This window comes from Mytilus galloprovincialis, chromosome 7 (assembly GCF_965363235.1).
Source record: "Mytilus galloprovincialis chromosome 7, xbMytGall1.hap1.1, whole genome shotgun sequence".
Classification (NCBI taxonomy): Eukaryota; Metazoa; Mollusca; class Bivalvia; order Mytilida; family Mytilidae; genus Mytilus; species Mytilus galloprovincialis.
In genome coordinates this window covers 65919954-65992042 of record NC_134844.1, presented here as the reverse complement: position 1 = coordinate 65992042, position 72089 = coordinate 65919954, and the positions used below count along the sequence as shown (strand labels likewise).

Here is a 72089-nt window from a genome sequence, read left to right as displayed (position 1 = left end):
AGGGTAATCCTTTATATTTTTGTTACGTTTATATGTTATATAAAGGCAACAGTAGTATACCGCTGTTCAAAACTCATAAATCCATGGACAAAAAACTAAATCGGGGTAACAAACTAAAACCGAGGGAAACGCATTAAATATAAGAGGAGAACAACGACACAACACTAAAATGTAACACACACAGAAACGGACCAAGCATCAGACAAAATCCCACGAGAATAACAAATATAACATCAAAACCAAATACATGAATTTGGGATAGACAAGTACCGTGACACGTCTTATCGCAATGTGAAATTACACTCAAAAATAAGAGATAACAAACGACGCAACGTTAAAATGTAACACACACAGAAACGAACAATAATATAACAATGGCCATATTCCTGACTTGGTACACGACATTTTTAAAGGAAAAAATGGTGGGTTGAACCTGGTTTTGTGGCATGCCAAACCTCGCACTTTAATGGCAATGTTAAATATAACATTGAAATGACAACTTAATATTACAGGACTACAATACAACTAAATAGGAGAACGTATTAGACAAGGAAACACATGATTAATGAATTACAAAAAGCATCAAGTTTAAAATTCAATACGTCAAAAACGCCCCTCGTCCACACAAGACTCACCAGTGACGCCCAGATAGATACTTGGGTAAAAATGTCATTCCATTGTTTGTCTTTTTGTAGATTGTTCCAATGTTTTCTTATAATTTTAATAAAGTTTTTCACCATTTGGTTATATCAGAGACATATAATACATATATCTGGTTATATTTTGTAATGAGAGTAAGTGGGTATTTTTTTTGTTCTATTGGTCTTTTACGTTGTATTTCTAATGTATTTTATAAAACATTTGGCGCCAGGTTGAAGTACTTACGAGTTCTGTCCCCTAGTTGTTTTAAGCTTGAAATAGATCAAGATTACGTATGCTAATTAGATTTATGCGCGTAAAAAATGCGCACAAATCTCAGTGTGTTATTTCAAATTATCAGTGTGTGTTTTTCAGTTCATTTCATCTCAGTGTGTCTTTTTGAAACCCAGTGTGTAATTTTCAATTCTCAGTGTTTGTTTTTCATTTTTCCTAATGTCAGTGTGTCTTTTTGAAATCTCAGTTTGTAATTTCTTATTCTCAGTGTGTGTTTTTAGGTTTTTTAATCTCAGTGTGTTTTTTTTTTTTTTTAAATCTCAGTGTGTTAAATTTTCGAAAAATAATTTAAACATAGTTTTGACAAGAACGGCTTGCCATAGGAAACCATATAAGAAATATTTCCCTGGGAAACTATAAAATTTTTGATGCAAATTATCGGAAATACTCACGCGTAAATAGTACCAATGTACTTTTTATTTCCCAGTGAAACATTTTTATGAATACCAGTTGAATATTTATAGTTTCCCAGGGAAATATTTTCATGTCTGCTTCCTATGAAAGTCATTCATTTTTGATAAAGAATATATTCTTTTTGACTCTTCGTATCACAAAAAAAAGTGATCCTATATGATATATTCCTTTTTGAATCACTGACTGAAATTAAACTGTCAAAGTAAAGATAATTTCAATCATGTTTACTAATCTAGATCTATACATTTTCTTACATTGAATATGGAGGGAAGTCGCATTTCTATTGTTTCCCACACAAAGCACGTGTTCTTTAGAAATTATTCATTTCTCAACAACAAAGAAGAAGTTCATTTGTTTGTATTTTTCAAAAGTGTCAATTGTATTTTTCTTATTTTCCTACGACTATGGTCAAAATATTCATATTTAGTAACCCTGACGATTTCCCTGGAAAACAAACAACTAGGTAATACTTTGTTTCACAGGGGAATAATTCAATAGATGTTTTTACTGTTTGTTTCCGGTGACAGTATTCATGCATTACCATGGAATTTATATTATTCCTAATAAAGAAACGTTTTTGTGGTACTATAAGAAATGTTTCTTTCTGTGTCGCTTTTAAATATTAATATTGTTAAATTGAATGCAATCTCCTGAAATTAAACTTACTAAGTTAAATTTAGATGAGTTCAAATAGCTATAATACTAAATTAGTTTTAGAAATCTATTCATTTTCCATACATTGAATATGGAGGAATGTCGAATTGCTGTTGTTTCCCAGGGAAATTTCCCATTCAATAAGATAACATGATATAAAAAAAGAGATGTGGTATGATTGTCAATGAGATATCTATCCACAAAAGTTCAAATGAAGTGGATTTAAGCAGTTATAAGCAACCGCATGGTCTTCAACAATGAGAAAAAACCCATACCGTATTGTCGGCTATAATAGGCCCCGACATGTTATAAGAAAAACAATTACGAAAAAAATGTTACAGATACAAACTAACAACAACCACTGACATACAGGCTCCTTACTTGGCGACAGACACATACAGAAAGTGACTGGGTCAAACCAGTTTGCTGGCGACAATCCCTCCCTTAACCTGGGACAGTGGTGTAAAAGTACAACATAAAAAAAAACTATAGAAACCTTTTTCAACGGAAAATTTGATATGGTTCTTGAATCTTTCATTGGATACAGAAGACGGGAAATTATCAATTGGTAAATTTGTTTACAGTCTATGATCAAACCAGTGAAATCCAATAGTTATGCATATACACACAATTGATCCTCAATCCACAATGCAAATATATCATTTACTTTGTACAGTATTCACATACACCTAAAAAAAAAAGAGGAGATCAAATGAGTTGTGAAATCTAAATTCAGACTTCATTTAAAGAAAAAAAACATCTACAAAAAGAAAAGTCTTTTCTACTTTATTATTATTCGCCCGTCTTTGACGGAATATATAAGAATGGTGGAAGAACCTCTTTTAGACTGACATATTATTGTATACTGTATGCTGTTCATCAGTCGTTTCTTCTGTCTGTCCTTATTGCAATATGTCGTATAATAACTCAAGTTTGCACAACCCAATTCGCATGAAATAGTAAGACAACATCAGGATTGAAGTAAGAAAATCCCTATTTTGAAAATAATTGGTTGTGTTGTTCCAGGTTTATGGGACCTTAACGATCAGATGTAAAGCATCCAAAGATAAAACAGAACTTTATTTGCCATCGTCAATTTGTGAGTTGACAATTTGGCAATTTTTCAAACACGGTACTGTTATTCCTATTCAAATGCAATATTAGAAAATTGCTGATTTTACATTGTTGACCATGGCTCCGACCATCAACCTTGGAATTGTCATCATTGGCGTTATATGTGATGTTTTATTTGAATTATTTATTATAAACAATGGTTACTAACTGATTTTGCAATTAATGGCCAATTTTCAAATATAATTATAGTCTTATTTATTTTTATTTTCAATATGACACAATTCCTAGGAAAACTGCGCTATGCACAATTGAAATACTAACGTACGTTCTATTAAATTCTTCACCGAACGTTTTTCTCGTGAGATGTAGAGTCATATTATGTTTATAGGTGTGTATGAACTAAAGACGTCCAAAGTCTCTGTTAATACTTTGTGAATTTTGTAGATAAACTAACTTGTCACTTTGATCCAGAAATGTTCCGATGCACATTCATTCCGTTAACGCAAAATTAAAACAAGGATTTTCCGAGGGCGGTGCTTCTTGATCATCTCTTGTTTGAATAAAACCAGACTGCACCTTTACGACATCCTAGAATATGTTTTACGGATTTCAAAAAATTCCACAAAATTTTGCTGTGCAAGAAATAAAATTCGGACGGTTATAAAATCCTCATAAATATTGTACCTTAATGGGTTTTTTTTCTTCCTTTTTGTGCAGCTTTATTCTCAAAAATACAAACACATGAATTGAATGAAAAGGAGCTATTCAGTATTAGTACTTATAATTATATCTTCCAATATGTTGTTGTGCATACTTCATACTACTGAAATATCAATTATTGTTCCTCTTCTGAAATCTAGCAACCCAACAGCTTAATTAAATATATCTGTATTTTGAAATCTCCTTTAGAATAGTATATGCTGTAATTTACCTTCTCCAATATTATACTTTTGCCCGTTTTTTTCTTCTTCAACATTACAGGTGATTGATATTCACTCATTAATTATAATGATTGATGTTTGTCTTACATTACAAATGGGAATGCAGTACGATCCAGGATCCACTTAGTACTAATTGGAATTCAGATATTTACTGTAGTTGAAATTAGAATTCTGATTTTAAGGATGTACTTAGTTGAGGTTTAGGAGTTTGTGTCAGATGTTAGGACTCCTTGGTTTTTTTTCCCTACGATACGGGGTAAAATATTTTGCCCATTTTCTTTTCATACAAAACTTCAATAGCTCATAAACGGTCATTTACCAAATTTTAAGCAGATTCTACATTTATTTTCTTTCGATTTGAGACCCAAATAATACCAATGCAAATATAAGGTAAAAGTCCGAGTCAGCCTTTTCCCGCCATTTTTTGAAAATCAAATATCTCGAAAAGGAGCTCCATTACCTATCAATATTGTTAGCTTATTTTGTTCCTTAACTAATTCTCTTCCGACTTAAAGAACTAATTTTAAGTTCTAGATTTTTTAAATTTCACCTAAGTACATCCTTAACTGAAAATCCAATACAAATCTGGCTATTTACTAGTACAAATATGAATATCCAAATTTTAACGATGAGGATCTTGCTTAATTTCAGTATGATTCAGTATATTACAAAAAACTTAAGTTAATACAATTCTGTATTTAACTGGATGTAGTGTTTATTTTTCATTTATACTGATTGCACTTAAAGGGGAATTAGCTGTTAAATTCATGATGACCGGTTTGACTTTAATTCTCATATTTGATTCATAACATACTAAAACGTAAATCCAAATTACAAGAAGTCAAAAAGAAACAATTAACAATGCATGGGCTCTGTATAATGTATCAGCATTTCGTGCGTATTTTAGAGTAGATGCCATTTAATTAACCACCGAAATTACCTCTGAAGACTGCCGATAGTCATTCGACACGATTAAAAAAAAAATAGACTGAGAAGCACGTAGAGTTGTGTCATTACGTTTTTCTGAGGTCTGTTTGATTTCATGTCCTAGATTTAAAATATGTAAACATGGTTATACTTGGATATGAATGATTTCTTATAGGCCAAATCAGCTACAGAAATGTGTTTTTTTTTGGCGCGGGGGCGGGGGGGGGGGGGGGGGATCACTTGCTTCACTTTTCAATGAAAAATAACAGAACACGCTTAGGGCATGTGTAACCAATCTTCGGCTGTAGGTCAAGTATGGGTTCAACTAAGGTTGAATTATTCACTTGCAAGTCTATAATACATTTGCGATGTGTTGGATCTTATTTTGACAAAATTGAGCCAAAATGACTACTAGTATTTCATTATTCCGCTTTAATAACTGTTTGAGACAAAACAAACCGTATTTGAATGTTATGTCTAGATGGCAGCTGATGCCCCTTAAGAAAAGTGATAATAGAATTATACTTCCAATACTGAAAAAATAGAAAAATTGTCTATAGATATTACTGAAAAATTATTAAAAAGCTAAGATCCATTTGCCGTGGATCGCGTAAAAAATAATTGCATAGATTTCGATTATGAAGTTATTATGTGTGCAAGAGTAACCCATACACGGTTAGTTGGTTTTTATACATGTATATGTATTTGAGCTGTACATGCCAAAAATATCTTTCCGCAAATCTAATTTACCAAGAATAATAAACAATATTATATTTACTAAAAGACCTTTTCATAAATAAGAGGACGAAAAGAAACCTGGTTTGTAAAAAGATTTTTTTTTTTTTTTTTTTAATATTCCACGAGATGTGGGTTCTTGAGCTATCCTGATGATGGTAAATCCAGAAAAACGCCTCGGATTAATTAGACAAATAACAATTTCCATGTGTCATCTCATCTCATTTTATTTGAATTTAGATTATTCATCAATACTTAGTCATCACCCTACTAGCCAAATGACAACTTTCATTGCTTCTTTGAATAATTAATCTCATGACATGGTTAGGAGGCGCAATCGCGAAAAAACCAATAAACCAATTGAAGCTTTCCAATAAGTTAAAGTTTTCAGATGGTCGACAGACTTTCAAAACATTGTACAATTTGCACATGTAATTGGTTGCATTAATTGAAACATGGAACTTGCTCCTACCGTTAAAATCTTGACGAAAATGGTCATATATGTAACCTTCATTGGATTGTTGATGTTTGTAGAGTTTATAAATACAATAAAGGTAACATTTTCTTTTATGAAATTTCTATTTAGACAATTTATGTAATATAAACAAATCTGTTTCTGATATTCATTACATTTGATTATCATTTGAACATGATGAGAACAGTCGTAAGCAAAAATAAATATCGTTATATTCCTAAAAATATTTACTTATTTAAAAGATCTATCGAGTGTTTTGGGACTTGCGTATGCCTTGAAGGATGCGTTGATAAATTCGGCTAAGAAAAGACGGTGTATTGAACAAGGTAAATTGGTGGAATTTCCTACTCAGTGGATTTGATAGTACCAAGTACAATGTTCCGATTTGATAAGACGGGACATTACTGGAGACAAACATAACTCCACGTAGGGTTTATTAAAAATTTATAAATATGATCAAAACCTGTTTTAATCTGTTGTGATTTTATTTTCTTTTCGTTCATATTTAAAGTTGATTAAACATAATTAGATGATCGTATCTATCAAATAATTAGTAAGAACCTTCTATATAACAATCGACAAAGCGAATTTATGTTATTGAAATCCGACATTTTCATGAACATATTCAAAAATTACAGTTGTTTCTCGTGACTTTTACGCTGTATTTACAATGGTAGATAACTACATTTATTTGCATGATGTTTAAACAAAAGGAGACAACCAGGTTAACCAATATCTCAAGGTCGGTCAGTAGAATGAATAACATTGAAAGAGTCTTTTGTTGATAAGGCAATCGAGGTACAAACCTGTCTGAGCGTGTCATTAATCTAGAAAACTCAAACGATAGTGCTTACAAAGACAATATATAAATTTGAAGACAGTGAATTCCAAAATTGAAGATCTAAAACATGAAAACGAAGATAGAAAATAAAAAAAAAAATCTTTATGACACAATTTCCGATTGACAGTTTATTGTTTAACAGAACTCCAGAGACCGAGGATAATACGACCGAAAAAAATGTATAGATTTTTATAATGTATTTTGAAGACAAACTTGAAATAAGCGATGTAAAACATACAATAACAATAGCGCAACGTCATACACAGAAGAATTGTGTAGATAGGAGGTGGTTTAATATTCATTATTCAACTAAAAGTAGAACACAAAAATCTTTGTTGATCATTGAAACTTCATTCGAGCGTCACTTCCATGCCCTAATGTATTGGGATTTATAAGAATATAATATATACTCCTTATCTTGTTTTTAATATCAGTTTTTCGTTATCAAAACACCTCATGCATATTTTAAAAGTAATCGAATTTTTTTTATCCTTGCATGTCTCCTGGTATAAATAAAATGTTTAAATCATATTATCATAAACTACATCAGGCTTAGTTGAATATTAAACTTCAGTTGGCGTGTTTATAATATTGATAATTGCGTCTAGGGATTTTCCATTAAATATAACTGGAAGAGTAACATCTAAGTCAATGTTCTTAATTGATTTCTAATCAATGGGTCGATTCTATCTGAAAATCTACCTCTTTTTATGACCACAGTTGAATACATTTCTAAGTTAATCAGGCTACACACTGATAATTTGATGAAGAACAAAAAATATGAACGATCCCCTCTGCTCTGTCATAAGCATGAGTATAGTTCCACATACTTTAAACTTGACAAACGATGATGTTGAAGTACAACTTGAAAGTGTTGCACTGTCTGTAAGACATAATGATGCCCCTGCCTGACCACACAAAATTACTTTATCAATGTGTATGATGACCTATCTTTCATTTTTATTCTGAATATCTACACTTGCAAGACTGAATGTGCAGCCAGTTCTAGTAGTCACCAGGTTCAACTGTCTGTTTCCAGCGGTCACATGTTTTTTGAATGACTTTACTTCACACAATATCAAATTGATATCTTATCATCATTTTTTGTTAGCGGATATGTTCCTAATATCGTAACTACAATCCCGTCCCCTTTTCACGAATGTGACCTACCGAATTGGACTTGTTACCGGATTTGTACTATTATCAGTAACACGTATAGCAGGATCTGCTTACCCTTCCAGAGCACCTGAGATCACCCCTAGTTTTTGGTGAGGTTCGTGTTGTTTAGTCTTTAGTTTTCTATGTTGTATTTTGTGTACTGTTGTTTGTCTATTTGTCTTTTTCTTTTTTACCCATGGCGTTGTCAGTTTATTTTTGATTTATGAGTTTGAGTCTGGTATCTTTTGCCCCTCTTTTATCGCTATTTTTGAACTGCAGTTAACGCACTATACATTTTAGTATATAATTATCGACCTAACTTACTAGTATTGGAATAACTGTTTTTGCTGCTCCTATATATGGTCGTTTTGAATCATCGATGCAAGAGCCAAAATAAATCTTTTACATCAATGATAATAAAGTTAATTAGTCTTGACTAAGATCTGTATTATGTTTTAATGTTAAAAATATTATGTCTTGATATATTATTATCATTATAATAAAGTTGGGATCCAACAGTCAAGTTGGTTTGGTGGACAGTATAATTACAGTTTGTATCTTCGAAATTTCTCATGTCATGATAATACTTGTGACCATATTTGACAGAGATCGATTCAAACATTCATATTTCATGTACAACAAACCAAAATGCATCTGGTGTCACAATTAAATTATAGGTCTGTTACTTTTTATTTACAGTGTCCAGTTCAAGTAATAGGTGAGTGCGTTTTTGTGCAAACATTACAAAAATAGCTTATGCAATGTACTTTCATTTGCTCGTTCCAGGCATATAAATGTTTCACGGTTTTATCGATTTATGATGACAACAACAACTTAAATACATTAATGAAAAAATGCATTCAAATATAAATGTTTAAATCCACTATATTGCCAAACTATTGTTTTGTCTTTTTTTTTCATTTTAACATATACAATAACATTTGCTGGCGTCGTTAATGCATCATATCGTAAAATATTCGATTTTTTTTTTATTGAGTTCGCTCTTGTTTAAAACATTGCATTTTAGTGCATGTCGACGTTCTTAAACATATTCATATATATCACAGGATATGTGGTACAGTTGCCAAAGAGACATTTATTCACCAGAGACAAAAGAGATTAACTTCCCGAAACCTCCTGTATGGCCAACACTTTCATGGTTGTTGCGAGAGCAGATGTTTTTTTTTATACAAGCACCAGGCTATTAAGACACCAATGTCTTTCAAACTAGTATAAACTAAATTTTATGCATGTTATAAATGACATCGAAATTAATCCTAAAATGTGTGGTAAAATCATTGATATCACATGAGTTTTGATAAAACAGCTGCAATTGCTGATGGAATAGTTGTTAACAATATTCAGCCAGGTACATTGGAAGGCAACACCTGTTCACACAAAACAAGAATCGTTAGACAAATTATTGTTAAGAAAACTAACTGTAGATAGAATCATGCCGTTGTTGAATCACATTCACAATTGAACTCTTATTCCTTGCAGTTCCCTAATGTTTGTTATATTCAACAACGCAGCATTTTGCGGCTCCTTAAATATTTTCTATTTGTCTTCCCTCGATATACATGATATATTGTCATCCTCGCATATTGCCAAATAAATACCAGGTCCAAAAGAAAAAAGTTTACCGATGGAGAATTTTGTTTATCCGAGATTCTCTTAAAATGCATAACGTCTAACCATGCTAACACTTAGTCTTAATCTGTCGATCAAAGAGAAGAAATAGTTCAAAAAGCTATTCATTGAAAACCAATTGAATCGTCTATCCTTAATATATGCAGATCTTGATTTTCTGTAATTTCATATTAAAAGGTAGCAGTGCTTATGTTGGTTGTTTTGTTGATACATATACCAGAGTGTTACCACATGAATATGAGTTAAATGGGAGTGATCACCCAGATATGGAAAACAACAGGTGCTTGCTGTACTGTAAAGATCAGGGATATAAGTACGCCGGAACACAGGTAATATTGTGGAAGGTAAAAACACAAGAATCAAAATTTAAAGTTGTTCTTTCCTAAAGGTTGTATAATAACTCATCATATATATCTCAGTTGGTCAGATATGCGCTAATTGGCATTAACGTGGGAATTTTCAATTCATGACACATTTTGATTACTAGAAACAACCTTACAACAGTATAGTAGTAAATTGGTCAAAAGTTTTACTTTACTACAAGAATTATTTTCATGTTTTACTCACCTTTAAAACGATACTAAAAAAATATGACATATTTTGTTATTAAATTATAAACAGTTGAAGAAATACTTCATTTAGAAAAAGAATATTATTGATTGACCTTTTAGTTTTTTTTTTTAGCAAAAAACAACGAATAATTTCTATGAACACTTCTTAACTTGTGCTTTGAAAAGAAAAGATTAGTAATGCGATGTTAGGAATAGGTTTTTCCTTGATGAGTTATCCCCGAATTACTGCTGTTTTTTGTTGGTTTTTTTTGCACATGGAATTCTTAGAGAGACGGATCCAGACAAATATCAGACGAAGTCGCAAAAGAATGAATTCTGAAAAGCCGTACTTATGCATCCGAAAGAAGATGAAATCAGAAAATATAGTTTATTGGTTCATGTGGTTATTTCAATAGATACACTATGCTCATGTAAGACTGAAAAGATTAACACAATATTTAAGGGCGGTTCATGATCCGAGCGTGATGCTTTGTTAATTTGTATCAAGATCGACGTTTAAATTATAGTAAAGGTGCATCAATTTTGACTTGAAGGCTTTGCCGATCATCATTGCAAGGGAACATATTTGATAAAAAAAAAAAAAACAAGTGACATTCATTGCAAAAATAATTTTCAGTCTGTCGTTTAAATGTAGATATACAAATCTGCTACACAATCTGAACTTTCAATGGTATCAACAATTCTGTGCTACACGATTAAAACATACCTTCATGGAATTCTCCGTTGATAATTAATGTAATTATTATGAAACTTAGGCAAAGCTGACTTGAGATGGAGTAATTATTATGAAACTAAGGCAAAGCTGACTTAAGATGGAATTGAATATTATGTTTGTCGCTTTTGATCTTATATCTTCTCACATTTTTCGGGTCCTATACATTCGTGGCTTTCAAATGTTTGTCAGAACATTATATTGGCTGTTAATTAAGGAAGAACTTGGCAAATATTTTTCCAAATTCTAATGCATTTGTCATGTGTGTCTAGTTTTAAAGGTAATTCACAAAGACTGGACAGGTAAGTGCTATAAAAGACCAATATATGATTCTCAGATACAATGGCCACCTCCTTAATAAAAAATACAATGTACTACGTTCAATAATCTCTATCAGTTTCGTTTGTTTGTGGTACTACTAGGCAAACTCGTGGTGCATTCAGTAGAAAATAGATATAAATTAACAAATCTAATGTCTCTTTGTCTTTTAATATTATCAAACATTGTTTTTCGTTTCAAATTTCATGCTTTTCAGTTTTCAAAATCAGCAAGATACTTATAATTGTAATGAAGTAGACATGGTTACAAAAAAAGAAACATTGCTTAAAGTTTTTAGATTATATAAAATATAATCATTAATATTCAAATACGGTTTTTTTTATTCATGTACTAAATACAGACCGGTGTTCATAATAAAACATATTATCCTGATTTAGAGTAACTTCTCGCAATTTGATTGGCTGATATTGTCCTAATAAATTTCAGTACAAATTTTTATTACGTCAATAGGAATTATCTCCCTTATTTATTACGTCAATTGGGATTATCTCCCTTATACCATTGACCTAATAAAAAAATGAGTTGCTTCATAGTCCTAATATTTTATTTTTTTCACAGTTTTAGATTAAATATCTAAAATATAATTGGTTGATATTGTCCTTACATTGAATTTAAATATAATAATATGTAATATAACGAAATCAGGATAAATTCGTTACACAGTGTTCAATTGTCCTAATACGGAATTTATCGGGTCAATAAAATTCATATCGGGTTTGGCTTCGCCTCACCCGATATGAATTTTATTGACCCGATAAATTCTCGTATTAGGACAATTATACACTGTGTAACTAATAATATTATTGGGAGAAAGATTTATTGAGTAACTAATAATAAACCATGGTGTAAACCTTGACATCAATTACAATATGTTTGTTATTTGAATTATTACCGTCACTCAATCAACATGCTTAATTTTGATTCTGTAAATCTATTTTATAACCATCATTTTATTTAATGTCATTCTATTAATTTTCTTTTTGCATTATGCAATGAGCGGCGTTACGCAATAAATTGCAACAAATGAAAACTAATGATAAACTTAAAAAGGAAAAAAATCAAAGCCTGTATTCATTTTTTTGCATTCATTTCCTGATTCACCATATGTCATTTATAATCTATTGTGATTATCCTTTATAAAAGCACATTTAAAAGAGTAAATGCAAAGGTATCGATAAAAGTTTTGAATCCACCAAAATAATAAAAGACAAACATTTTTCGAAAACCTTATTTAATAAATATTGCGAAATGTAAACCCGCGAAAATAATCTTCTTTATGGTATGACATAAGACTTAGCAGATACAAATTGACGAAAGTCCTTGTTTAAGTGGGTATGGCACTCTTTGACGCAAACAGATTATTCTCATTTAACTTCGATTATTTGACAAATTTTCGGATTTGTCTGTTGATTTAAAAAAAAAAAAAATCAAGGAAACCTCACAATTTACAGACATAGTTTCATTTGATATAGGATCTTGACAAACATTTAACATTTGAAAAGCTTGATTTCTGTTGACTGATGGTTTAAAATTAAAACGTTCAGCTGGTTTTTAAAGGTTAAATTACGTATGTGTTTCGTAAGATGTACGCCCATAATATTGTTGGAAATGGAAAAAAAAGATATTCTTTTTTTTAGAATGAAGATGAATGTTATTGTGGGGATGACCCTTATCAGTACGTGGCAGATAGTATAGATTATTATTATTTAATGAATTATGATTGTAATGATGAGTGCATTGGTGATTCTAATCAGACATGTGGTGGACCATGGAGATTATCAGTGTATGAAACAGGTAAAGTATCATAGATGCAAGGATAACAGCATATTTTAGTGCGTGTGTAGTTAAAGGTAATATCTTCAGTTAACTAGCTTGCTAGCTGAACCGTGACGTCATTGTTAGGTAAGGTAAACCATCCTACTTTAAGTGTAGACTTGTCTGACAGATAACAAATATATATCTCTGTAGGTCTAGACTACTCCGAAAGAAGGGTAGTATACCTAGCCTAATAATGACTTTCATGGTTCAGCTGACAAGCAAGCTAACCGAAGATTCTACATTTACCTACACACTCAATGCATTCTGCTGTAAAGTTTTTTACCCCATACACGCGTTTGTCAAAAAAAAAAGACTCACCAGTAACACTCGAATCAAACATTTTAAAAAAGGTCAAATAAAGTACGCAGTTGAAAGTACTGTGGACCCAACATTACGAAAGGCTTTGCCAAATACAGTTAAAGTAAAATAACAAAAATACAGAACTCACGGGAAAATCATGAATAAAGAGTCCTTAGGCAAAGGGCCAAAAAATCTTAGTATTTCGAAAAATTCAAAGCGTTATTATCAGTTAATTTAGGATTTGTCCAAATCGATGAAAAATGCGCTAGGTACCAAATAGAATATTTGGAATCCTGAAATAAAATGATATTACTAGACACCTAATCATTATCGGCTAACTGATGTAAATAAACTCATCATAGATACCAGGATTAAAATTTTATAATTACGACAGACGCGCGTTTCGTCTCAAAAAGACTCATCAGTGACGCTAGAATAAAAAAATGTTTAAAGGGCCAAATAAAGTACGAAGTTGAAGAGCATTGAGGACCAAAAATTCCTAAAATCACTATCAAATTTAAATGTCTGAACATAAAAGTATTAAGTCATGTTCAGTAGTTCATAGGTATAAGAAGATATGGTATGAGTGCCAATGAGACAACTCTTCATTCAAGTCAGAATTTGAAAAAGTAACCCATTATAGGTCAAAGTTCGGTCTTCAACACGGAGCCCTAGTTCAAATCCGAACAACAAGCTACAAAGGGCCCTAACAATTACTAGTGTACAACCATTCAGTCAATTTCAGACTTATTCACTGTGGTATCCAAGTTAATTCAACTTATTTCTTCGGGAAATGTCACCACCAAGTCAGAAATATGGCAGTTCTTATCATTTCGTTCCGTTGGTCCATATAGTCGAGCGTTTGATTTTGTCATGTTTTTTTACATCTTTTTGAGAATTTACTGTTACGTATTGAACTATACAATTTGATATTTTAAGTTGTATATTCCTGACACCCTTTTAAGCTAGGTGGAAACACAAATAATTTTGTTTGTTATTTTTGTAGTATAATTATAATTTCTGCTTTTGCCAGGAATATGTTTTTATAATAAAGAAATTGATACAAAATCAAAAACTAAACTAAAGGTGTGATTGTAAACCTAATAGAACATAAGATCAGTACACATATGATTCAAGAATGGTGTGCCAATTTCCAATATTATCGCACTAATTAGATGAGAAGAAATTAAGACACCTGGAACTCAAGAACTATCTAAAACCAATTGTAAATGCATACACCTGAGAAGGTTTTAGAGAACAGTCGAAACCCGTCGGTAAAAAAAAACAGCAATCTGATCAAAGAGGGAAAACGACGAAAAGTCAAACGACAGGCCACAAATACGCTATATAAAACTAAACAAAACCAACAACAAAAAATTAACTTGTACTCTAGTGGTCATGCGGGTTATGGATTCATGCTTCACTAGTTACGGCTGACTCATATCTCCGTAATGATGGTATTAACTGCTTAAAATATTATTTTCTATGAAAGATCGAGCATGAACAAAATAATGGTTTCTCTAATGCGACCATTTTCTTGCATAAATTTCATGTATTAGTGATTATATGAAAATGTTTGATTCTTTTCGCACGCTTATCTTCTTGAAGACGTATCAATGTAGACAATGCATTTAAAGTCTGTTGATTTTCAGTTAAAGTTGTATTTGGTTGCCGCCCTCAAAGCAAAACAAAATATCCGTTAAATTATCCGACGAAGAGTGTGTTAATGGTTCATGGTGTTTATCTACTTGGATCTGTCTCCTAAATACTATGACAGCAATTTACGCTAGTAATACACATTCAAAAGGCAAAGCTGTAAAATGATCAGTAACACTGCTATATAATATGAAGCTAGGGATTAATTTTTAATTTTTTACAGGGTTTGTACCTTTGGAACAAGCACAGACTCGATACACGTTATTATTCAGTAACACAATACTTACAACACCAGCTAACCAGGTCTTGGCATCAATTAGCAGTGTGGAATGTGCATGTCATTGCTTTATATCTATCAATTGTAAAGTCTTTGTAACTTCTGAGGAAACAGGACACTGTAGCTTGTATTATGGCTTTGAAGTTATGTGTGATGGAATTGAGCATAAACAGGATTTCAAAGTGTATGTGATTGAATAAGTGTTGATGGTGCATATTAAACATGTTATATTATATCAGATCAATAATATTCGTTCAGTGTAATGAACACAACTGATATATTGAAACTATATATTTTGAAACTTTTTCGTACATAAATGACAGTGTATCATAAACCTCTTAAGGCTGGTTGATATGAATTATATGCATGTTTATTGACTGCATATGTTTAAAATTGTAATATATTGTATTTCATGTATACTTACTAAATAAAAAATATATATATACTTCTAAAACACTTTAAGGGAAACAAGACGTAAACAATATAATTTTTCGAACTGAGTCAAATTTCTCATACTAGTACTAATGGGTTCCACATTTGAAAATATTTATAGAATAAACAGCTTTTGACATGCCGTGTGCATGGCACATTTTGTATTTGAATTGTAGATATAGATGTTTATCCTCGAAAAACAATGAGACGTTTTCCACTCTGGTGTAGAAGTTCATCCGGTTCTGAGGACCAATGTTATCTTTTTAATACATTTTTTATGTCAGTCGCCTGTCATTTTCAGATTTTTTTTTTGTGTGCACCAACTTATCAATTTAAAGACTATTGATAAGCCATGGGTAAGATAATAGGTTAGAACGGATTTCCATGTAAATATCTAATTAATGTAACGTTTGTAATTGTTCACAAATAGCATGAATAATAATACAATCTGTAATTATATTACTGCATAAAGAATGTACATGTAAACATATAATAGAACCAGTGATTATTTATATACGAATAAGAAAACAGAAAATCGACATTCACACTAAATAATCTCATCATAGATTCATGGATTGAAATATACTATTTGCACCAGACGCGCGTTTCGTCTACAAAAAACTAATCAGTGACGCTCGAATCAAAATAAATAAAAAAAAGCCCGATAAAGTAAGAGGGTCAAGTATTATTAAGTTGTATCAAACTTATAAGTTTCTAATAAAATGTTATTTCAGTTCAAGATTGTCTTTCTAATATTGCCTTTATACTCACTGGATCAGTATGGACCCCTATTTTTTCCATGGAAATTTGCAGATACATATTCTAAAAGATTAACGTTATATTGATAGTTCTTACTTTTTTTTGCATGCGAGCATTTGTAGCTGAACTAAGTTATTGACATTAATTTAATGTCTACGCACGTTAAAGTTCGTCTGATATCTATATTTACATCCAAGCTCCCTTGTTCTAACAGGGGTGATCTGAGCCGGATGATTCCTACCAGATCACCCCAGTTTGAGACTCTTTGTAATGCATGATTTCCTTTGTTCTGTATCATTTTGGCGGGAATGTCAAACTATAAAACTTATAATTAATTATACTGAAAAAACTAGCTATCAAAATTCACGTAGAAAAAATCCAGTGTATATGCTTGGATTCGAACTCAAGACCTTTGGCATATCAAGCCACGAAACATACCACTACACCAACACGACTGGATACGAATTATCAATAATTTAACATACTTAAAGGAAGCAAGATATTTTTATAAGAGGGGCCAGTTGGCGGACCTTTATTCTGTGGGGTTTAAACCCTGTTCGTTGATAATTGAGTTGTCAAACTGATTGGTCAATTTGATTTTACACTTTTTCAAAAGTGGGGCGAGTCGGGAAACAAGAGTGGGACGATTTTTTTATAAAGTGGCGAGTCTGTAAAGGGCCGATTGGCCAGTGGGGCGAGTTTACATTGTTTGATATCTACTCATCGTGTTCGGGGTCATAAAGGGTACGTCATATAGTAATATATAAAGTATATTATAATGGTTGTGTGGCGTTCTAAACTAGATTTTATGAATTGTAAATGGTTTTTGCGTCTAATCTAAAACAGCTGGGATGTTAATTAGTGCTGTTAACACTTATATTACTGTGAACATCGTCATACTAAATCCTATATATACATTCAGATGGTTACTATTAAATGCACACATTTTGAATAATTTAATGTTTATTATTTGTTAAAATTTTGTTTTTTCAATTCGACTGTTTGTCAAACATTTGCCAAATGAAAAAAAAAAACACTAGAAAAATGTATTTGTTTTCCTTCCCCTTTCAGTATTATCATATGTATTTGGGTGTCTATGCTGAAAAACCTGGCTACTAATTCATCAAATAAATAATCCAATCTACATCGTTATGAAAACTTGAACACCAACAGCACCCTCGGTAGTCGAACTACTGAACAACTAGCCAGTTTATACTGAGGTTGTGAGTTTGTATCTTGCACGTGGCAGATGTACTCGACACTAATCTGAATTTAGGATTGTCAGTTTTCCTACCGACCAGTTAACAGAGTTTAGTTTGATTTAGAATATTTTCAACTTGTATATTATATAAATAAAGAAGATGTGGTATGATTGCCAATGAGACAACTATCCACAAAAGACCAAAATAACACAGACATTAACAACTATAGGTCACCCTACGGCCCTCAACAATGAGCAAAGCCCATACCGCATAGTCAGCTATAAAAGGCCAAAGACGAGAAAACTAACGGCCTTATTTATGTAAAAAAAATAACGAAAAACAAAAATGTAACACATAAAAAAACGACAACCACTGAATTTACAGGCTTTTGACTTGGGACATGCAGGCACATACATAAATAATGTGGCGGGGTTAAACATGTAAGCGGGATCCCAACCCTCCCCTAAACTGGGACAGTGGTATAACAGTACAACATAAGAACGAACTATAAAAATCAGTTGAAAAAGGCTCAACTCATCAGATGGACAAAAATACAAGTGGACGTGGCCGAGTATATCAAAAGTTTTGGAAATAATTCCCAAACAAGATTTCAACCAGACAGCAAGATCAGAATGTGTACATAAATTATCATTGCTAAAAGTGTCACTATATTTGTTTTAATTTAGGAACTAAACATAATTATAACTTTCACATAGAATGATAGAGACAGAATAACTTAATAAGTTATATATACACGTGACAAACTACTATAGTAGGTGACCGTAAATTGATTGAGGTTGAGCCCCCTTTTTGTTTATTTTCATTTTTTAGGTTATAAGTTCTAAATAGTTTTACAGATCTTCACTTATTAAAAAGTGTTCTTACTTTTACCCATACGCTATTAATACAGTAAAAGTAATACCCCCTCCTCCCTCCCAACGCACATTAATTTACGTGCAGTTTAAACCTCACGAGAAACATTTGTGAATTTGTAATATTTTGAAACAAATATTAAAACAAATTATGATATATAATTTAATATTATGATATATAATTTAATATTAATGGTGTAGTCATAATTGAATTAAAAAAGTATACAACGCCCACTGTGACATGTATGTCAAGTGTCGAAGGGTAAGAAAATGAAACACACAGTAATTCCAAAGTCTAAAAATAGAAAACACTCAGGTAATCAGTACCAAAAGTGAAAGTAAATTTAGGATTAGGAGCAAAACTGACAATTGTTTTCATTTCATATAAGTGTCGACTCTAAATTATTAAGGTAAATATATAGTTTAACTACATACATTCGTAAAAAATATTGACAGTAAAAGTTTGGTTCATATGTGGAACATGTTTTACTACGACGAGACAAGGGTAGTACTAGTAGGTGACGTACTTGAAATCGCAATTTATTTTCATCGTAAATGTTTTATTTTGTTAATAATAACTCCATTGAAAATTGACACGTATTTTTGTATACGTGTATGACAATTATCGAACTATTGGTAGTTTACAAATGTAAAAAATTGTTTGCCTGAATGATTAAAGATCGTTGACCTAGTTAGACAAAACAGTGTATAATTTTTCTGACAAACAAATCGACAATAAGTTTCAGTATAGAGAAATTGTAACGAAAAAAAAAACCAGTTACACTAGATAATAGAATAAGTTTTGTTTGACATGTTGAGGAGCTAACATTTTTAGAGGAAAAAAAAGGGGGGGTATTTTTTTTTAGAGAACATGAAAGAGGGGGAGCTATGATGAAATTGGAAAAAGTAGACAGAACAGCAGTAAAAAAAAAATTGACATGATGATCAACTGGGCCAAAAAAAGAAGGCAGGATGACAAATTATGTAATCATTTAGGTTAAGTAAACAAAAATAACAGAGGCAGGAACGATTAGAGTCGTAATACAAAAAGTGAGCACATTGATAGCAAGTAAAAAAATTATGCAGGACAAGATTATTTTTTTATCACAGCTACCCCCCCCCCCCCCCCCCCCCCCCCCCAATTAAAAATCAAATGGTAGCTCCATTAGCTTGAATCAACAGTCAACTCTTTATAGAAATTATTCACCTTGACTGTCGGTGTTTTCTCGAGGTGTTTTGGTAGATATAGTAAAAGAAAAAGATTGTATTGGCAAAAATGATAAGCAGCAAAAAATCTTCAAACTAAATCACACATGACCTTTTAAGATGTATAAGTATTATAGGATTGATTGCAATCAAATGATCTCAAATGACAGTTATTTTGTATATTTTTCCCGCGTTTTTCTTTTTAAAAATTAGATAGAGAGTGAATGTATATATAGCAAAACTGATGAGCAAAAACAAGATCCACATATGTCAACATGACAATTGCCTTGAATGACGATATATTTTAAGATTTTTAGTTTTTGCTGGAAACAATAAGACATAATGCCATTGAATGCTATCACTTCAATATCATGATGGGAAAAGCTTGATAAGCAATACATGCTGGGGTAAAGCTGATGACCATAATTAGATTCGCGGTCATGATGGCGGATGCGGTTGTCTACGTTGACTCGTCAGCTTCAAATGAACACAATGATGCTTTACCCGAAACATGTTATTTGGAACAGTTGCAAGAGCTGCAGTAAAAGGATGAAACCATTTATTTACTCGAAATAAATACCTGTTTCTTTTCGCATAAAAGACCAACTTATTCACTAAACATTTTGACCTAGCAAGTCCATTGATCGAATCGACAGCAAAATTGTCACTAAAAAAATAAGTGTGTTGTCGCTCGTTTTATGAATTGTTAATCTTATGCCACGTTTATACGTACATTTAATTCGAAGTGAATCCGAATAGAAATCGAATCGATTTCGCTAATCGCGTTCACACAATCTTCTTTTTTTAATTCGAATTGATTCGAATTGGCTAATTCGAATTAACTAAATAGCATTATGCTGAGTTCACACGTAATTCGAATTCGATTCGCATTAACTAATGCTGAGTTCACACGTAATTCGAATTCGATTCGCATTAACTGATTCGAATAAGTTTAATTCGCATTCGCAACGTTTACGTCCTAACGTCAATTCTAATTCGAATTATGCGCGTCAAATTCGCTTTACTGTTCAAACGACGTTAACTTTTAATTCGTATTAGAAAAAGCGTATTTCTTATTCGAATTGGGTAATTCGAATTAGCCAATTCGAATCAATTCGAATTAAAAAAGAAGAGTGTGTGAACGCGATTAGCGAATTCGATTCGAATTCAATTCGAATTAAATGTCCGTGTGAACGAGGCATAATTCGAATTAGTTTGATTCGCATTCGAAACGTTTAACGTCCTAACGTTAATTCTAATTGGAATGCGCGTCAAATTCGCTTTACTGTCTTAACGTTACGTTTTTGTTAATACGAATTAAAAGTTAACGTCGTTAAGGACAGTAAAGCAGTTTGACGCGCAATTGTAATTTGAAGTAGAATTGACGTTAGGACGTAAAACGTTTCGAATGCGAATTAAACTAGTTCGAATTAGTTAATGCGAATCGAATTCGAATTACGTGTGAACTCAGCATCAATCTAAAATCTCTTTCTATGTATCAATGTTCATGGCATTTTATTCATTTCTTGCTCCCGAAGCGCTTATATATATTCATCTCCACCAGGAAATCTAAAATCCGAACCGAGACGACAAGAATAGTTTTGCACGAAAGCTTAACTTACATTAAACAGTTTTATAAATATCACGTTTCTTTTGTGAATGATTTCAGTGATACATTCTAGAATGGCAAAGTCAAATAAACTGACTCACTCTTCAACAGAGACTAAATATATTGTTGAAGTTAGAGGAATGAAAGAAACAACATCATCAGATACTATCAGATACTATTTCGAATCAAGACGAGGAGCAAATTGTGACGTCAAAGATATTCGATTTGTGCCTAACAAAAAAATGTACTTAGTGACTTTTGATGGAAATGAAGGTAAGTCAAGTGTTATTTCCTTAATTTTGTTTTAATATACATACAAAATGAGGGGAACACATAAATGTTTTAAAGAACATAACCTTTCTCTCGGTTAAAAGGGGAAATTTGCTGTTGCTCTGGTGTATACTTCTTTAAATCCAATTAAAGTAAATCCATATCCCACTAATGTTTAAAATTATTTTTTTTATGTTTATCTGTAACATTACAGATTACTGTCCAATGTTCGGGAAGATTAAAGCGCATACAAACATCTTAAATCCAGCCGTATTCTTTATGTGCCGGTCCAATTTCAGAAGCCTGCTTAATGATCAAAACATCTCGGTTGTCTCGTGGTAGCGTCATCGCCTCGAATGCGGAAGTTCCTGTGTTCGAACACTGGTCCGGTGGAACTAAACCAATCTTGACTGTGCTCTTTGCCCCCATTCGTTACCAAAAGGCATTTAACAGGTGCAATTGACGAAAGATACTATTTTCAGGGTAAAATTAAATAGTAACCAGAGCTAGAAGAACCGCTTTTAATTATGGACGGATTTGTGGATTCATTTGGGAGGCATATGGAATTGGCAGCCCTTCCCAATTGATCGGAAAAAAATATAACTTTACCTAAATTAAATAGTTTATCACATGTCCCGCGATTTTATCATTGCGGAAAAAATACCCACCCCATAACAAAGGATTCCATCCCTGATTGACCTGAATATCCATAAATTCAAGAGGTCTGGAGTCGTTTTCACAAAAAAAAAAAAAAAAAAAAAAAAAAAAAAAAAAAATACGACTAAGATTGATCATAAGTATATTGAATTGTCCATGACTTACGATCAATCTTAGTCATATTAGAGGTAACTGGTGAGATCACGAACCGACGAATAACGACGAACGAACGTATTGGGAGCAGTGATTTTCATATTGGGTAAAGCTCATTAAAATCGAATAATCGACTAAAATACCCCTTGACACATCACAAAGTTTCCGTTATTAGAAAACAATGATGAAATACGAGCTTTCAAGTATAAGGATGGATATATAAGACTGTATTTTTAACTTATATTCCGGAAGTGCCTATGTACGGATTAAAACGAAACAGTACGTATAAATGTATTCTGTATACTTGTAGTGATCACCTTTTACACTTTAAATAGTCACGTGGAATGATAGCATGATTTAATCATGAGGACAATCTTTTGAATACCACGGTGCAGGTGTTTGATAGAAAAACATATAGAAGATATTGAATATATTATATTTGTTCAAAAATAAACATTTAAACTAGTAGGGACCGATCATTTAACTTGAAGGTTTTTTTATGCGGCGCGACAAATCATTTTTTTTTAAATTTAACATTATTTTTTGTGGTAATTATCCAAGATAAGATTTTGTTCTTCCTAACCTGGCCAGATTAATTGTTTTCTCAAAATTCAGAATCAAATATATATTATTTCCGAAAGAAACATGCCCGCCACCTCTTAATGTTAAATTGGCGGTCAGGAACAAATGATTTTTATACGACCGCAAAATTTGAAAAATTTTTCGTCGTATATTGCTATCACGTTGGCGTCGTCGTCGTCGTCGTCGTCGTCGTCGTCGTCGTCGTCGTCGTCGTCGTCCGAATACTTTTAGTTTTCGCACTCTAACTTTAGTAAAAGTGAATAGAAATCTATGAAATTTTAACACAAGGTTTATGACCACAAAAGGAAGGTTGGGATTGATTTTGGGAGTTTTGGTCCCAACATTTTAGGAATTAGGGGCCAAAAAGGGCCCAAATAAGCATTTTCTTGGTTTTCGCACTATAACTTTAGTTTAAGTCAATAGAAATCTATGAAATTTTGACACAAGGTTTATGACCACAAAAGAAAGGTTGGGATTGATTTTGGGAGTTTTGGTTCCAACAGTTTAGGAATTAGGGGCCAAAAAAGGGCCCAAATAAGCATTATTCTTGGTTTTCGCACAATAACTTCAGTTTAAGTGAATAGAAATCAATGAAATTTAAACACAATGTTTATGACCACAAAAGGAAGGTTGGTATTGATTTTGGGAGTTTAAGTTCCAACAGTTTAGGAATTAGGGGCCAAAAAGGGACCCAAATAAGCATTTTTCTTGGTTTTCGCACCATAACTTTAGTATAAGTAAATAGAAATATATGAAATTTAAACACAAGGTTTATGACCATAAAAGGAAGGATGGTATTGATTTTGGGAGTTTTGGTTCCAACAGTTTAGGAATAAAGGGCCCAAAGGGTCCAAAATTAAACTTTGTTTGATTTCTTCAAAAATTGAATAATTGGGGTTCTTTGATATGCCGAATCTAACTGTGTATGTAGATTCTTAATTTTTGGTCCCGTTTTCAAATTGGTCTACATTAAGGTTTAAAGGGTCCAAAATTAAACTTAGTTTGATTTTAACAAAAATTGAATCCTTGGGGTTCTTTGATATGCTGAATCTAAAAATGTACTTAGATTTTTGATTATTGGCCCAGTTTTCAAGTTGGTCCAAATCGGGGTCCAAAATTAAACTTTGTTTGATTTCATCAAAAATTGAATAATTTGGGTTCTTTGATATGCCAAATCTAACTGTGTATGTAGATTCTTAATTTTTGGTCCCGTTTTAAAATTGGTCTACATTAAAGTCCAAAGGGTCCAAAATTAAACTAAGTTTGATTTTAACAAAAATTGAATTCTTGGGCCTCTTTGATATGCTGAATCTAAACATGTACTTAGATTTTTGATTATGGGCCCAGTTTTCAAGTTGGTCCAAATCAGGATCCAAAATTATTATATTAAGTATTGTGCAATAGCAAGAAATTTTCAATTGCACAGTATTCAGCAATAGCAAGAAATCTTCAATTGCACAGTATTGTGCAATAGCAAGACATCTTCAATTGCACAGTATTGTGCAATAGCAAATATTTTCAATTGCACAGTATTGCACAATAGCAAGAAATATATAATTGCACAATATTGTGCAATAGCAAGAAATTCCAATTGGATTTCAATTGGAGTTATCTTTCTTTGTCCAGAATAGTAGTTGAATCAACTTAAATCATTGTTTTATACAATATACAATGTATATTCACTTTTACTACCAACTGATAGATTAAAACAATCTTTACCATTCAGTGATAGCAAGCACTTTTTTTTACATTTTAATATTTTATGATGTATTTAAATGAGTAGTTATTGTTGCAAACTTCATTAGAAATTTGAATTGAGATCAGTTTTGAAATAAGGGAAAGGGGGATGTGAAAAAAAAATTGGGGGGTCAATTTTTTTCATTTCAGATTTCATAAATAAAAAGAAAATTTCTTCAAACATTTTTTTGAGAGGATTAATATTCAACAGCATAGTGAATTGCTCAAAGGCAAACAAATTTGTTTAAGTTCATTAGACCACATTCATTCTGTGTCAGAAACCTATGCTGTGTCAACTATTTAATCACAATCCAAATTTAGAGCTGAATCCAGCTTGAATGTTGTGTCCATACTTGCCCCAACCGTTCAGGGTTCAACCTCTGCGGTCGTATAAAGCTGCGCCCTGCGGAGCATCTGGTTTTTTCTTGCAAGGTACTGTAAGGGACTGTCCCTTACCAGAAATTTGCAACAAATAATGAAAAACAATCATTCGAGCCACACCCCCTCCCTAACACACACATTTCCCCCGTCTTTATCCTATATATTATTTTACATAACAGTTATAGCGGGTATCGATCCTCTATATTTGAGGAGGGTATAAGGAGGCAACCATTTGATTCTGAGGGGGGGCGGCCTGGCAGATTTGGTCAGTCAGATTATTCATTTAAGAAAAAAAAATCAACTACTACTAGCAAGATTATTTGTTACACATGTATTATTTTACTGTATAATAGAATTTGGAGGCCAGGTTTTTTTGGTGGAAGCCAGCATATTCATTACTTTTTCTCCCTGGCCAATAAATCTATTTACAAAATCTGCCAGTTCCGATCCTAGAATCAAAGGATCGACCCCTAACCCCAATTTAGTACGTGGTATTGCTGGTATTATTTCAGATATTTGGTCCCAGGAAAAAAAAAATAGTACGCCGAAAACAATTTTTAATACGCTGGAATTATTAAATTATATTATTTTTATCTTATTTGGTTATTCGTCGTTTATTCTGCGAAAGAACACGTAGTATATATGAAGTTTTCTGTTAAGTATTCGGAATCCGTTTTTTTGTACAAAGAGTACAAGGACTCTCCCCGGCCCCCCCTCCCCCACCCGTATTTTTTTGTTAATTGGTTCATTCTAAACAATGATCCGGATTAATACAAATTTTCAGATAATTCTTTCTTAAGCTTTGCATGTATGTACCGAAGGAGGGGTCACTTCCTATATAAAAGTATATACAGACGTTGCGCTAGAATTGGTCATTAAAGGTTCAAAATTGTCAAATACATGACTGGGTATGACATTTTTTGTGAGAAGGGGCTATGATTTTCATGCTGGCAAGATTTTTTTTCGCCGGACTATATGTTCAATGTATAAAATCAAGGTGGGGGTGTTGGTCTAGGATGAAAATGTCTATCCTACTTTTTTATTTTGAAAATAAATATGGTTGCAGCCTCTTTTTTTTCGGCGCTTACCGTCGATTTAAAAAAAAAGGTTACACACGGCCACCGAAGGCTGGATATTTGTCGAGCCTAGGTGGTCGAGTGGCCTAGATCGCCGGACATCTAACATTGTTGTGCTGATATTTAGAGTAATTATGTATATAATATGTGTGTTCACCCATGTATCGCCTACACTGGTGACCCAATGTATCAATCTATCGTCGAGTTATCCTTTATTCAGACGTATAAATATACATACTATATATATATAATTTCAATTTCAATTTGTTTATATATAATTTATGAAACATAAGAGAGCCTTTCTTCTTATCTTTTTTATGATTTCCTTACGGCCTATCCTGCCTTTTTATTTCAGCCCCCTACAAATCAAACGGTCGTTCCCTACTGTAGGTGCTGTCCAGATTATTTTTTTTACCAAAATCGGAATCAAAAATTTTTTCTCAACAATATACGCCCAACTCACCACCCCCACTCCCACCCGACAATTCTCCGTGACTGACGATGACATAATAATAGAAGTAACCGGTGAAATCACAAATCACGTACGAATCACGAACGTATCACCTATTTTGCCGTATGACACAAAGCGGGATCATTAATTTCGAGTTAGGATGCCTAATTTTTCATGATTATCTCGCTTTGATTATAAGTGCATTTTTTATTGATTGATACGCGTACTGTCTGTTTTATTCTGTTTATTTTGTATGTCGTCGTCAATCACGGAGCATTTTCTGGTGAGAGTGGGGGTGGGGCTTATTTTTTAGAAAAAATATTTTGATTCTGATTTTGGTAACAACATAATTCTGGCCAGCACCTAGAGTAGGGAACGACCGTTTGATTTGTAGGGGGGCTGAAATAAAAAGGCAGGACAGGCCATAAGGAAATTCTAACAAAAAAAAAGAGGTATGATGCATGACACATAAATGACAACATTAGGCAACTATATACTACTCAAACAAAGTTTATCAACACATTTTTTCCAGCGTACTATTCTTTTTTCCCGGACCAAATTCTGAAATAAAACCAGCAATACGCATCGGCCAGGAAAAAATAGTAATACATATGCCTGCCCCCTCAGAATCAAATGATTGCCACCTTATACCCTCCTCAAAGATAGATGATCGATACCAGCTATAACTGCGATATAAAATAATACATAGGAAAAAGACTGGAAAAAATGGGGGGGGGGGGGGGGGGGGGGCGGTCAAATGATTTTATTTTATTAACTGTTACAAATTTCTTGTAAGGGACAGTCCCTTACAGTCCCTGCAAAAAATTTGCAACAAATAATTAAAAAAAATTCATGCGTACAGGACCAATCATTTAACATGAAGAGGGGATAATGAATGTATTTGATTCTGAATTTTGAGAAAACAATTAATCTGGCCAGGTAAGGAAGAAAAAAAATCTTATCTTGGATAATGACCACAAAAAATAATGTTAAATTTAAAAAAAATAATTTTTCGCGCCGCATAAAAAAAAACTTCATGTTAAATGGTCGGTCCCTACTAGTTTAAATGTTTATTTTTGAACAAATATATATTCAATATCTTCTATATGTTTTTCTTTCAAACACATGCACCGTGGTATTTAAAGGTTGCCCCAATGATTAAATCATGCTATCATTCCACGTGACTATTAAAAGTGAGGAGGTGATCACCACAGGTGTTCATTTATACGTGGTGTTTCGTTTTAATCCGTACATAGGCACTTTCGGTATATAAGTTAAAAATACATAGTCTTATATATTTATCCTTTTTATTTGAATTCTCGTATTTATCATTGTTTTCTTATAAAGGAAACTTTGTGAGGTGTCAAGGGGTATGTTAGTCTATTATTCGATTTTAATGAGCTTTACCCAATATGAAAATAACTGCTCCCAAAACGTTCGTTCGTCATTCTTCGTCGGTTCGTGGTCTCACCGGTTACCTCTAGAGGTAACCGGTGAGATCACGAAACGACGAAGAATGACGAACGTATTGGGAGCAGTGATTTTCATATTGGGTAAAGTTCTTTAAAATCGAATAATTGACTAGAATACCCCTTGACACCTCACAATTGCACAGTTTCCTTTATTAGAAAACAATGATAAAATACGAGCTTTCAGGTATAAGGATGGATATGTATTTTTAACTTATATACCGGAAGTGCCTATGTACGGATCAAAACGAAACAGTGTACATAGCTGTGGTGGTCACCTTCTACACTTTTAATAGTCACGTGGAATGATAGCATGATTTAATCATGGGGACAATCAATTAATTGGTCACGGTGCATGTGATTGAAAGAAAAACACATAGAAGATATTGAATATATATTTGTTCAAAAATAAACATTTCAACTAGTAGGGACCGACCATTTTGTAAGTGATAAATTTGTCCTGGTAAAATATGTCTGGGCGGACAAATATTACTAGTATAAAAAGTCCATGGTTACAGAATTTACTAGTATATTTAGTCCGATGTTAGTAATATATGTCCCCACACTAATTTTCCTAGGTAATCATGACCTATAAAATCCTATAATAAATTCAATTACATTTAAACCATGGACATTTAAATGTTATGTTTTAGTAATGTTTAAGAGTTGCATAGTTATATTTTTGATAAAATTTATGTCCCCAGACTTATTTTCCTATGGAATCATGTCCATGTCATCAATAGTCTTAGGTTAAAATGTCAATGCCCTTAATTTTAAAAGGTGAATATGAATGTAATATGTTTTAATATCGTTAAGGTTTATGTACCCTTCTGTAGCCATTTTTGTACGAATTTTTCAAACCTCAATTGTATCAAAACTAAAGATATAATAAATAATAGAGATAGGCCATTTAGTACATTTTCCAAGGGGAAACTTAATGCAAAGCATTATTTTTTACTGTTTCATTGCTTTTGATAGAAAAAGAGGACTTTGTGGCAAATAAATCAAGATTTTTATAGAAAATCCACAGCCTTTAATACAGAGATTTTAGTTATAAAATTTGAAACATAAATCACTCACTTGATTTTCTATGATGTGCTAGTGTTTATTTTTTACAAAAAGTTCTAAGTAACCTGTAAATTCCAAAACACCTCGTGCTGAGTCACTAAAGTCGAGCGCACCCTAAAAGGTGTACTTGATTTTTACCATATTTATACTTGTTTTAACCAATAACTACATTTATAAACTTGTTTTAAGGAAATCAATGCTAGCACTGCATGCAATAATCCTATATCTATCAGTCATCAAATTGCCAAATATGAGAGTACAAGGATAAAGGCTGTGGATTTTCTATAAAAATCTTGATTTATTTGCCACAAAGTCCTCTTTTTCTATTAAATGCAATGGAACAGTAAAAAATAATGCTTTGCATCAAGTTTCCCCTTGGAATATGTACAAAATGGCCTATCTCTATTATTCATTATATCTGTAGTTTAGATACAATTGAAGTTTGAAAAGTTCGTACAAAAATGGCTACAGAAGGGTACATAAACCTTAAAGACAAAACGAAAGAGTTGTGTATCAATCTGTTTAAGAAAAATTGTCTCCAGACTAATTTTCCTAGGAAATCATGTCCATGTCATTAATAATTCTAGGTAAAAATGTCCATGTCATTAATAATTCTAGGTAAAAATGTCCATGCCCTTAGTTTTAAAGGTAGCTATAAATGTAATATGTTTTAATATTGTTAAAGAGTTGTGTATCAATTTTTTAAATAAATTTTCTGTCTCCAGACTAATTTTCCTAGGAAATCATGTCCATGTCATTAGTATTCCTATGTAAAAATGTCTATGTCTTTTATTGTAAAACGAAATTGTTATAAGCAATGGAAACTCAATATTCATGTTTTAATTAGGTTATAAAGGAAATGTCCTTCATTTTAATTGGAAAAAATAAGGAAATTTTCCAATCTTATCTAACATTTTTTTCTTCTTCCATTTTGAATATATTTTATGATATAATAAAACTATGAGAAAAAATAAGTCTTGGGACAATTTTTCCTAGGAAAACAAGTACCAGACGTATATTACTAGCTATAGACTTATTTTCCTAGGAACATTTGTCCTAGGACTTATATTCCTAGTTAAATCATGGACATGGACTTGATTAACTAGGAAAAAAAGTCTGGCGGACAAATTTTACTACCGGACCAAATTTACTGTTACAATTTAACTTTAAGATTTTTTTTATGCGGCGCGACAATTTTAAGGAACATTATAGATTTACGATGAATTTTACACTTAGGATTATTTGTGAAAAGGGCTACAGAATCAAATATATTCTTTCCGAAAGAACCATACCCTCTCACGCCCCCCTCTTCATGTTAAATGGTCGGTCCTGGACAAATGATTTTTTTTATTATTTGTTGCAAATTTCTTGCAAGGGACTGTACCTTACAAGAAATTTGCAACCAATAATAAAAAAAAATCAGTTTGACACCGCCATCCGCAGTTTCCCCCGTCTTTTTTCTATGTATTATTTTATATCGCAGTTAAAGCGGGTATCGATCATCTACATGTATCTTTAAGGAGGGTATAAGGAGGGAACCATTTGATTCTGAAGGGGCAGGTCTAGCAGATTTGGTCAGTCAGATTATTTATTTTAGAAAAACAAATTCAACTGCTACACGCAAGATTATTTATTACACATGTATCATTTTACTGTATAATTGAATTTGGAAGCCAGTTTTTTAAGGTGGAAGCCAACATATTTATTACTTTTTTTCCACTGGCCAATAAATTTATTTTGGTGATCTGCCAGCTGCGATCCTAGAATCAAAGTATACAGTTTTGCTGGTATTTTTTAAGATATTTAGTCTGGGAAAAAAGAATAGTACGCCGAATAAAAAAATTGGAACTTAATACGCTGGAATTATGAAATTATATTATTATATCTTATTTGGTTTTTCATCGTTTATTCTGCGAAAGAACACCTAGTATATATGAAGTTTTTTGTTAAGTATTCGGTATTCGTTATTTCCATTTTTTCCCTAAGTATAAAAATACAAGGAATCCCCCCTTTTTCATTTAGCTCATTCTGAACAATGATTCGAATTAATACAAATGTTCAGTTAATTCTTTCTTAAACTTTGCATGTATGCGCCCAAGGAGTGGTCACTTCCTATATAAAAGTATATACAGACGTTCCTCTAGAATTGGTCATTTTTCAACTTGTCAAATACATGACTGGATATGAAATTTAAACCTTATTATATGACTAGGCCAGAATTTCAGGACTAATAAATAACTAGGCGAAAATTATCAGGCAAATCTATGATTGGGGCAGAAATTTTGAACTAAGGGACAATCCATTTAATTGAAAATGGGCCTGGGGAAGGGCATGTTTAAGGAAGGGCATGTTCAAATTTCTCGTCAGAAATTATTTTTTTCTCTGCCATTTCTAACCATACTTTATTCGTTCAGTATCTAAGAATTTGAAATCAAATTATTTATTTCAGAAAATACCCTCCCCCCTTTGTCCATGCAAGTTAAATGGTCGGTTTCTAAACTCATGTTTTGGTCACAATTTCAACGCGAAATGTGTGTACCGTTTGGAAGAGTTTGGTACTGCATCCAATTAAAGTTGATACTTGTTTTTAAAAGCTTCAAGTTGCCAATAATGAAAAATAAGAGAGCCTATCTTTTTATTTATTTACGATTTGCTTATGGCATGTCCTGCCGTTTAATTTCAGCCCCCCTTTCTACAAATCATCAAACGGTCGTTCTCTTCTCTAGGTGCTGGCCAAAATTATTGTTTTCACAAAAATCAGACTAAAAATATTTTGTTCTAATAAAATATACCCCCCCCCCCCACTCCCACCAGAAAATGCTCCATGACTGACGACGACATACAAAATTGAAAGAATAAAACAGGCAGTACGCGTATCAATCAATAAAAAATGCACTTATAATCAAAGCGAGATAATAATGAAAAGTTAGGCATCCTAACTTGAAATTAATGATCCCGCTTCGTGTCATACGGCTAAGTAGGTGATACGTTCGTGATTCGTACGTGATTCGTGATCTCACCGGTTACCTCTTTTAGAAGTTTCTATCTTTATCAGACTGAAATACTCATTTCACGCAAAAATACCTTCACTTAGGGTACCATAATTAATTCTTTGAATTCGTAGATGTTTCAGTTATATTTAAAAAAGAGCATAAAGTAGACGGATATGTGTTACATGTGGAAGAATATGTCCCGCCAAAATATTGCAAAAACAAGGCACTAATTACTGGATTGAACGCAAAATCATCTAAAGACAATGTTACCAACTTCATAGAGGCAAGAACCAAACAAGACGTGGCGTCTGTAGAGTTTGGAAATAAGAATCAGGAACAGCAATCATTACATTTTCAAAGCCGGTCGGTATGTGTACTGCTTTTTTTAAATCTTAGAAAAAAGAGAGACAAATGATACAAAAGAAATATTCAAACTGAGAATTATTATAGTGAAGACCAATACTCCAGTGATCATACCGTATATAGCGGGCTATTTTCGCGCATGTAAAATTTCGCGATGTTCTTTGAATAAGGTTTACGAAATATTTTGGCGTTTGAAATTGTTTTACCAATACCTTTGCATGTGCATTTTTAAGTTGGCGGAGTTTATTTTGGCAATTTTGTTCTATCTGCGAAAATAAGCGAAAATTAACATCCATCAAAAATAACCCGCTATACCATACGGTAATTTGTTTTATAAACAATTAAAAGTATGCAGCATTCTAGAACAACAATAGACCTGGTTTCATAGTAACGATTATTTTGTTTCCATACAAATGTTATTGTTTTTGTTACTTTAAAAAAAAACTTGCTGATCAAAATATGTAGTAAAGGTAACCAAAAAAAAAATAAATAAGGATTGAAACTCATGAATCAAAGAGTGACTTTTAAAACAAAATCTTGGCGACGAAGTATAACGACAAAAGGACAAACAACAGCTTATATCTCGTCATAGACATTAAGAACATTGTGCAGTTCACTAATCTCATTATTTAGCATTCATGGAATCATATAAGCTTATATCCGCTAAATACTAAAACCTGTTTAATGTTACTTATTTTCACCATGCTTCAACTGGTCGTAGCCACATTCCCGTGCTTCTTTTAAAAAAAATTAATGACCCTTGAGTTAGACTAGTTGCCGGGTTTTTACTTTCATGAGCAACATGACGTTTGCCACATGTATGTGGAGAAGGATTTGCGAACCCATCTGGAAATTCTGATATTCACGGTAGGTATAGTGTCCAACTAGGATCGTGGTTTCTCGAGTGATTTGATCGGGTTTTGTCGAGGGTGACCACTTTTTTTCGAGTGAATAATATTCAAAATTTAAACAAACAGACTTTTTTCTGACAGGACGTGATATAGAAGCTTGAGTTTAATGAACAAGGATATACAATGTGTGTTAGTATTTAGGATAAAAAGAGATTATCAATCCGACATTATTTTTCTTTTAAAAAGTTGAATTTATTCTTACGACGCTTTTTTCCCCGAAAACAGAACAAAGCCCTTTTTGCACTCATACCAATACAAATGTCGATAGAAATGCATATATGGAAGCACTATATCCATAGATATACAGACACTTTACAAAAAATATTGTTGTTGCTTTGAAAACGACATTTTGAGTACTAAATTCATTTCGATGTGTCGGTTTTTTTCGAGAGTAGCCGTGTTTTTTCGAGGGCGTCTGTGTTTTATCGAGTGATGATACAAACATCCTATAGCTTAGAATGTAATGTGTCATTGTATTTACGTTTAAAAAAATAAAGAGGGTTCGAATTATGTAATTTTTAAGGCACGAAACCAATGCATTCATCAGTTTAATAAAAGTGTACTGATACTTACAGTTTATAAACAAGTATTGTGTGTATGTATTGTTGTTTGGCACATCTTATAAATTACATGGATATAGGAAGATGTGGTGTGAGTGCCAATGAGACAACTCTCCATCCAAATAAAAAAAAATATAAAAGTAAACCATTATAGGTCAATGTACGGCCTTCAATACGGAGCCATGGCTCACACCGAACAAAAAGCTATAAGTGGCCCAAAAATTACTAATGTAAAATCATTCAAACGCGAAAAACCAACGGTCTTATATATATAAAAAACGAGAAACGAGAAACACGTAAAAAGTACATAAACAAACGACAACTACTGTACATCAGATTCCTGACTCAGAACAGGTGCAAACATTTGTGGCTGGATTAAACGTTTTAATGGTACCAAACCTTCTCTCTTTTTTCTGAAACAATAGCATAATATCACAACATAGAAAACCACACGATAAAATATCAATTGGAAGGCTTAACTCAATCAAAAAACATATATACAAGATATCAACAATTTAATGTAAGCATAGGCAATGTGAATTGAAACGTACGTAAAAATAGTAAATTAAGCTAATGAATTATTCATTTAATTGTTAACTATATATGAAATTTAATTCAGATTTTATTGTCAATAGGATAAAAACTGGTCGGATTAAGTTTGTGAATGTTTTTTTTATGATTTTTTTTGTTGGGGTAGGGGGTATACCTTTTTTAGTAGAATATTTTTTACTACATGGCATTTTTCTTACTCCGTTTTTTATTTGGCGCATGATAGACCCGTTGCGTTTTCATAGAATAAAGTTCATTCTCTTATGGTTGTGGCTTATTATATATTTCTTGCATGAATAGACATTTCTCATATCACAATGAACGGAGTGTGATACGAAAAGATGATACGGAAATCTGCGTTAATTTGATTTGCTTATCCAGCATCATAAGACGACATTACAGCATTTTCATTGGCTATTCGTTATGTCATTGATAACAATCAAAGGTTACTACGATATACATTTCATGTGCAAAATACTTGACCAACGATTTGCGGAATTTTTAATTTAACACAATGAGGGTGTTGAACATACGACAAATAACTTGTGAAAATAGGAAATCGCTTGATATCGTCTATTAATTCAAGTAAGTAAGTAAGTAAGTAAGTAAGTAAGTAAGTAAGTAAGTAGGTAATTTCACGTTATTTTATGGAAATAAAAATGAATTCGCCGCAGGCTCGTTTATTGTTATATTGAAATTAAATAACTGGAGTTGATATCAAGCGATAGCCATTCTCACTCGTTATGAAACCTATTTATAAATTTTCAATGTCGTGTAAAAAAAACTAAAAAAAAACTAAAAGCCTTAATCTATTTATAGGTTAGATTGTCTGACCAATTTAGAACATATTCACACATTCGAGTGACCATACAAAATTATCCTTTAAGAATAAGAATTCACTTTTTATACAGTTTTCATTATTATTGGTTATCCGTCGTCGACGTCGGTTAACTTTTACAATGTGTTGTCCCGTGATGCTAGGATATATACGGATAGAGTTTATTTTCTGTTGAACAGATCACAATAAGAGCAGCTTATTAATTTCATTTTAATGTAAGGGTAGCGGATCATGAGCAACGCATTTTTTTTTACAAAAATCTCCTCCCTGAAACTTATGGACCAAGTTCATTATAGAGATAACTGTAAACCGCATGAATGTTCATTCAAGTAAGATCTACAAACAAGTCACCATCATCAAAACAGAGAATTTTGTCATGAATTCAATCTTGTCTTTAATGTAGAAGAGTGGTGTTCTTTGTTTAATATGTACTACATCACATAGATCAATGTTAGCAACACAGACTCTTTAGAGCCTCTAGTTAGTTTAATAAAATCCAATAACTCGGAAACGAAAATCTAAATTTTTTGAAATTCGAAAGGGAGAATATCTCAATAGATATAAACAATTCCCGAACTTTCATGTTTATTACTGCGTTTTTTAGGTATTGTCCGACATGCTGACGATGGACAGACGGACGTACAACGGTATACCAAAATTTATCCCGTATAAAAACTCAGGGTTCACCTCGAAAAATTATTAATTACTGTAACATCAAAAGTACAATAAAATGAAGTTGAAAGGATTATGAATCCCCTGCACTATGTTCTAAGGCCCTTTTGATAAACAGTGATAAAGAATCCAATAATTTCTAATTCAATACTGGAAAGTTGTGGTAGATTAATTAAATTGAAAATGATTAATTTCGATCAACGTAGTAATTAATGTTATGCTGATTTATAGAGAATACATGTACAGTATATGACATTTTCATTCATAAAATTACATTTATAAACTAGACAAGTAACTTTGTAAAGTCAAGAATTTCTTTTTTCTTATTCAAATTTTTGTTAAAAAACCCGGACCATTTGTTTACAAAGCCGGACGGTCTCACAGTCTTCTCGAAAAAAAAACCCGGACAATAACAATTACTGAAATTAATGGTTAGATACAAGGAAATTGTGATTCTTTGGTACTCAAAACATATATAGTATTCACAGTAAGATATGTAGTCATGTAAATAACTATTTTAATTACGAATTAGCAGTTAATTGATCTGATCGCATGTTTTATCACTAGAAAAAGCCCGATCTTCACTCGAAAAAAATTGACAGATTCACTAGAAAAACCACGATCCTTGCAGGACACTATACCTACCGTGATATTACCCAAGTCATTAGTTCGTGTTGCAAAATGTTTAGTTTTCTATGTGGAGTTTTGTAAACGTGTTAATTATTAGGTCATTTTGAACCATTTTGTCATGATATTATCAGTTTGTTTTCCACATGTTTGACCTTTTTTGGTCTTTTATGTCTTTTGTTTCTATTCTGAATATAGTACTGTATATACATTAGGCATTTATCTGATTTAAATGCAGTAAAACGAATATTTTCCAGCGTCTAATCAAAATTGATGGTGACAACTGTAACTACTCTTTAAAGTGTTAATCCTTTTTTAATTCTAATGCACCACGAGCTTATGCTAACTAAGGATAATTCATTTTGTAATTGAAAAATACAAACATTTGATAATAGTTAACAAAGGTAACCGGCTTATAATTCTGTTCGTTACTGTCTACACTCCCCTTCCATTTCATGAATGTGACTACCGAATGATACTATTTACCGGATTTGTTATCACATAAGCAACACGACGGGTGCCACATGTGGAGCAGGATCTGCTTACCCTTCAAGAGCACCTGAGAACACCTCTAGGTTTTGGTGGGGTTCGCGTTGCTTATTCTTTATTTTTCTATGTTGTGGTATGTGTACTATTGTTTGCTTGTTTGTCTTTTTATTTTTAGCCATTGTGTTGTCAGTTTAGTTTCGATTTATGAGGAGTTTGACTGTCCCTGTGGTATCTTTCGTCCCTCTTTGATAAGTTGATTGATATTAGAGGGATCTGGATTGGGCTCCTTCATTTCTGTATCGTTTAATTTTTTAGGCAATTCGTCTCCATTCTTTATATTGTTTTACTCAACATTGCCCATAATTCTCCTTTCTTTATATCGTTGAACCTAATGAATCTCTATTCCAATTATTTATCCATTTTTCTTTATTCGTTATATTATATTGCCCATTATTCTATAACATGTAAAGCCAAATCCACACACTTAATTAAAGGGGCTTTATATGTTATAATGTTTAGAATGCCTATGTATTTAAATAGCCCATCCGAGCTCACCCATGAGCATGAATGTTAGGCCCGGTGTTTCTGCCGTGTTTGGGGAAAAGATCCCTGAGTCCGGCTTCATCAGTGGTCGACTCAATAAGTTGTATATTGGCGTATTATTTATGTTTTTTGTTTTATTTCGTATATTATATTGGACCATACACCGGTTGTCTTTGAATAACATATTAGTTAATTATGATTTATTTTTTGTGAGATCAGTATCATATTGTGTTGTGAAAGGTTGAGCAAACTATACCCACTAATGCTTTGATAATAGTTCTTGTAAATTTGTATGTCTTTTATAAGCTATAATAGGCTGGCGATTAAATATGTTCAAACAATTAGGGTTTAATGAAATAAGGTTCCAGTGTTTTGTAATTATATTTTTCAGTTTCTGTATAGATGGGTTGAATTTTGTTAACATAACTAGTGGTTGTTCCCGTTTCGTTTGGCGTTGTATAAGCAGGTTTTTCCTTTCTATATTTTGTGTTTGATTAAAAATTTCGTTGATTTCAGATATTTTATATCCTCGTTTGAGGAGACGTGTTTTAAAAGTTTCTAACTGTTTTTTAAGTTCAGTTTTGCTACTGGTGTTTCTGATGTATCTTAATACTTCACCCTTGATAAATCCTTTGAAAACACTTTTCGGGTGTGAGCTGTATCTATGTAGATATTGAAATGTTTCAGTTGGTTTGAAATAGGTTTTAATGTCTAGTATGCCTTCGTTAAAGAATCTTTCTCCTTTATATATGACAGTGTCCAAGAATATTGTTTCATTACGGGAAAATTCGTAGGTGAACTTCAAGTGCGGGTGTGCAGTATTAGCTATTGTAAATAGTTCGTGTATTTCTTCTATAGGTCCGGAATATATAATCTATTTATTTATTTAAATAGCCCATCCGAGCTCACCCATGAGCATGAATGTTAGGCCCGGTGTTTCTGCCGTGTTTGGGGAAAAGATCCCTGAGTCCGGCTTCATCAGTGGTCGACTCAATAAGTTGTATATTGGCGTATTATTTATGTTTTTTGTTTTATTTCGTATATTATATTGGACCATACACCGGTTGTCTTTGAATAACATATTAGTTAATTATGATTTATTTTTTGTGAGATCAGTATCATATTGTGTTGTGAAAGGTTGAGCAAACTATACCCACTAATGCTTTGATAATAGTTCTTGTAAATTTGTATGTCTTTTATAAGCTATAATAGGCTGGCGATTAAATATGTTCAAACAATTAGGGTTTAATGAAATAAGGTTCCAGTGTTTTGTAATTATATTTTTCAGTTTCTGTATAGATGGGTTGAATTTTGTTAACATAACTAGTGGTTGTTCCCGTTTCGTTTGGCGTTGTATAAGCAGGTTTTTCCTTTCTATATTTTGTGTTTGATTAAAAATTTCGTTGATTTCAGATATTTTATATCCTCGTTTGAGGAGACGTGTTTTAAAAGTTTCTAACTGTTTTTTAAGTTCAGTTTTGCTACTGGTGTTTCTGATGTATCTTAATACTTCACCCTTGATAAATCCTTTGAAAACACTTTTCGGGTGTGAGCTGTATCTATGTAGATATTGAAATGTTTCAGTTGGTTTGAAATAGGTTTTAATGTCTAGTATGCCTTCGTTAAAGAATCTTTCTCCTTTATATATGACAGTGTCCAAGAATATTGTTTCATTACGGGAAAATTCGTAGGTGAACTTCAAGTGCGGGTGTGCAGTATTAGCTATTGTAAATAGTTCGTGTATTTCTTCTATAGGTCCGGAATATATAATCCAGCCATCATCCCTAAATCTGGAAGTCATTATCATTTTGTTTCTGTGCTGAAAGCGTTGTAAAACGTTTTCAAGAATGACGAACATTGTAAGATCTGCCAATTCAGCAGATGCCGATCCGCCCATAGGCACGCCCAAGGTTTCACGGTAAAGTTTATTGTTAAAAATAAATTCATTGTTTTCTAGAATAAGCCTTAATAGGCGAAGTATACTGTCCTTTGGTGGAACTTTGATTTCATACTCACTTGGATCAATATTGGCCAGTGCCGCGTTAGTGGCTTCTAGTATTTCATTAAATGTAAAGCAAGTGTACATGTTTTTTGCATCGAATGTTACTAGATAGCAGTCTCTTTGGGGTTTTATATTTTCAATCGAATTAATAAAACTTGACGTATCTTTTATATATGTATATTGTTTTTTAACAAGTGGAACAAGAAAATAATCGATATAGTGCCCAATATTGTGTAGGGGCGTACCACACAGTGATACAATTGGTCTGCCTGGAATTAAATTTTCTCGTCTAGCTGTTTCATTTCTCTCCATTTCTGATAGTATATTTTGGGATAGTTTATGTATTTTAGGCAACAAATAGAATTTTCCTACTTTAGTTGTACTGATGTTTTCTTTCAAATATTTGAATGTTATATTATCAATATAATTGTCATTATGTAGGTCTCTGATTATACTAAATGCCGTTTCAGCTACCTCCTTTACGTTGGATTCAACAATTTCTTCGTAATGTATATTATGTAATTGTCTTAACCCTTCACGTAAATAGTTGTCTTTGTCCAGAATACATAGTGTTGAGTTTTTGTCTGCTTTACGTATTATAATGTTATTATTTTTCTTTAGATTCCGAATAGCTGACAATTCCTCGGCGGATATATTTCTGGTGTGTTTGTTTATTTTCATTCTACTAAGTTCTATTTTTGTTGAGAATATGTAATTTTCAATTGCCGGACAAGAATCCAGCGGTTTATATCCCGAATTTATGTAAAAAGGGTGTCTCTTGTAAGTTCTACCATCATTATAGAGATATCGACATCTAAGTTTTCTTGAAAATTCGTCGAAGTCCTCCATAACGTTTCGTATGGCATTTTTGTTCGAAGGGTTAATTATGAACTTTACACCTTTTGCAAGTAATAAGGTTTCATGATCCGTCAAATTATGTCCCGACAAATTTTTTACAAATAATTTGGCATTTTTTACTAACTTGGTATGTAATTTACTCCTTTTATTGTTGTTATTTTCTACAAGTTTATGTCGTACTTTTTTGTTTTTAATAGTTCGTTTAAAGCGTCTGGCCATGTTGATTGTAAAGTAGTGAACTGATTATGTGCACGTGCTATGTTAACCTCATTTCTCGTGTTACATAGCGATCACCTTCAGATAATGTTTGGGTCAGATTTGTGATAAAAATAGAATGGCTTGCAGAAGGTTAATTAGCTGAATAGTTATGAATGGAATATATGACCTCCTAAGATCTTCCCATAGTGTAAATAATTGTAGTTTGTGGTTTTGTTCAATGTTATTTTTTTTATAAATTTTACTTTTTCTGCACATCCCTGAATATTAGATTATAATACAATTGATATCGTTGATTTTGTTACATTGTATTGTGTATAGATATTTGATTGTTTTAATCGATACTGTTTATCTGTCTTAACTGGTATACTCTGCATTTAATTTAATGTGTGCCGGGTTGAGAGATATTATATCCTTATCGTGTCGTTTTAGGGGTAATAAATAAGGTTTAATTATAATATGTACAGTGGTAGTTGATATGGCCACTATTAATATAATTTTCATCATAAGTTTACTAGCCAGTCGTAGAAAATTTGAAATAGAAATAAATAAATACCAACATCTATCATAACATACAAGTTTAATGTTTTAATCTTAGGTAGACTTACATTTGTATAGTAATATAATTGTCCAAAAATTAAGTAGGAACACATAGCGTAATATATTCAGATGCACAGTTTATCTTCTTCTATTTAATTTGCCGGTAGAATCATGCCTGTTGTAATAAGGGCGATTTCGATCCCTATTAAACTTGTTGGTGTTTACCGATGTTGAGTTCATTCTGTTCACACTTGTTCTATATTCTTCCGTCCACTTGTTTTTAAGTTTAAGCAGTTCATCATTGAACTCACTTATAGCCTTGTTACCACTTTCGGAACCCGAGTTTAGTTCTTTGTATAGATCCAATTTAAGTTTATCAGCATCGGCTGTACATTTGGTAGTAAACTCCTTGCAGGATGCGGTTAGTTTTTCCAGGATACCCTGGTCAGATTCTTGACGTATAATCTTTAATTTTCCCACAAAGAAGTCCTTGGCTTCATTTGATCCATAGAATGGTCTAAAGTCAATGTTTGTATTCAAAAATATGGGTGTTCTAGTTGATTCTTTTCTCATGGTATATTCTAGTGTGAGAATATGGTGTCTATTTTCAAGGATGGTGTTAATCGCTTTGATGGTTTCTCCGACTGTAGGTGTTGCCTGTTGAATTGGAGATGTCAAGTCGATGTCGAAAAAATTTACTGGGTTGTCATTCTTAGTTGTATCCATACTGAGGGATTCTGGCAAAGACGTGTCCCTCTGGGTTAGATGTTCTAATGTAAAATTCAAGTCAGATTGGTCCATGTTTAGTTTCTCCAAATTTTTTACTGCTACTGCAGTTTCTTTGTCTGTTGGCGGTTTTTCACACACATAAATGTTACCGTCGTATTCTGTTGTCGTTAAGTTATATTCCTTTTCTAGTTTTTGTAGCGGGCTATTGTACGTAGTTGAATTAGTTTTGTTGAGAGATAGTTTGTTATTGTAGCGCCACATAATTCCAAGAAGTAATGTGAGCGAACTTCGAAAATTTCAGGTTAAAAGGTTGTATACGAGACACGTCATTCAATGATTAGGATATCACAGAAGTACCAGTTCTGTAGTTTGACAGTTTAAATGCAGTTTTATAGCGTTGTAATATCATTTGTAAAAATTTACGGTATAGATTGTTAACTGTGGTTTGTCATCTGTCAGCTACTAAGAAAAGTTTGAAGCAACTTGGGTGGTGTCCTGAGAAAGTTATGTATGAACGATGTAAATAAGTGATTTGGTAAAATATCAATTATAATCACAAGACAACCAGTTTTTGGGGTCAACAAAACTAATTCAACTACGTACAATAGCCCGCTACAAAAACTAGAAAAGGAATATAACTTAACGACAACAGAATACGACGGTAACATTTATGTGTGTGAAAAACCGCCAACAGACAAAGAAACTGCAGTAGCAGTAAAAAATTTGGAGAAACTAAACATGGACCAATCTGACTTGAATTTTACATTAGAACATCTAACCCAGAGGGACACGTCTTTGCCAGAATCCCTCAGTATGGATACAACTAAGAATGACAACCCAGTAAATTTTTTCGACATCGACTTGACATCTCCAATTCAACAGGCAACACCTACAGTCGGAGAAACCATCAAAGCGATTAACACCATCCTTGAAAATAGACACCATATTCTCACACTAGAATATACCATGAGAAAAGAATCAACTAGAACACCCATATTTTTGAATACAAACATTGACTTTAGACCATTCTATGGATCAAATGAAGCCAAGGACTTCTTTGTGGGAAAATTAAAGATTATACGTCAAGAATCTGACCAGGGTATCCTGGAAAAACTAACCGCATCCTGCAAGGAGTTTACTACCAAATGTACAGCCGATGCTGATAAACTTAAATTGGATCTATACAAAGAACTAAACTCGGGTTCCGAAAGTGGTAACAAGGCTATAAGTGAGTTCAATGATGAACTGCTTAAACTTAAAAACAAGTGGACGGAAGAATATAGAACAAGTGTGAACAGAATGAACTCAACATCGGTAAACACCAACAAGTTTAATAGGGATCGAAATCGCCCTTATTACAACAGGCATGATTCTACCGGCAAATTAAATAGAAGAAGATAAACTGTGCATCTGAATATATTACGCTATGTGTTCCTACTTAATTTTTGGACAATTATATTACTATACAAATGTAAGTCTACCTAAGATTAAAACATTAAACTTGTATGTTATGATAGATGTTGGTATTTATTTATTTCTATTTCAAATTTTCTACGACTGGCTAGTAAACTTATGATGAAAATTATATTAATAGTGGCCATATCAACTACCACTGTACATATTATAATTAAACCTTATTTATTACCCCTAAAACGACACGATAAGGATATAATATCTCTCAACCCGGCACACATTAAATTAAATGCAGAGTATACCAGTTAAGACAGATAAACAGTATCGATTAAAACAATCAAATATCTATACACAATACAATGTAACAAAATCAACGATATCAATTGTATTATAATCTAATATTCAGGGATGTGCAGAAAAAGTAAAATTTATAAAAAAAATAACATTGAACAAAACCACAAACTACAATTATTTACACTATGGGAAGATCTTAGGAGGTCATATATTCCATTCATAACTATTCAGCTAATTAACCTTCTGCAAGCCGTTCTATTTTTATCACAAATCTGACCCAAACATTATCTGAAGGTGATCGCTATGTAACACGAGAAATGAGGTTAACATAGCACGTGCACATAATCAGTTCACTACTTTACAATCAACATGGCCAGACGCTTTAAACGAACTATTAAAAACAAAAAAGTACGACATAAACTTGTAGAAAATAACAACAATAAAAGGAGTAAATTACATACCAAGTTAGTAAAAAATGCCAAATTATTTGTAAAAAATTTGTCGGGACATAATTTGACGGATCATGAAACCTTATTACTTGCAAAAGGTGTAAAGTTCATAATTAACCCTTCGAACAAAAATGCCATACGAAACGTTATGGAGGACTTCGACGAATTTTCAAGAAAACTTAGATGTCGATATCTCTATAATGATGGTAGAACTTACAAGAGACACCCTTTTTACATAAATTCGGGATATAAACCGCTGGATTCTTGTCCGGCAATTGAAAATTACATATTCTCAACAAAAATAGAACTTAGTAGAATGAAAATAAACAAACACACCAGAAATATATCCGCCGAGGAATTGTCAGCTATTCGGAATCTAAAGAAAAATAATAACATTATAATACGTAAAGCAGACAAAAACTCAACACTATGTATTCTGGACAAAGACAACTATTTACGTGAAGGGTTAAGACAATTACATAATATACATTACGAAGAAATTGTTGAATCCAACGTAAAGGAGGTAGCTGAAACGGCATTTAGTATAATCAGAGACCTACATAATGACAATTATATTGATAATATAACATTCAAATATTTGAAAGAAAACATCAGTACAACTAAAGTAGGAAAATTCTATTTGTTGCCTAAAATACATAAACTATCCCAAAATATACTATCAGAAATGGAGAGAAATGAAACAGCTAGACGAGAAAATTTAATTCCAGGCAGACCAATTGTATCACTGTGTGGTACGCCCCTACACAATATTGGGCACTATATCGATTATTTTCTTGTTCCACTTGTTAAAAAACAATATACATATATAAAAGATACGTCAAGTTTTATTAATTCGATTGAAAATATAAAACCCCAAAGAGACTGCTATCTAGTAACATTCGATGCAAAAAACATGTACACTTGCTTTACATTTAATGAAATACTAGAAGCCACTAACGCGGCACTGGCCAATATTGATCCAAGTGAGTATGAAATCAAAGTTCCACCAAAGGACAGTATACTTCGCCTATTAAGGCTTATTCTAGAAAACAATGAATTTATTTTTAACAATAAACTTTACCGTGAAACCTTGGGCGTGCCTATGGGCGGATCGGCATCTGCTGAATTGGCAGATCTTACAATGTTCGTCATTCTTGAAAACGTTTTACAACGCTTTCAGCACAGAAACAAAATGATAATGACTTCCAGATTTAGGGATGATGGCTGGATTATATATTCCGGACCTATAGAAGAAATACACGAACTATTTACAATAGCTAATACTGCACACCCGCACTTGAAGTTCACCTACGAATTTTCCCGTAATGAAACAATATTCTTGGACACTGTCATATATAAAGGAGAAAGATTCTTTAACGAAGGCATACTAGACATTAAAACCTATTTCAAACCAACTGAAACATTTCAATATCTACATAGATACAGCTCACACCCGAAAAGTGTTTTCAAAGGATTTATCAAGGGTGAAGTATTAAGATACATCAGAAACACCAGTAGCAAAACTGAACTTAAAAAACAGTTAGAAACTTTTAAAACACGTCTCCTCAAACGAGGATATAAAATATCTGAAATCAACGAAATTTTTAATCAAACACAAAATATAGAAAGGAAAAACCTGCTTATACAACGCCAAACGAAACGGGAACAACCACTAGTTATGTTAACAAAATTCAACCCATCTATACAGAAACTGAAAAATATAATTACAAAACACTGGAACCTTATTTCATTAAACCCTAATTGTTTGAACATATTTAATCGCCAGCCTATTATAGCTTATAAAAGACATACAAATTTACAAGAACTATTATCAAAGCATTAGTGGGTATAGTTTGCTCAACCTTTCACAACACAATATGATACTGATCTCACAAAAAATAAATCATAATTAACTAATATGTTATTCAAAGACAACCGGTGTATGGTCCAATATAATATACGAAATAAAACAAAAAACATAAATAATACGCCAATATACAACTTATTGAGTCGACCACTGATGAAGCCGGACTCAGGGATCTTTTCCCCAAACACGGCAGAAACACCGGGCCTAACATTCATGCTCATGGGTGAGCTCGGATGGGCTATTTAAATACAAAATAGAACACCTCTAGGTTTTGGTGGGGTTCGCGTTGCTTATTCTTTATTTTTCTATGTTGTGGTATGTGTACTATTGTTTGCTTGTTTGTCTTTTTATTTTTAGCCATTGTGTTGTCAGTTTAGTTTCGATTTATGAGGAGTTTGACTGTCCCTGTGGTATCTTTCGTCCCTCTTTGATAAGTTGATTGATATTAGAGGGATCTGGATTGGGCTCCTTCATTTCTGTATCGTTTAATTTTTTAGGCAATTCGTCTCCATTCTTTATATTGTTTTACTCAACATTGCCCATAATTCTCCTTTCTTTATATCGTTGAACCTAATGAATCTCTATTCCAATTATTTATCCATTTTTCTTTATTCGTTATATTATATTGCCCATTATTCTATAACATGTAAAGCCAAATCCACACACTTAATTAAAGGGGCTTTATATGTTATAATGTTTAGAATGCCTAGAAGCTTTTCAAATAAAAATAAACAGAAAACTATAATCCATTCATTTATTCGTACATGTATACTTCAACAGTTATTCTATTAATTCTTTATTAGTCGTTTTAACCGTTATCTTTGCAGATATTGGACAACTTCAAGCTGTGTGTAAGACAAGGACTCTTGACGGTAACCACATAGAAGTACACAATGTAGCAGAATCTGACTGTATTATAGTGAAAGGTTTTAGTCCAAAAACTACCAGTGGTACAATTGAATATTACTTTGATAACAAGAGAAGGTCGGGTGTAGAGGGTGTTGTTAAAACAGAAATGAACACAGACCAAGGCTATTGTGTAGTGTATTTTCAGGATCCAAAAAGTAAGTTAATTCGTTAACAAAAAATGAACTATCATTCAATTTGTATGGCATTTTTACCAGCTTGTATTATTCAATTGAATGAACATCTCTTAGTGTAAATGACATTTCATATTATAAACATTTATGTGCTACAATACCGTATAGCAGGTTATTTTCGAGGGGTTTAAATTTTCGTTTTTTTTCGCGGATAGAACAAAATCGCCAAAATCCATTCCGCCATATTTAAAAGTGCACATCCAAAAGCATTGCCCCACAACGAACAGCAAGCTAGTAAGGGCCCAAAAATGACTTGTGTGAAATTAACTTAACAGGAAAACAAACAGTCTAATCTATATAAAAAACGAGAAAAGATAAACACTTATGAACAGCATCAACAAACGACAACCACTGCACATCAACAAATGCAGCGGATTTGAACGTTTTAAAATGTACCGCAACCGTTCCCCTTACCTGAAACAATAATGGCACATCACAACACGTAAATAAACAGGCACATCTTCATAAACATATGCCGCTGAAGGCAGTGCAGTTGTAGAAGGGAATTACAGAATAAAGAATAATTTTGGGATAAAACAATGAAGAAAGAAAAACAAGCAAAGAAATTTAAAGATATACTCAAGAACAAATTAATAGTAAAACCGTTTTCATCAGAAGTTTACATAAAAGTCGTAATTTTTACAGATAATAGATTATCCTGAGTATAGATATTTTGTGCATAAGATCAAGACTGCAATATACATTCTATGATACATATTTTTCCTCATTATCCATGCACTAACCACTGTAATGGTATAGAAGAGAATGATATTATAGGCATTGATGGTGTCCCTTATTGGAAGTATAATTTAATTTTTATTACTTTCTGTATAAGATGTGTTACCGCTTAGTTTTATTCGATATTGAAAATAAACAATAATCTATTGAAATACTCCAAGAAAATAACAAAAGGTCATTTTTATTTTGAAAAAAGACAGTAATTAACATTTGTAACACAAAGGACGAAATCAAATTGACGTCTGTTTGTTTTTTGTTTATAGATGCAATGGCTGCTTGCGAAAATTCACACATAATCGACAAGTGTAAATTAACAGTGCAAATTTTCCACGATTGCCTTGGATCCCATAATGACGAAGACAAGCCAGCATTCGAAGTGCCGCACCCTGTTTATATCACAAATATCGACAAAAAGAAATTGAAATTCTTACTTCATTCAACATTATCGCAGTCACAGCTTTGCGAACAGCTACAAGCAATCAATGCTGAAATCACGTGGCCATCGTCATCTGACGATAATAAGGTGGAAATGAAGTGTACACTTTCAAAAGAAAAAGCAGGTTATCAAAAACTGGCACAAACATGGAGCAGAGATGTCAAAGAGAGTGTTGACAAATATTTACAGTCGTTGCAAGTAGACAAACACTCCGTTGCTGAGAATGTACACACGTTACTAATGTCAAGACTGAAAGAACTGAATATAGAGAATCAAGATAACGTTAGTGTTATAATTGAGAAAACAACATCGTTTGAGATATATATTGTTGGTCACAAAACGCCTGTGCAAACACTGTCAGCAATTATAAAGGAAATGATAAAAGATATCACGAAAGATATCACACGAAAAACCAAAGAAATGAGTGATTTGATATCTTTAAAGCACCATCAATTGATCCTATTAGAATATACACATTTTGCTGATAAATTGAAAAGTAAATATGAAGGTATTGATATACAGATAGACACAAAAGGCAATGTCGTAAAATTTTGCGGAACGGGAGTTGACATAACTGCTGCGAAAGTTGAATTTTTTGAAATATTAAATGGAATAGTTTCTGAATGTTTTGGCAAGAGGTCAAAACTTTTCTTTCAATATTTAAAACGACCTGATGTTGAAAAGAAGATTTACGGTAAATTCCAAGCAAGCGGTACTATTGGAGTGTTGGATCTTCAGGATGATATTATATATGTGCACGCTATGACAAACAACGAAGCAGAGACATGCGGTGAAATTCTCAAGGAATCTATAATTGAAATATCTTTAGATATAGAAAACTGGCAGACACCTGTTCTCAATTCACGCGAATTTGGAAGATATATTGAGGATTTAGAAGATGAATATAGAAACACCATATTAGAAATAACTACAAATCAGCTAGACGAAGTTGCTATATACTGTTTATCGCAATCCAATGGTCATTTAGTTCACAAAAAACTTTCCGATTTCATATCCATGAATGGAGTACAAGAAAAATCGTACCAGCTCAGTCCTGATGACGTGAAACTTTTACAGGAGTTGATGAAAGAAAAAATAGAAAAACTAGAAAAAGAATTGAAACAAGAAAACATAGTCTTTAGCATTAGAAATGATAGTATTTTTATAAAGGGACAGGGCAAGGCTTTCGAAGACGCTGTTAAAGAAGTAGAGAACTTGCTAAAGTGCATTGATTGTGTAGCTTCAAATTCAAAGTTTCAAAAAGTTGTGAAAAAAGTTATGGGAAAGACAAAATTGAAACAAATTGGTGAAGACGGTAATGAAAGTAGCGATGATGACCTTGATGACGGCACGAGAACTGATAGCAAAGGTATAGTTCAAGGAAATGCTTCAGAAATAGCCTGCTTCACTACAAATGGAAATAAAGAAGTATTGATAATAAAAGGCGACATTACTCAACTTGATGTTGACGTCATAGTTAATGCTGCAAATAAAGATCTACAGCATAAAGGTGGATTGGCAAGAGTCCTTGTTAAAATAGGTTAGTTATCGATTTCGTTTCGTTTTTAGTAATATCTAAAAAAAAATATATTCTTAAAAGGTTCAAGTCTGACTGACAGTTATGTGTTGCAAAATAGTAATAAATACTGCTTTTAGCTTTAGTTAATCATTGTTCTGGTTCAAATGAAATAAATAGTTAAATTTTATGTATATGATTTAACCGTCTACCCTTTTCTGTGCATCCAGACCAGTTTTATTCCATTCTTGTTTGCAAGTGTTTAGAATGATGATTTATGAAAAAAGTAAACTCACAAAAATACTGAACTCAGAGGAGAATCTAATCGGAAAGTCCATAATCACATGGCAAAATCAAAATGACAAAACACATCAAGAAACGAATGGACAAAAACTGTCATATTACTGACTTGGTACAGGCATTTTCAAATGTAGAAAATGGTAGATTTAACCTGGTTTTAAAACGCTAAACCTCTCACTTTGATGACAGTCTCATCAAATTCCGTTATATTTACAATGATGCGTAACCAAACAGACATAATGAATAAAATAGTCAAAATATGGGTACAGCAGTCATCATCGTGTAACAATTTTAAAAGGAACAATTTAACAGAACACAAAACACATCTATCTACAAACACATTCATTGATTCGCGTGTCTGACGTCAAAAATTTTTATACGTCACATACATTTGTCGTTTAATGTATATACAAACAATTTAAAAATTTCACATGTGCAATGTTAGCATACAGGGTTAAAAATTCAAAGTATGTAAGAATTAATTTCAGAAATAGACCGAGATTTAAAATAGTCCAAAAGTTATATAGAATTTATAAGAATTCACAAATAGTTCATTCCACTCCGCGATTGAATAATTTTGACGTTTGTGGTTCAACGTATTTTCTAATTCATAATAGAAATATATCATAATGACATATAATAGAACAATATCATATTGACGGGATCTTTTAAAGTACAGAGTCACGTTATAAGATCCAAAGAAACACAAGAAGTCGCATATACAAATCACAACAGTAAAAAATGAAAGATAATACAAACACATTGACTGGATGTTTAAGTACCGAGCCGGGTTAAATGGATATCACATAAAACAATCCAACAGTAAAAGTAATATTAATAATAGAACAAAGACAAATGAGAGAACAATATAACACATTGTTAAGATGATAAACAACATCAGTACGCAGAATATATACACCGAGACCATCATGCATTATTTGTGAAGTTGATACGGAATATTTATCAACAAGTTTTTGATACCTTCCGATGAACTTTTTTAGAGAAGGGACGAGACGTTCTTTGACATACCCCTGGTTCATCAACTTTTTACTCAGACACTGATGACGTTTTACAAAGTCTGAGTAGGAGCTGTAAGCTCTTGAATATCGAATAAGTAGGGAAATATATATCCCATATGCAGGTGAAGTTGCAATATTGTTTGAAGAACTATATTTCTCCTTTGCAATGATTCTGTCTCCTTTCTTACTTTAATGAAATGGTATTTATGGTTAAATATCATCATTTCTCTTCAAGGTGGGAAAAGTATTCAAGATGAATGTGAACAGTACATTACAAAATCTGGCCCACTTTCTGATGGAGAGGTGTTTTGTTCGGTGTCTGGGGATTTAAATTGTAAAATGATTGCGCATGCCGTCGGACCGACCTGGAAAGGCGGCAAACATAAAGAAGAAAAATATTTAGTCAAGTGTATAGAGACATGCTTAGCAGTGACTGAGAAGAACAAATTTGCCAGTATAGCCATCCCAGCTCTCTGTACTGGAATATTTCACTATCCTTCGGAAGCAGCAACCAATGTAATAGTTGAAATAGTAAAAGATTATTTCAGAGTGCATCCATCTAGCTGCATACAGACAGTTTGTTTATGTGACGTTGTTTTTGACACTGTCAAACTCTTCAAGAAAGCAGCAACTATACATTTCGCAAAGACAGATTCTAAAGGTAAATTTCAGGTGCATGTATATATAAAGTCACAATAGCTTCATGGATAGCATATACGCTAGTGACCATATACTAGTATTAAAATTAAGATACGTAGACTTGAAGGACACCAACTGTGTAATATCTTAGAGAAAAATGCTAAGCCTTGAAAAAGAGAAGTTTATTTGAAAGTAATGTTAGTGTAATGTAATAGTTATACCATTTATCTATAAATGTTGCTGATTCTTGCAGGAACACGCGGCCGTAAGGGAACTTTACAAAAAGATAAGCGTTAATAAAATCATCATAGAAACGAGGATTGAAATTTTATATTTACGCCAGACGCGCGTGTCGTCTACAAAAGATTCATCAGTGACGGTATACGTCGACCTCTGAAACTAAAGAATATCATATAAACAGCTAACTTTATCATCCCATGCAGGTTTAACTGCTGCAAGTGATCAACAAAATGTACAGACTGGCAATATTGAGATAAAGATAGTTAAAGGACAGCTCTCAAAAATGAAGGTAAAGATACAACATATACAGTTATTTCGAATTCTTGTGTGTATTTGGGTACACATTATTATAATTCAGTTATAGTATAAACAATGAATACATATTTTTGTGTCACTATGCTTCATTTTGCTTATTGTTCTAGCAACTTCAGAAGTTACACATTGTGATACCCTCAGGGAAATAAATATCTAACGGCAGTGGCATCGACCCGGTGGTTGTAAATAAACTCATCATAGATACCAGGACTAAATTTTGTATATACGCAAGATGCAAAAGACTCATCAGTGACGCTCGAATCCAAAAAAAGTTAAAAAGGCCAAATAAAGTACGACGTTGAAGAGCATTGAGGATCAAAATTCCTAAAAGTTTTGCTAAATACAACTTAGGTAATATATGCCTGAGGTAGAAAAGCCTTAGTATTTCAAAAAATTAAAAATTTTGTTAACAGTTAATTTATAAGTTAAAAAATTAAAAAATTATAAATATAACCATATCAGTAATAATTTATGTTCGCACAAAAAATGCTGACTACTGGGCTTGTGATACCCTCGGGGAAATAAATCTCCACCAGCAATGGCATCGACCCAGTGGTTGTAAATAAACTCATCATAGATACCAGGACTCAATTTTGTATATACGCCAGACGCGCTTTTTGTCTGCAAGAGACTCATTAGTGACGCTCGATTCCAAAAAATTAAAAAGGTCAAATAAAGTACGACGTTGAAGTGCAAGCCACGATCAAACAAAACTTCTTCTGTTGTAATTGCATCATTCGCCATGTGAATCGAAAAAGTACACGATATTTGTAAATAAACAATTTAGACTAATAATTATAGAATAACTAATCGAAGAATTCAAATAGGGAAAAATCTTCAACGACTGACCGAACAGCACATTAATCACGAATGCGCGTTGTACATGAGTTAGTTATCTGTGTTATTCGGTCACGAGTTGAATATGTTTCATACTTTGAATTCTTTGATTAGTTATTCTTTTTATAACATTAGTAAATTATTTTTTTTATATGAAATTGGAGTAAAATGTAAGGACATATCGTTTTCTACGCATTCTCAACTGGTTTTGATCCTATGTCATCTTCTTCTTGACATACAACTGTTGTATGAGTCAGAGGAGTGAAATAACCACGTTCATTTCAAATATGAATTTATCCTGACTACTTGGCCTATTTTTGCGAATGTATATCAAATAATACTATTAAGGTTGGAGCAATGGTAAATACGACGTCAAAAGAACTAAAGCTGGATCATGGTGCAGTGTCCGCCTCATTGTTGAAAAATGGTGGTCAATCCTTACAACAAGAGTGTTCACAGAACTATCCGAATGGTATCAATTATGGAGATATTGCAGTGACAGCTGGTGGTAATTTAAAGTGTAAAATTGTTTGTCATGGATGCTTAAATCAATGGCGTAAAGAAGGATCGGAAATCAAAGTAAGTAATTACTTATCAACTAAATTGAGTATAGAAATGGGGAATGTGTCAAAGAGTCATCAACCCGATCAAAAATCGGAAAATAACTGGATGCCACCAATGGGTCTTCAATACAAATCGTGCTTCAGCTGGCCCCTTGAACAGAAATGTGTACTAGTTTAGTGATAATCCTACCTAACATAAAAAACCCTATTTATGACGAATTTTACCTAGATATCGATCGAATGAAGTCTCTTATCATGCGTCATTAGTGTACGATCTTGTATGTAGTAATTTTAACTGAAACTTGAAAATATATAGACATTTCACGTCTTATATAAGTAGTATTTAGCAAGAGATTGCATCCAGTTTTTAATGCTTCTATGATTTGTGTCAGTTTTCAAAGTTTTTTTTCTAAAAATCAGTTTATTTTGCTGAGGTGTTTACAATAAAGAAAACAACACACTTCAACAGTTCAGGTGTGCTCTGTATAAAACGTTAACCCTGCATGGTCAAATTTTTAAAACGTTAAAATGTATAGTTTTTAAAATGCTTGTCCTAAAATATCTGGTTCTGTATATATTGTACTAATCAGCTGCCAGTAATTATTAAGTTATGACATTCTACAGCAGCTGATTTAATATAAAATATAAACATAACTTTATATGGTTATTTTTTCATATCGAATTATTTATTAATTTTCACGCACTTGAAGAACATATTTGTCTATATGTTGTTTATATATAATTTGCAGGAGCTAGAAAAGTTTGTGATGGAATGTTTGTCGACAGCTTCTAAAAATAAATGCAGTTCTATTGCCTTCCCAGCGCTGGGAACAGGTAAACTTCGATATCCCGCAGTTCTTGTTGCAAAATCATTGTACAAATGTGTAGAAGAGTTCTCATCGCAAAATCCAAAATCGGTGATCACAGAAGTTCTGTTTGTAGTGTATGATAAAGATCACGACACTGTTAAGGTTTGTTATTTGTTAATATCATATGTTTACGATGGTAACTGACGATTTGTAATGCTTTTGAAATTTTAAATTAATGTAAAAAAGAAGATATGATATGATTGTCATTGAGACAACTGTCAACAATAGACCAGAATGACACAGAAATTAAAAACTAAGGTCACCGTACGGCCTTCAACAATGAGCAGAGCCCATACTGCATAGTCAGCTATAAAAGGTCCCAAAATGACAATTAAAAACAATTCAATCGAGATAACTAACGGCCTTATTTGTATGTATATAAAAAGAATGAACAAAAACAAATATGTCACACATAAACAAACGATAACCGCTGAATTACAGTCATTATTTTATCAGTCATGTAGAAACTTGCATCTCCTTATTTAAGTCAAGTAAATGAATATTACACGTAACATATTCTTGTGTACGAACAGCTAAAAATATATAGCCAAGGATGTAAAAATGTATAGAAATATAAGTTGCTACAATGTATATGACTAAGAGATTTGGCAAATTCATCTTGAATCAACTTTACCCAATAAAAGTAGAAACTGAATAGTCTATAACACAAAGTGTTCATCATTTTTATACTTTATAAACTGTAGTATCTTTAATAAAAAAACTATTTTGCAGGCTTTCGAAACAGAGGAAAACCATAGAAAAAGTAAGTTATTGAAAAACATATTTAAAAATGATGAATACAAGGCTCAACTTCTTTTTCATTTGGTTTCTAGTTGTCTCAGTGGCAATCATGCCACATCTTCTTATTATTTTTAATAATATATAACGTTCTCTAACGTTAGTTTGCCTAATCAAAATGATATGAAATTTATACACAATGCTCATTACCAGAAATCGCAGATCAAGTACACATTTGAGTATTGTCTCTTAACTCTTCTTGAGTTATGTCCCTTAATAACGTTATATGCAAGCGGGTCACCGTATGTGTCCTACAGACACATTACTCATTTCTTTCTATTAACAATGGAGTTGGTTTAAAGTAATATAATTTTTTTTTCAAGTAAAAGCACTTAAAAATGTATCATTTCAAATACGTCATCTCTGAACTTCTTAGTTTTGAAGTTTGTTTGGAAAAGAAGATATGGTTTAATAGACATATATTGGTACACATTGAAAATAAAATATGTTTAAAGATATAATTATTACTATTGAAGCCTGTTCTTAAAGGTATCGAATTTGTAACGGGTTTACAAGTGCATACATTTTTTTCATTGTAGAAATTTCAACTGTGAAGAATACAGATAGAATTTTAAAGGGAGGAGTTTCAACAGTTGTGTTTAGCAGAATGAGCGACGAAGAGAAACGTGAAGTTCTTAAAACAGCGATTGCAGCTAAACAACACTTTGAGGAAGAACTCAAAGAAACTAAAGATGAAATGAAGAAGAAGGACGAAGAACTAGATCAACTGCAAAAGAAGGCTAGAACATTTTTATGCCCCATTTATTGGCATTATGTTTTCTGGTCAGTGTATCTGTTCGTTCGTCCGTTCGTCCATCTATTCGTTCGTTCGTCCGTCTGTCTCTCTTCAGGTAAAAGTTTTTGTCAAGGTAGTTTTTAAAGAAGTTGATGTCCCATCAACTTTAAACTAAGTACACATGTTCCCTATGATATGATCTTTCTTATTTAAGCCAAATTATAGTTTTTACCTTATTTTCACGGTCCAAGGAGCATAGAAAAAGATAGTGCGGATGCGACATCCGTGTACTAGGGACACCTTCTTTAGTTTAAGTATTGAAAATATAATTGCATAGTTAAACGACCTCTTACAGTATAACTTTAATACAACAAACTTTATCTGCATAATGATCTATCAATACATGCTTTATACAATGCACGAAAAAATTACAAAGCAAATGAAAGATGCAACAACATAATATAATCAAAGATACCAGCATATTTGTATTGGCGTTGGCACGGTTCGTCTATTTGAGACTCGTCAGTAGCGTTCAAATAAAACAGATGCCAGATAAAACACGAAGTTACGAGGCGTTAGAAGTAATAAATTTTATTGCATTTGTTATGATATGGCTTAGGTGACAAAATAAACAAATGTTCAATAAATACTAATTACATTAATCGTCTATTTTGGTAAGTCAGTAAAATGTTGATAAAAGATAGCACAAAAATGATGCAGAAAAATAAACGATATGCGGAAATAAAATTTCTCACTTCTTTAATAAGGAGACATTAATTTTGCAAATGTGGGGGACATGATGCTTACAAAAACAAATAATAAGTATAAGGTTTAGCTCTTATGGAATCACATAAACCCTTATTAAGCGTAACAGGGCGCTTAATAAAAAAACGTTATGAATTCATCACACTATAAAGAAATCCAGGTAAAAAAAGAATCAAAAATGATATAACACTGTTAATATCAGAGAGCACAATTGTATTTATGAGTTGAAAACAACATATTAATTTTATTTTATATTCATATCTTATTTATATTTTTAAATATTTACCATATGGAATTTGAAAGTGATTAAAAGAACCTGATATCAAAACATAAAGAGCATATTTTTTTGTATTCCCATCGATGTATTAAAATAAGAATATATATAACGAATATGGAATTATCAGTTATGGACGTACTTCGGCTAACCTGAAAAAAATCGAGCATTTAAAATTGATACTATAATTAAGAAGAGCACTAGTAAAGGAACAAAATATGATAAATATAGATATGTTATGGATCTCCTAAACGAAATATTAAAGTTTTAAAACATGGCAGAAAAAGGCTTACAAGGGTTTTACCTCATATTTGCATTGGTATTATTTTCGAATCAAAAAGAAAGAAAAGAAATCTACAATCTGTTTAAATTTTGTTAAATGACTTTGAATGAGTTATTGAAGTATATGTTGAAAAGAAAAATGGGTGTTGTGGGTTAAGATGTTTTACCCTGTGTTGTATAGGGAAAAAAAGGAGTCCGAACATCTGACGAAAATTCATAAACCACACCTAAGTATATCCATAATTTCAGGTTTTGCTATGAAACTTATAATGGAATGCTACAATACCGACCTAACCTTTTGCATTGAACTTTAGAGAACAACGGTTTCTGCATAAATTTATGCATGACTCTCATACATATTTCAAACGTGAAGACGAATGATTTGTTTTAGACTGGATCCTCAAGACGTCATATTAACATGTTAAGAAATTATGAAATATACATTGAACATAAAATCACCAAATACCCTTCATTTTTGTTTTTTTACCCTTTGATACTTTCATATGTTTATAATTACATTAGATGTGTGTTTCATTATAATATTTTATTCTGATTGGCTAACTGCACATCACGTGTTATTCCGTAATCAGTTGCATTGCTCAATACAACTTTTCATTCATGATAACACGTGCTCCAACAATAAAGTGCACAGGTGAATTAAATAATAAAATATATGAAATTCGTGTTTTCATGATCATAGCTAAAAAATGTAATTATAAGTATTGCATGCTTCTTTTTGTAACTTTATAGGGTTGTAAAAGCGTTGACCGTGCGTACATTTTTAGAATGAAGCGCTTCCTCGCTTCATACAAAATGTGCTTCGGTCAACGCTTTTACACCCCAATAAATTTACAAAAAGAAGCATTCAATTCTTAAATAACAATTAATGAAAAAAATATAAGACATTTTAAAAATATTTTATTTTTAATATTTGGTATTTTGAAATGTGGTTTTATGTGTTTCTGAAATAAATCTTAAATATTTCAGATTAAAAAAAAAAGAAACAGATAATACACAAATCAAACCTGATATACTATAATATAGCTTTCACCATTCTCATTCAATGCCAAGCTTAAAATATTTAACTAGAACAATTGAACTTCAAATAATTCATAGTTCGAATACCATCATAGGTTTCAAACAGACAGTTATTAATGAAAGGAGAAAAAGAGGCTCTGGAAGGAAACAAAGTTGTTTACTTTGACCTTTATCCAGAAAGAGCGTACAAGGAAGGGTCAGCTGCACAAACCCACTTCAGACTTGCAGAGTCGCAGTTTTATAGGCTAATTAGTGGAAGTGGAAACAGGTGATTGTATGATTATGATAAACGAAAAAAGAATTTATTGAAATTTTAGATAATTATAACTGTATAATGCAAAACATTTAACAAATCAAACACTTTTTCGATCTCTACATGATTGGGACACGTTATTAATACAAAGAATAAAAGCAAATTATAACTAATTCTGATCTCATCGCAAATATTTTGTTATGTGGCTAGATTATTCAGACGTTTGACTAAATTCGAGTTAAATATTCATATTGCAGCGAGTGCAATACACACAAGATAACGAGAGTTTTGTGAACTATGTAATAATTTATCAAAAATAAACCTCAAAATAGTTTTATACATGTATATCTTGAGAAACCGTTAAAGCTACATATTTGATATTCGAAGCAGTATTTGCGAGTGATGGGTATGCCTCCAACTATTTTACAATTATGTAATTTATGAGAATTATGATTAGAAATCAACAAAACATCAAAAGGAAATTGAAGATTACCCCATAGTTTAAAAAAAAAAAAAAAAAAATGGAATGATACATTTTTAATCTGGAATTTCAGCTTCACAGTTACTAGAGTACAGTATGTTGTCAACCCACCTTTGGTAAAACATTTTCAGTGAGTATATATGAATCTTATCAATAAACTTAAAGGAATCATTCGAGATCGTCTTTTGTTATTCGTATAAATGTTACATGTGGTATTTGTGATATCTGTTAAATCGACATTTTATAAACAAAATAAGTATAAGAACGTTTCTTTCAACTGTAACAAAATGTTCTGTTATTAAGTTTTACTGAAGAGACAATTACGATACTGTAGTTAACACGTTTTTATACCACCGCAAAAATTGAAAACTTTTTGGTCGTATATTGGTATGACGTTGGCGTCGTCGTCGTCGTCGTCATCGTCGTCGTTCGAAGACATTTGGTTTTCGCACAATAACTTTAGTATAAGTAAACAGAAATCTATGAAATTTATACGTAAGGTTTATAACCATAAAAGGAAGGTTGGGATTGTTTTTGGTAGTTTTGGTCCCAATAGTTTAGAAAAAAAGGGATAAAAAAAGTCCCAAATAAGCATTTTTCTTGGTTTTTGCACAATTACTTTAGTATAAGTGAATAGAAATCTATGAAATTTTAACACAAGATTTATGACAACAAAAGGAAGGTTGGGATTGAATTTGGAAGTAATGGTCCCAAAAATTTAGGAATAAGGGGCCAAAAGGGTCCAAAATTAAACTTTGTTTGATTCCATCAAAAAAATAATTATTGGGGTTCTTTGATATGCCTAATCTAACCGTGTATTTAGATTCCTAATTTTGGTCCTTTTTTCAAATTGGTCTACATTAAGGTCCAAAGCGTCCAAAATAAACTTAGTTTGATTTTAACAAAAAAAGAATTATTGGGGTTCATTGATATGCTAAATCTAAACATGTACTTAGATTTTTGATTATGGGCCCAGTTCTCAAGTTGGTCCAAATGGGGTCTAAAATTAAACTTTGTTTGATTTCAACAAAAAATGACGATATGGGGTTCTTCAATATGCTGAATCTTACCATGTATTTAGATTTTTAATATTTGGGCCCGGTTATCAAATTGGTCCACATTTAGGTCTTAAGGGTCTAAAATTGAACATTATTTGATTTCATAAAAAAATTTGAATTTTTTTGGTTCTATGATATGCTGAATCTAACCATGTATTTAGATTTTGGATATTGGACCATAATAGGTAAATGTACAATTTAAAATTGTTAAGTTTGTAAGTTTAAGTTCTTAGACCACATTCATTCTTTGTCAGAAACCTATGTTGTGTCAACTATTTAATCACAATCCAAATTCAGAGTTGTATGAAGCTTAAATGTTATGTCCATACTTGCCCCAACTGTTCAGAGTTCGACCTCTGCGGTCGTATAAAGCTGCGCCCTGCGGAGCATCTGGTTCTAACATATTTTAATGAATTGCAGTTGTTAAATTCTGATTGCTGGCTTTTAACATACAAACTAGTATGCTTAATAACACTATAAGAGTTTTTGATTGGTTAAATCTGATAAGTATTTGCATAATGTAAAATGAACGACATAATTTATGACAACAGTTTGATCAATTTGAAACATGCCTCTTAATTCAAATCCACATAAGCTTACTTACAAATTTCTGAGATTCGATACAGTGTTACTATAAAGATTGAAATTATCACTGTTATGTATTGTAGCAAAGCAATAGATGACATGAAGAAGCACAGAGGAGCCAAAATGGCTTATCCGATATTAGCATTTCATGGTACAATAGAGGCAAACATAAAGTCTATTGTTGAAAACAATTTCAAAGTCCCAGGTAAATCTTTTTCTTTACATATATGACCCAGAATCAATTAAATATTTTGCACAAATTAAAGCATCTTCAAGATATTGCATCTATCTCAAATAACAGCATTTTATTAGATGTGTTATTTTGATGAGAAATACTCGTTTCACCGTTTCATTTTATTTTTTTTCTAGGCCAGCAAGGATTCGCGCACAGGCATAACAACGGGTACTATGGCAGAGGTGTCTACTTTAGTGAATATCCTGGTTACTCGATGGGTTACATTTCAGGGGCAACTCAGCTTCTTCTTAGTCAGGTCTTACCTGGGAATGTGTACGTATGTCCTTCCGTGATTCATGGAGCTTCACTTCAGCAAGGCTATGACTCCCATATGTCACCAGATAAGAAAGAGCTTGTTATATTCAACTCTCATCATATTCTTCCGTTTTACATTGTGCACTATACAACTGGAGCGTTCGCTTACCACCAGGTAAGTTCCTTTATATATGTTTTTTGTCGTGAAATAACATTAAACGTTCCAATTTTGAAATTCGAAAACATTGTCTTCAGTGATCGATGCTCATAGCCAAAAATATATTAAGAGCCGATTAAACCGAAGTAGGTGGCCAAATTCTAAAAAAGATCGACGTGTAAATTGCCAGTGTTATTTGAAATATCTATAAGGACACTAAGTACATCAAACGTCAAATTTGTCTCGAAACATGACAATTGTAAATGTTAATTGAACGTATGTGCACACTGTACAATATTGTATAGCAACACGTTTCGACATTTGTAATGCGCATCTGGTGAAGAAAATTGGTACCGTTAATTTTATTACTACCACTTGGTGGATGCCTCTGCTGGTGGACTATTAGTCCTTGAGGGTATCACCAGCCCAGTAGCCAGTACTTCGGTACTGGCATGAAAATACGGATTTTTTGTGTTATTAAAATTTGCTGTTACAAAATGATAGAAATTATTATAAATTAAGGAATGTATCTCCCTCATGCAAAGCTCTGATTCCTTCCACGGATTTGGCTATACTTTTTGGATCTTTTGGATTATAGCTCTTCATCTTTCATATAAGCTTTGGATTTCAAATATTTTGGCAACGAGCATCGCTGAAGAGACATGTATTGTCGATATGCGCATCTGGTGCATGAAAATTGGTACCGTTAATTTTATTACTACCACCTGGTCGATGCCTCTGCTGGTGGACTATTAGTCCCCGAGGGTATCACCAGCCCAGTAGCCAGTACTTCGAAACTGGCATGAAAATACGGATTTTTTGTGTTATTAAAATTTGCTGTTACAAAATGATAGAAATTGTTATAAATTAAGGAATGTATCTCCCTCATGCAAAGCTCTGATTCCTTCCACGGATTTGGCTATACTTTTTGGACCTTTTAGATTATAGCTCTTCATCTTTTATATAAGCTTTGGATTTCAAATATTTTGGCCACGAGCATCACTGAAGAGACATGTATTGTCGATATGCGCATCTGGTGCAAGAAAATTGGTACCGTTAATTTTATTACTACCACTGGGTCGATGCCTCTGCTGGTGGACTATAAGTCCCCGATGGTATCACCAGCCAAGTAGCCAGTACTTCGGTACTGGCATGAAAATACGGATTTTTTGTGTTATTAAAATTTACTGTTACAAAATGATAGAAATTATTATAAACTAAGGAATGTATCTCCCTTATGCAAAGCTCTGATTCCTTCCACGGATTTGGCTATACTTTTTGGATCTTTTGGATTATAGCTCTTCATCTTTCATATAAGCTTTGGATTTCAAATATTTTGGCCACGAGCATCACTGAAGAGACATGTATTGTTGAAATGCGCATCTGGTGCAAGAAAATTGGTACCGTTAATTTTATTGTAATAAGATTTAACTCCAATCAAAGTTAGAAGAAAGTTTAGAATCAGTGCAAGGAGCATTGCTCACTGTGAGTTGAGCTCCTTGCAACCTCTAAGTGTTTTTCATTAATTTCATTTTATTTTTCATAGAAGTATATTGTAGTGGATGGTTGTGTAGGTTTATTCATACTTGTCATTTCTGAGTATTCTTGAATTCTCTTTAAAATGATATCTTGGGACTAAAGTCTTTTAATATTATGTTATTTTGTTATGCAACCCGATCTTTTTGTAAGTATAATTATATTATCTATACTTATCTTATATTGGTGGTTAAACCTTTGTTTAGTTAATCTAAATTATTTCGTTTCGCTTAATGATCGCATTACATAACAAAATATCATAAATTAAAAGACTTTAGTCCCAAGATATCATTTTAAAGAGAATGCAAGAATACTGATGAAAAAAATCTAATGTGTTTTTATATGTGTTGGATGGTTTTATCGGATTCTTTAATAATACAAAATATGTAAACACTGAGATAAATAACATTCAATAAATGTTGACATTAGTGGTATATACTCTTAGTTTCGTATTTAAGTGATAACAATGTATGTGACCTTGTGATTGATATCTTTATTCGTGGAGACTTTTCTGTTTGTATTAGAAAATATAAAAATGTGTAATTGTTCCATTAACTGTTAATCAGTTAAATACAAGGAGGACTATCAAATCCGATGAGAACAGACAAAATCACAACCAAAACAAAAAAGGAAAACAAACAAGTTCACAATAGTAAGCCATTGATTATGAAAAACGATCAAAATCACAGCCGATTTAAACTCCGATGTGAATTACGTCGCTTTTGGTTTTGAAACAATCTAAACCATAGGACGATTCATCTATAACTACAGACTGAAGATATCCGTTATGTTTATTGATGGTGGTTAGTTTGATATTTATAACTTTACTCTGAAGAAATACTTTTTTTAATATCAAAATGCTGAAACCCTGAGTTACAAGCGAATGTAGTTTTTTTGGGGCAATGGACAGTTTAAAGTCATACTTGGTTTTCAGTTTTGATATTTAATATGGTCTATGTAAGAATATGGTTTTGACATCAAACTGACAGTGTTACCTATCATAAATATTACGACACTCTTTAACTTTCTGGTTAAGTTTCAATGTTATGTAATCATAATTGGACCTAGAGATGAATTTACATATTTCGATATGTTGTATAGTAGATACAACTAGACGAAGTTGAAACTTATATGTTCATTTAACCAGTCATATATATCATGTAGTTTGATACTGGAAAAGTCCGCATAATTCGAAGTGAAGAACAACAACTGCAATACAAAATATAAAAATGGTAGATGTTTTGAAAGAAAATTCTCATGTTATGTTTGATTGATAAAAGTTATCTTTTTTGTCATTGGAACTAATTCTCATTTTGGACGATTTTTTCAATTTAAATTCAATTTGATAAATGCTTAGAAAAAAGTATTTGCAGTTTATACGACAGCATAATCTAAGACGTCAGTTTTGTTGTTGGTAGTTTCATGTTGTTATCGGTTGCGTTTACATGTTTACGGAAGCCGTATTTTCAACATTAAAAATAGCAATTGAGGGTATTCTCAGTAAGATATACCTGAGATTTTTTTATAAAGATTAAGTTATTTTTATATATTTAGAACAAAATATTAAACCCATCCGTTCAAAAATGCATATATCCGGGTGCGGGAATTCTCGCTACATTGAAGACCCATTGGTTGCCTTCGGCTGTTGTTTGCTCTATGGTCGGGTGGTTGTCGCTTTGACATATTCACCATTTCCTTTCTCAATTTTATATTCGCAGAGAAAGTGATTATTTGTGTGATCTATCTGCAAGAAGTTGACAATAACAACATTATCTTTTACTTTTTCAGAAAAAATTCTAAGTGGGATATATGTGTATTTTTTTCAATGTGAAAAGGATTATACATGGAAAACTTCTGCAATCTTCTATTAGTTGTTTTTGTAACAATGGACATGTGATAGTTTCAATCCTAAATGGTATTGATGAATGACATATACAATAAAAATAGACAATACCTTAAAGCATATGTCATCTATTTTATTTTTTTATAAATAAGTGAACAATGAACAATATGATATACATAATAATGTACATTTATATTCTTTTTTTCATTTTTTCAGTTTGTGAAATTGTATTAATTTTCTAAACATACCAACCGAAAGTAGATATTTTTCAGTTGAACTAAATTTCAAAACATTTCGAAATAGATTTATGCATCTATACAAAAGTTCAAATACAAATAAAACAGATTCTTTTACATGTTTTATTGAATTAAGTTTATGCAATATAATAACGAGACATTTTTTTTCAAATTATAAAGTTGATTAAGTTTTTATAAGAATAGATACTTACAAACACCTGATATATGTAAACAAGCACTTGTTATTATACCATTTTTTAATATTAATCTCTATTAAATCTGAATATCAGATATAACAAATAATATGGAGGCTGAAAGGTTAACAACTCCACCTAAAATTTCAAAATCCAATATATCAACAATGTTTTAAAAACATAATTTTAGTTCAATCCTTTGTTATGATATTATTTGTTATACGTGAGCTCAAATAAATGTTTGCAAAACAATTCTTACAATTTGACTTTTAATCGGATTTTTTATTCATATACATTTGTACATATAAGAAAGTAAAATCACAAAAATACTGAACTCCGTGGAAAATTCTATCGGAAAGTCCCTAATCACATGGCAAAATCAAATGACAAAACACATCAAAAACAAATGGACAACGACATATTAGATAAGACAACATATAATCGTTGAATATTATTGGATATCAAATAAAAAAAACGAGTGAGGCCATCATGTTGGTCATGTTTGTAAATATAAAACCAATGAGATGTGGTATGGTTGCAACGAGACAACTATCCATGAAGTGAATGTGAGCAAATAAGGGCAAACGGATGATGGGAAAAACCTTGACATATAATTTATCGCCTTTAAAAATGACCTTGCACGATTAATGTGAACAAAAATCAACGGATAACCCAAGTCCTAATTTATTATAAAACAGTTAACGAAAAACAAAAACAGAAATGAAACAACAGCAACCATTTAACTACTGAATCAGAAAATAACTGTGGCCGGATCAAACAGGCTTAAACATTTGATTAAATCCTCTCCTGCAACAGGAGTGTTATAAAGTACAACACAGAACAAAAATACGAAAATCAGTAAAAGTATGCTTGATTCGAAATATCTGTTCAAGACACAAAACACCTTGCATAAAAACAATAGTTACAAAACACCCAGTTGAAAGCCAATGAAATATGAAATGAAGAGCATAATCGCCCAGTAATAAGTCCAACAAAGCTAGTAGAAAGACGTCATTTTGAGTCCGAAAAACGCATTCCTTTGTCATGTTTGTGCAATGCCAAAATATAAGTTGGAAAAATCAACAGGATATAAGATAATAAGTTCCCACAATGTTAGTACCAAAAAAAAACAATTTTTTAAATATTTACAACTGTGTCAAAGAGACAACATTGAGAGTAAGTATATCCAAGGGATCGATTTGTTTACATGTATCTTATCGATATTTACGGGGTTTATCAATAATACCATCTTGAACAAAATTATTTGATATCCAACTTTTAATAAGATCTTTAGAGTCCAGCCACACTTTCTAACCAATCTTTGTATCTGTGAACAATTTGGAAAAGGTTTTCACCAAAAATGTATATAACGTTTCTTATCTCCAATTTGCAGAAATGAAAATACAGCGAATGTTATCAATTATTGTGCAACATTTTTAAAAGCAGAACAAAAAGTACGATACAACTAATTATATGTATACTGTCAAAAAACATGCGGTATCTCCAAATAACATGATTATTTCTAGTTGCTGACATTGTGCAATTTCCCTTGCAAAACAACGCAAAAATCAATAAATACACAACAGAAGAAATAGAGGGACAAAAGAGGGGCGAAAGATACCAGAGGGACAATCAAACTCATGGATCGAAAAAAAAAAACTGCCTACGCCATGCCTAAAAAAAAAAACAAACAGACAAAAAATCGTACACAATACACAACATATAAAACTAAAGACTTAGAAACACTAGCTCCACCAAAAACTGGGGTTGATCTTAGGTGCTTCGGAAGGGTAAGCAGATCCTTTACTACATTGTCACTGGTTTAATTGTTAAAGACAATTTTCAATAATTTTAGGTAATTTATTTGATTTATAATACATAAAATTATTGTTTGGAGACATTTGTTTTTGTTAAACATAGTATCGAAAGAAATTATCGTGATACGTTGTGGTTTGTATTATGTAAATGAATCACAACTATGTTGTAAGAAATTATAATCACGAAGAATAACATGAATAATGTCGGTTCTTCCTGCATTAAGCGTTAGTCAAAATATTTGCAAAACTACACTGAAGAATATAATGAGCACAAACACACTAATTTTCACTTTTTTCATGATTTAAAAAGTGTCTCTCACTGTATTAAATCAAAAATCTTTTCTGGGTAATTCACTGTTTTGAACACTTTGTCTTACCATAATAATCATATTGCATGTAGGTTTCATTATGTTACACTATGTAACATTCAGGATGACACTTTACACTTTAGCATAGTAATTTTGAGTCAGTTCTATTTTCTTCACAGTTTTTTTCACCCGCATAGTTAAAACTTATTTCATTATATACACTTGGAATCCCTGTACATGTTGAGCTCCGTCACACATAATGGCGTAGCTGTTATACAAACTGCACTCTCCTGTTTCTGTAGAAATTACGAACACTCTACAGTCTTCAGATATTTTATAATACCGTGCACATTCAATTTTACTTCTTGATGTCATGAGTTGGTTGGCTGGTGCTGTAAGAATGGTGTTATTTGAGACTAATTTGAGCTGAATTTGGCCTTGTTTTAAGGGTTGATATCCTGTAAAAACAACATTAATTTTAACAAATCTAAAATGTAGAATATAAGTTGTTTATTAATTGTTATTGTCCTTGTCAAGTCCCTTAAAGTATATTTTTATTATTCTGACGACTTTGCTTTGGAAATTAAACTGATTGTTTTTATTTTAAAAATAGAAAAAAGAATTGATACAAAATAATGCAAAGAACATTTTGCAGCTCTCTTGATAACAGGCTGAACATAGGACTGAATAGTAGGGACTTTTTAAACGTCATTTCATTTCTAAATATCAAGACAAATTCATCTTGTTGATACCTGTTATCTTTCAAAGATAAATTTGAGTCCATTAATTAAGTTTTTTTGTGCTCTGATTTTAATGTTCTGTATGCATATAAATAAACTCATCATAGATACCAGGACTAAATTTAGTATATACGCCAGACGCGCGTTTCGTCTACAAAAGACTCATCAGTGACGCTCGAATCCGAAAAAGTTAAAAAGGCCAAATAAAGTCCGAAGTTGAAGAGCATTTAGGACCAAAATTCCTGAAAGTTTTGCCAAATACAGCTAAGGTAATCTATGTCTGAGATAGAAAAGCCTTAGTATTTCAAAAAATTCAAAAATTTGTAAACAGTAAATTTATAAATATAACCATATAAGCGCTTTTCAGAGGAGGGGCGAAAGATACCAACTGTACTTTCAAACGTACGACGCCACGGATAAAAAATGAAAGACAAACCAACAACAGTACAAAACCACAACTTCGCACAATGAACACCACCAAAAGCTTCAGATGCTTCCAAGTGCCCCTGAAGGGTAAGCAAATCCCGGTCTACATTTGGCACCCGTAGTGTTCGTTGGGCATCTGTAAATGTTAAATGTTTCTATATTATCGAATGTGTCAACAAGAGTTTGTCATTGTTACTGTTTTTATTTAACAAACTAGGTGACAATGAACACCATAGTGCAAAAAACATGTAGCAGCATTAACCAATGCTACAATAATCAATCGAAATGGAGCATTTAAATTGTAACTTAAAAATTGAATCTAACCGCACTAAATCAGAAGGGAAACACAAAGTTCGCGTTACAAGGATTTTCAAAGTTTATTTTGAAGATAACTTGATTTAGAATTAAATGTTTTCTCATAAGAGTTGGTAAAAATTTGTAACAAGCAACGGTAATGATTCAACAAAAAGTACTTCAGAACTCCATATACAATATGATCATCATTTTTCTAATTTCAAAAACTTTATTTTTAGCACTAATAAAAGTTAGTTTCCATTAAGTTAAAATATGCATATCACACATCTGTTTGGAACTGGTGGAATGTTCTTCTTTCCGGAAAAAGAATTTATTTGATGCATTCTGGGAAATAATTGCTCATAAAAATAATAACACTTTTTAGCTCACCTGACCCAAAGGGCCAAATGAGCTATTCTCATTCTGCCCCAAAAAGAATAAAAGAAGCCTCAAAACTCCATTATAAAGACATTTTTTTTCAAAATTTGCTGCATTATAACATCATGTTTTGCCATAATGTTTATCCAGGGGTTAAAAAAATTTATGGAAATATTATTTCATATGAATTTCAAACATTTTTCATTATTTCGTTTTGTTATGCAGTGGAATAAAAAAAATACCAGTTCAATAGGTTGTTTTTTTATTCTAACTTTAACACGGCGAAATCAGAAAATGAAGGCAATAGTATTATATCGGTGTTTAAAAGGCAGAATCGATTGAAGAAAACAAATCCGGGCTACAAACTTAAACCTAAGGAAAAACATCAACTATTACGGGAAAACAAAGGACCAACAGGAAACTGAAGTGCAAAAAAACAAACGTCAACATACATACAAACAAACTATAAGTATTTGATAATAACTGCCATATTCCTTACTTTTTACAGGACATTTTAAGAGTACATTGTGGGTTGACATAAAAAAAAGAAGATGAAGTATAGTTGTCAATGAAATAACTCTTCACCAGGGTCCAAATGACACAGCATAGTCAGCTTTAAAATGCCACGAAATGACAAATGTATGAATCTTAATTTTAGCTTCTTTTATGTGTTTTAGAGTTTAGTATGACGTCCATTATCCCTGAATTAGTGCATAATTTTGTTTAGGGTCCAGCTGAAGCAAGTCTCCGGGTTCGGGACTTCCTCGCTGTATGAAGGCCGATTCGTGTTCTGCTATTTGGTCGGGCAGTTGTCTCTATAACACGTCCCCCAGTTCCTTTCTCAATTTTATTGACTTCATGTTTACGGACATAGTCTATAGAATACATCAAATAGGAGCAAAAATACTATGACTTTTATTTCAAACTTCAGAAGGATTTTACCAAAATGTATATATTTAATCGATGGGAGTCAGATTTCGGGTAATGCTATGCCGGCTGATATATTGAAGCAATTTGATCCCCTCATAATTCTCATACAAGAAAAAGTCATGTTTGCTTTTTTATTGAAAAAGAAATAAAATCTGCAATACAAAGCACATTTGTAGGACATTTTGTAACGGTATTTGTAAATGACATGTGTATGGTCCATTTAACACCTTATATGATCGTGTATCTGTTAATATCATGTGAATTTGAGTCAGCACGTCTGATTTCAAGTACGTAACATTTAACATGTTAACCGAGACAATTTGTAAGCATAGCTTATATCCGAAAGCAATTATTTTATTAAATATTTAATGATTGTTCATGTTGTTGTCATTAATAAAAGACGAAAAACATCTTATTTTGCAATGTCTAAACCACAAATCTATAGAAGACATTGTATGTAAAAAATGCTGACATATTATAAAATTAGAAAGTGTGCAACCTTGACATTTCATCGTGATATGACAGAAATTGCACAGTACGAGTAGTTGACGAGACCGGGCAAAAAAGATAGTACAGATAATATGCTTTCGAATGGTATATGATTTTCCCGTATGTTAAGTGGGTGCATTAAAAATAAAATGCTATGCTTTATGTCACTCGTCTACTTATTTTATCCCACAAATCAATATAAAACAGTTAAATATTTTAATGTTTCGTCCCCGTTCGGTGTTGACATGAATATCAATAATGTGGTCATTTTCATAAATTTCCTGTTTACAAAAGTTTGAAAAACTAAGGATTTTCTTATCCCAGGCATAGATTACCTTAGCCGTATTTGGCACAACTTTTTGGAATTTTGGATCCTCAATGCTCTTCAACTTTGTACTTGTTTGGCTTTATAAATAATTTGATATGAGCGTTACTGATGAGTCTTATGTAGACGAAACACGCGTCTGGCGTACTAAATTATAATCCTGGTACCTTTGATAACTATTTACACCACTGAGTCGATGCCACTGCTGGTGGACGTTTCGTCCCCGAGGGTATCACCAGCCCAGTAGTCAACACTTCGGTGTTGACATGAATATAAATAATGTGGTCATTTTTATAAATTTCCTGTTTACAAAAGCTTGAATTTTTCGAAAAACTAAGGATTTTCTTATCCCAGGCATAGATTACCTTAGCCGTATTTGGCACAACTTTTTGGAATTTTGGTTCCTCAATGCTCTTCAACTTTGTACTTGTTTGGCTTTATAAATATTTTGATATGAGCGTCACTGATGAGTCTTATGAAGACGAAACGCGCGTCTGGCGTACTAAATTATAATCCTGGTACCTTTGATAACTATTTACACCACTGGGTCGATGCCACTGCTGGTGAAGGTTTCGTCCCCGAGGGTATCACCAGCCCAGTAGTCAACATTTCGGTGTTGACATGAATATCAATAATGTGGTCATTTTTATAAATTTCCTGTTTACAAAAGTTTGAATTTTTCGAAAAACTAAGGATTTTCTTATCCCAGGCATAGATTACCTTAGCCGTATTTGGCACAACTTTTTGGAATTTTGGATCCTCAATGCTCTT

The 72089-nt window shown here is 32.3% G+C and overlaps 1 protein-coding gene and 1 long non-coding RNA gene across 2 annotated transcripts; both read left to right on the top strand.

Annotated features, from left to right (window-relative positions):
- Window positions 1-6141: 6141 nt before the first annotated feature.
- Window positions 6142-10125, top strand: LOC143081884 (uncharacterized). Its single transcript, XR_012980134.1, has 3 exons — window positions 6142-6232; window positions 8852-8870; window positions 9980-10125. It is a non-coding gene; the product is annotated as an uncharacterized LOC143081884 (long non-coding RNA).
- Window positions 10126-19051: 8926 nt separating this feature from the next.
- On the top strand, window positions 19052-65863 carry LOC143083490 (protein mono-ADP-ribosyltransferase PARP14-like). The gene is made up of 16 exons (XM_076259750.1): window positions 19052-19151; window positions 21617-21829; window positions 32525-32760; window positions 47141-47377; window positions 48415-50127; window positions 51658-52083; window positions 52505-52590; window positions 53802-54032; window positions 54766-54987; window positions 55618-55648; window positions 56223-56422; window positions 58874-59046; window positions 59586-59642; window positions 61239-61360; window positions 61525-61820; window positions 65127-65863. The coding sequence occupies exons 4-16, from the start codon at window positions 47329-47331 to the stop codon at window positions 65136-65138; spliced, it is 3618 nt and encodes a 1205-aa protein (XP_076115865.1). The 5' UTR covers window positions 19052-19151; window positions 21617-21829; window positions 32525-32760; window positions 47141-47328; the 3' UTR covers window positions 65139-65863.
- The last annotated feature ends 6226 nt before the right edge of the window (window positions 65864-72089 follow it).

Bases quoted from the DNA above. Each gene is read 5' to 3' on its own strand.
- LOC143083490 (XM_076259750.1), top strand. From the start codon at position 47,329: ATGAACACAGACCAAGGCTATTGTGTAGTGTATTTTCAGGATCCAAAA. The intron at 50,128-51,657 runs GTTAGTTATCGA...TTTCTCTTCAAG, and splicing joins AAGAGTCCTTGTTAAAATAG to GTGGGAAAAGTATTCAAGAT. The intron at 59,643-61,238 runs GTGAGTATATAT...TATGTATTGTAG, and splicing joins CCTTTGGTAAAACATTTTCA to CAAAGCAATAGATGACATGA.